The 72,089-nt window shown below is 41.5% G+C and overlaps 1 protein-coding gene across 5 annotated transcripts; it reads left to right on the forward strand.

The window, feature by feature from the left end:
• Nucleotides 1-12,859: 12,859 nt before the first annotated feature.
• On the forward strand, nt 12,860-43,760 carry GEMIN8 (gem nuclear organelle associated protein 8). Of its 5 annotated transcripts, XM_080613165.1 has the most exons (6): nt 12,938-13,114; nt 13,776-13,827; nt 17,189-17,225; nt 19,965-20,098; nt 20,183-20,391; nt 41,802-43,760. In XM_080613165.1, the coding sequence occupies exons 3-6, from the start codon at nt 17,223-17,225 to the stop codon at nt 42,050-42,052; spliced, it is 597 nt and encodes a 198-aa protein (XP_080469291.1). In that variant the 5' UTR covers nt 12,938-13,114; nt 13,776-13,827; nt 17,189-17,222; the 3' UTR covers nt 42,053-43,760. The 5 variants fall into 5 exon arrangements, with proteins under 5 accessions (XP_080469288.1, XP_080469289.1, XP_080469290.1 ...); XM_080613162.1 differs by having other exon boundaries at nt 12,860-12,946; nt 19,965-20,391; XM_080613163.1 differs by having other exon boundaries at nt 12,901-13,002; nt 19,965-20,391.
• Nucleotides 43,761-72,089: the final 28,329 nt, after the last annotated feature.

Genomic DNA, 72,089 nt, shown 5'->3' on the forward strand with positions numbered 1-72,089 from the left:
ACATTTGGAAATAACCCAGGTTTTCCAGCATTTGATTTCTGATGTCGCTCAGCTTTCCACTTGCACATCTAACTGAGCTACAGATACTGCTATAGGTAATGCCAGTAAAACAGGTTGTGTTACATAGTATTCTGATGGGGGTGATTTCTACTTTGTCTTACTGCTTTAGAGAAGATTACCTTGCAAGTGTTTGCTGCAGTGCCTGATTATACCTGACTGAAATATAAAAGAAAAAAAAAAAAGAAAAAAAAAAAAAGAAACCGCATGTCCTTGCCAGGAACCATAATTATCTAAAACCTCTAATTTCAGCGGGTTTCCTTTTATTCACAAAGAGGAATCACACCATCTTATTTTGAATGCTTTTACTGGCAAAAAATAAAACTTATGTGAGTGAAATTCATAGTGGTTTTATGCTTTGAAACAGCCAGACTTCATCAGTTCTGCCCCAGTAATATCTCTGCTGCAGAGAAATTCTTTAGAAACCAGAAGACAGAATATGGAGAAAATCAAATGACTATTGCATAAACATCTTTCTCCTGTTATCCAGAATGGAAGCTGTTCCCACAGATATTGTGTGAATTTTTTCCACCAGCTGGTTTGGTGCAGAAACATCTTGGGGTTTTTGTCTATTTGTGAGAGACCCCAAATTTGACAAGAAAACACACACTAATGAACTTAGAAGAGGCTCAGGTTAAGGATACTTAAACAATAGCTGTAAATCACATGGTTTTCAAGCACTTGAACATCAGGTTAAATGTTATAAGGCTCTGGAAAAGAAAAAGAATTTACAGCTGTTCTTGGATGGTCATTATTTCTTGTAGTTCAGCTTATTTGCTATGTTATGGAGCATGACCATGAAAGCTCTGTTGTTCGTGGTCAAGGAAACAGCTGTGAAGAGCTGGCATATTTTATAACCATTCTTATTGCAGGGTCATACAATAATTTGTGTGAATTACCATCAGAGATGGAAATTTTTTCTTCTCAATAGAGTTGACAGATGTTTTGTCTTTGATCTGCAATAGCCCACATAAGGACGTGATGTTTTGTTGCATTTTGAAAAGGACAAAGAGATCGTGGTGAGATGACTAGTTTAAAGAAATTAAGCTACTGCAGAAGTTCAGTTGTCAAAATGTGTAACAAGAAAAGATTTATTGAAAACTAAAATGCTATTATTTCTACAGCTATAGCAACAGCAACAGCATTAACTGACAACTATATTTCCAAAGTTATCTAACATTTATACCAGGGTTCCATTCCTCTTTTCTTGCATTAGCTTGTCTACCCTCCCACTCCCATCTCCTTTATAAACATGGTTATATTTACTCATCCCTATGCTGCTGCCCCTCCAAGTTGCAGGCTTTCTCCCAGCCTTCCTAAATGTAGGAACTATTACATCTTTGTTTACAAACAAATCCTTGCAGCCCAAGCCATGCCAGCCCTGTCCATCCCAGCTCTTTGCATCCCAGTCAAGACTGCAGCCTCCTGGAGGAATTTCTGGCATTTTGCCTTGCCCAGACCTCCGTATCTCCCCACATGTTAGCCAGATCCCTTCACATCTCCCCAGATCACACCCAAAATCACTATTTCCTACATATCACTGGTGTTTATCCCTTCCTGCTTCCATTTCTCATGCCCCAACAATGACACCAACACCCCCCAACAGAACCGTGCACCTCTGCCACCACCCTACACCTGCGCTGCCCCTCACCACCCTTGCCTTGGTCTTGCACTGATGAGGTTGTCCACTCTCACCTGACTTGAATGCTTTAAATATAAGTATTTTATTTAAAGTATTCACAATGATTTTAAAATATTTTATGATTTAATATACATTAAATTATTATCTTCCAAGCTCTGCCATCAAAATTCCTGAAGTGGCAGACAGAAAAAATATAAAAAGAAGAACTTCTGGCTGTGCACCAGCACAGCCCAGCTAGAATTGTGGTCCTTCTATTTTTCTTGTTTAATGAAGGTTGATGGAACGTGACCCGGTTGTATACACATGAAAACCGTATCTCATTAGTTGATAATATTTACATACGCGTCAAATTGCATAACTTGCATTAATGCACTAAGGAAAGACTTCTATAGTCGTTACAAGATAATGAAGACATGGTGATCTCAGCTAAATCTCTTATAGGAAGACAAAATGAGCCAAAATTAATCTAAACTAAAATATCTGAAGGTTATGTGTCGTGAGAGTTTGAAAAATGTAATGTCCTACAAGCAGTGTCCAGAGAATATAACACGATGAATTTTGAATAGTATTTAGATGCCAAGAAAAGGCAGAGCTCTCTACTTCAAAATGAAAAACAACAAATTACAGATTTGTGTAAATTCTACAGCAATGAGAAGAGTAACAAGATAAATGAGAGGAAATGAATGGCAGGGAAAGAAATTAGTTTCTTAGACCCTTATGGCACAAAGCTTTGCATTAAGTTTTTCTGGTTTACCAGCATTTGTCTGAGATCTGCACACTTTTTATTTTTTATTTTGGCTCCTCCACAACTATTTTGATTGTTTACTTTCTCTGAATTCCTCTATGATACTTTCTGAAGTTTAAGGAATTGTGTGAAGATGTTAACATATGCTGTACAGCACTTTTTCACCACAGTAAAGACTCTGGGCAGAATGTGTGCATGGGGAAGTTTGACGAGCACCCTAGAAGTCTTCTGCCTTTGAAGCTCGCCTTCAGGGATGCCAGGTCCTGACCACAGGAGATGCTCTAGCAGAAGCACTGTCTCACCTGGAACAACCTCACACAAGAAGACATGAGTTTTCCTTGGCCACTTTCACATCCCTCTGTTTCCAGAAACAATGATGAAGGTCCTATTGAAAGCAGAAAAGAGTGCTTTGAAAGCAGTAAGACTGCCCATCTCCAGGCTGGATTGATGACCAGAGAGAAGCAGCAGCCTTACACATTACCACTGCTCAGCATAGTGCATGTTGTACAACTGCCACTACCCCATCTTCACTGCAGCTGCACCCAACCTGGGTAATAGTGTGAAAGCGTGTCAAAGTGGGAGTTTTTCTTCCAGCCAACAGTGATCAAAGGCACCCTTAGGCTACACAACCACTGAAACTCTTCGATACAAAGTGAATGGAAGTATGTAGTACAGACTGAATTCTGTTAACAACCCACAGGGCTGGCACTAGACTGTGCATCAAAAAATATTTGTGTCTAACAAGCAACTGTGTGTGGTAGAACAAACTGTTCTGAAGATCGCCCCATACTTAAATAATTCAGACCTTGGCATACAGCATGGATCTCGGTGTCACATGCACCAATAGTTGCCTTCTCTTACTGCTGCCCTACAAATACGCTGTCATACTGCTGTCTTTTCCTCCGCTAATACTCACGCTTCCAAGCAAAGGTGCCTCTCCTCTTGCTGTCTCCTGCCTAATCCTCACTGTTGGCTTACCCACACCTTATGAAGCAGTGAGAGTGTTTCCATGGAGGTAAACGACATGAGCTCAGAGTAACTGCAGCTGCAAAGGTGGCTACCTTACCTGAAGACTAACACAGTACTGCAAAGACACCTAAAACATTATGCCGATAGTAATAAAATAAGCCTTGGTAATTCTGCACAAGCTAAGCCAGCCAGAAGGATTTTGAGAGGGATTTTCAGTGTTTATAGTCTCATAAATTAATTTTTACTACCTAGGAATAGTATCCTGATTATAGCAAAAAAATCTTGACTAAGGAGTTGTATGGTGCCCTCATAAACCTGTAAAATAACAATGCAAATGCACAAGCATTTTTATTTTTTTGGGGGGGTTAAGTGTATCACAGAATGCTGATGTGTAGAGTGGAATTATGTTCTCAGGAATAAATCTCTGGAATCACCTCTGGATCTATCCACTTATGTCATATTTTATCCATTACAGCAGCATTTGAACACCTTCCAGCTACTTACAATACAAATAACAATCTCTGTCCCCTTTCCCACAATAAGATATCATTCATATTCAGTTCTATGCTAGCAGATTAGTTGGTTTGTGTATCTCATGTCTGTACAGTATATATCACAGCTTGTCCAGTGTCTCTGGGTACAAAGTACAGTAAGTATAATAAGAAATAACAGAAATAATGTAATATATTGTTTGTCTGGTGATATGGTGTGTATAGACAAGCCTGAGGAATTGAATGGGTAAATATTGCGTTTGCTTTTGAAAGTGAGTTTTATTTATCACACCAGCATTTCTTTCATTTTGTAGAGGCAGATTACCATCTCTGCTCCTGAAGATTTCTTCTCACACTGGTTCAGCCCCATGTGCATTTCCTTGTAAGATAAACCCTCCATGAAATACTGGTAGTGAGATTTTGATTTTCACTGTAATTTAATAAAAAGTACTTCATTACTCATTCTATAGGAGTCTCTCTGGAAATATCAAGCTCTCTTTTAACAGGGAGATGTTTCACTTGTAAATCATAGGATACCAAATTAAGAAGATAAAACTGGCAAATAACTTTTAAATCAACAGAGAATAGGTGAATAATTCATAATTAATTATTTGGGAATGAATGCCACCTCAATTTATCATTGAATATTTGCTAAGCCAGTACACGCACTTGTATGCTTTTTAGTGTCTTTAGAGGGTCTCTACTGAACATTGGCCCAATCCATTCCACTATGACTCATATATGGTCAGGTCACTAGTCCTTCATTGACTTCTCTGCAAAAAAAAATGTCTGAAGGATGATGTCCACAATAAACTAAATGTTCAATTTCTTCAGGGATAAAAGAATTAGGAGTCTCAAAGTTTGTGCCTATTACTTCAATGTAACTGGCTATAAACGGTTATGCAATGATTTGTTGAATCTCTGTATGCACAATTTAAAAACAGCTTGATATTATGAATTCTCTGTGTTTAATTTGTGAAAAATGTAATTTCACTTCATACACAGAGTTTCCCTCCCCTCTCTATTGGCTGTTTTATCTCATAATTTTTATTTTGAACTGAAATTCCCAATGATGGTGATTTAGGGCTAAGAGCTGCGCAGTGATGCCACCTTCTGCCAGCAAGTGTCACATAACCTGTTACAGAGACGTTTATCAGCTATTCACTGCTAACTTCCTCACTCATACTCATAACTTTCTTACACATGAAGCATAATAGGAGTATTAACAAGATCCTTCTTCTACCATGGTCACTATGTGCACCATCACACACATCACTTCTGGCTATGTGGTGGGACTGTGTATGTGCATCAAGTCTCCTAGGTGACTTCACATGCACATCTCAGGCCACAGCAAGAAGGCCCTGAGCATGTCAGCTGCAGTAAATAGATTTCATTCCCAGTCTCATGATGAAAAAGCCCACTGAGACTTCAGGAGGGAGAATGACAGGGAAGAGCTGTAAAATCCCAGAAAAAACTTCCAGCCCACTTCAGGCTGTCTTCCCATCTCCAGTCTACTCTACAGACTGCTTGAACTCTTTCAGTCATTAAATTTTTGTCATCCTGTGTTCACACGGAAATTTCATGGGATAGAATGTCCACTATCACACTGGCCAGCTGCTTTCCTAAGCCTAGATTTCAAGAGAGAAGCAACCAAGCAAGGGAGTATTGAGAGGGGACTTGGATCATTTGAGGCCGATTAAAGTTTTAATTGACACAGAGAAATTTGGTCTGAGTAGAGAAGCAGAGGTCTGTCCAGGAGAGGAGGCAGAAAGCTAGCTACATGCCAGAGCAGAGACTCCGGAAGGAGAGGAGTACCATTGCTGCAGGAGGAGGATTGTGGGCACTTCAAGCCCAAGGACAGTTCCGGAGCAAGAAGAAAACTGGAGCACAGGTATATGTGAAGACACTTTGGTTCTGATTTTTTGTGCAAGGTAAAGTAAAGAATCAACACTTTCTGGATGCTTTTTTCTGCATCCCCAGTCAGAGCTCTGAGAAAGAGTGAGCAACTGCATGTGAAGGACACTAAGGGATCACCATTGCTTCTAGCTAGTTCAGGCTTCTAGGCATTAAAGCCCTGTTTCTCAGGAAGATGCCCAGGCTTCACATAAGAAGTTTATAGAAGAGAACAAGAAAACTATACCAGAATTATTCAAGTGGCAGAAAGCTTAAAGGTACACAGGATCATCAGGAGCCAACCCAGCAGTATGATGTGTACCCTGCTTCTTTAAAAAGTTTGGTTCAAAGTTCACATCCTTGAAAACTTCAGGATTCTCAGAATTTACCTGGGACTTAGAGCCAGAACATCTCAGTAAATGCAGTCCAGATAATGAGATCCAGAAGCAGCAATTAATGAATTCTCAAAGCAAAATACATTTGCTTTCCATGTTATAAAACCAGTTTCTGTACAAATACATTTTATTCAGACTTTCAAAAAGTATTTTGAGAGCTTCTGGCACCATTCTATATCAATGTTTGCCATATCCTGAGATTCTCATTCAACTTTTATTCAGTTTGAACCCAGGACTGAGGAGAGAAGAAGAAGTGAAGTCTTCAGGATTTAATGCTCAGTGGGAATTTGTCTCCTGAATCATCACTATCTACATGTTGCATGTAGGCCACTCCTTTGGGCTTGCATGTAACTAGGCTGTCCTGAACAAGCTCCTTTTTCTGATGTGAGAATTCTTGGTAGAGGAAATCTGAGGGATATATCCATTTGTCTGGAGTTTCTGGACTACTGTATGTGAGGAGGCTCCTTAGATTTTGTTGTCTATGCGTAACCCAACTGAACAGCACCTTTTCAGCCAACTCTAGAACTAGATAGGGCTGCTGGAGAAGCAGCATATTGGCTGTAGAACAAATCTCATATGTTCAAGGTGCTTGGGTTTTCCTATATATAAGCAAATCAGTTGTACCCCCATAAACAGTGGATCCTACCTTTCTCAATAGCAGAGGCCTTGCTGTTCATTTACCGTGCTTCTTATGAACACATACTGACACTTCCAAGACTCAGATTTCACCTTTCCTACCCAGAAGCAGAAATCAGCTTCCCATAGATCACCAACAGTAAGACTGCATGGCAAGAGCTAAGAATATACTGAAGGCAAGGTCAATATAACTAACCTCCCTCAGCCCTCACATAGATTTTCTTGAGGAAAGTTGTTTCATTCTTATGCACCCATTTCCAGGGAGACTCCACCGTGATGGATCTGCAGGTACTTCTGCACAAGAACAAACTACACTGAGAGCATTAGCAAATTTTTCTATGAAAAATGTCAACCCAGGAGGTAACTGTACAGAGAAAATGGGTCCAATTCATGACTAGGCAAGTAAAATGAAACACACTGTTGATGCTCAAGATATTTAAAATTTATGAACCTGATTTTTTTTCCATGATTATTCATTCTTGCTGCAACAAATATGTTATTTATTCCCCTAAACTTCAAGTCACTTTGCCTGGTGGTATTTTTTCTCTAAGTTGGCCAAAATATTTGTGTCTGGAGCATTGCAATATCTCTGGCAAAGCCAGTGGAATGGCTTGGCAAATAATGTCTGTGAACACATACAAAAGCTGGAATGAATAAAAAGATGTAAAAAGATGTTGATGTTGGCCTATATACTGGAGGCCAGGTTTCAAGGTCAGCAAGAGGTAAGTGGTTTGTTTGTTCCCCTGGGGTAAGTATTAAGCATCTGAGGCATAGAAGGGAATTAAACCCAGGTGTCTCATTTTCTAAGAAAGTGATGTACTCAGCAAGCTATTTTATAATATGAGGGGGCACATTCATCATGACTTTTTTATTGCCACCTAAAAGAGAGATACATGTTGGGTTTTGAGAGAACAGCAGCAGATAAAAATGTTTTCACACTACTGTTTCTCAACATTCTTCTCACCTACCTTTAAATATGTAGCAGAAACACCTAAGCTTAAGCTAAGGTTTGGTCTAAGGTCAACAGAGGCAGCCATTTCCAGAGAGCTTAGCTCGGATGCTAAAGTAGAACCTGTGTCTCCTGGAGTCGCAGGTCTTCACTCACTATAAAGCAGGTAGAGGCACTTCAGCTGGAAGCTTAAAGATGGTAGAATAAACACCGGTACCAGTACAAAGGCTTTCCAGGTAACTGTCTGGGACACCCAACTGCCTCTCTGGGTTTAAAAGAAAACCTCAGACATACCTTTCAACTTTGGATCCCCACTAGTGGATTAAGTACCTAAAAGTTATGTATTTATGTCTTCTACATCATCTGTCTTTTTTTCCATCTCCCCCCTATTAGTCAACTCCTGAGTCTGTTTTAAGTTTGAATTAATTTTGACCCGTAAGGAACTACCCTGGAAAATCTCAAGAATACTGACACTAAAAAGCCACTTGTAGCTCCTCAGCTACAGCAGATTTAGAAGCAGTTCAGATGTGGCTCTTCCATCAAAGCTGTGCCTCTCAGGGTTGCGCTGGCCCCACAGCTGGTGGGTCATCTAAACACTTGGCTGCTGTAAGAAGCTGCTGTTACTGATTTTGCTGGGTTGCAATCCATCTGTGCACCTACCTCAAGAGCCGTTGCCATCTCTTGTCCTTGTCCAGAGCTTTCTGTAGCTCTTGCAGCAGTGTCACAGGCACTTTGTTGTTCTCAGTCCCATGGAGACTGAGCACTGCATTTGCAGGATCAAGCAGCCTCCCCTTTTTTGGGGCAGGTCAACATTAGCACACACCTAATCTATATTCCGCATGGCTTCTCAGTGCACTTCTAGTCTCAGTTTCAAGAATCTGTGAATAAAGCCTTTTATAGCAGAGGATACAGATAACACAGAGAAAGCCTTTTGCCTCCTCAAAGCCCTCTACTAGCAGGAAGATCAGTCAGCATGCTGTGGTCTCTCTCTGGATTTAGATGCAGCTATGTGTAGAATTATTATTACCTACTATACTGAACACAGCCATTTATAATTGTGGAAATTCAAAAGGTCACGGCAACACCATCAGTGAGGCAGTCTGCAATAAGAACTCAAAGTGAGAGCAAGCTATGGCTCACAGACAAGTCAGCATTAATAGCTGTGGACACAACAGGAAGGTACAAGCAGTAACAGAAGAAAGGAAGAAAACAAGAAAGATGACGGAGGGCAATGATAATAAATCAAACAGCTACAAGGCCTGACAAAGTACATAGCTGAGTGATTTTAACTGAATTCAAAGTGTTATTCAGCAACTCCGTGGCTAACCTCTGGTCAATTGAAGGCTGATTTTTAAGATTATGCAGAATTTAACGTTTGCACAATAATGAACAAATCTGATCCCAAGCCATGGGATCTGCGCAAACCCTTTCCACACATCGATGCCTATTCATGTTGGTGGAATCAGTGTACCCATACCTATTAAGTAGTTCATGATACTTCAAAGACCAATGAAGAAATTCAGTGTGCAAATAAAAAACAATAAAAAACTAAAAATTCTTCTATGAAGGCAGCTGTATCCCTAATATATCGTGCTTGTCAAAGCAGAGAAAATAAAAAAATGCAAAACAAAAAAAATCCCCAAACAAACAAAAAACCCCTGACCCTGTATTAAATTGCTGATTGTTATTTAGTTATTACTTGTCATAAATCATTTGTGAAGTCTTACAACACTAACCTACAACTGAGTGGATTAAATATTAGTTTGGGGCATTAACTTGGATATCATGTGTTTTGTAGACTAAATTCTAATAAGTGGGGGCATGGAATGGAGTGTGTGTATTTCAGTACATCTATGTATGTATCCCATATGCATTTGGGAATCTTTTGAGGCTTAGTAATGTTACAAAAATACAGTACAGGAAAGAGAACAAGAAATCCAGGTACAGTCATGGTTTAACCTACATGCAGTTTGATTCAACGCTTTCTGGGAATCACATTCAGGTGTGAGGAGCTCATATCAAATAGACACTTAGTAAGTGTCAGTAGCACTTAAGCCAGGAGAATTGCTGACAGGATGGAAGCTATGCAGCTTAGACATAACAAGCACAGGATTTACCAGAAGGCTCAGCCCCATCCCACACTGCTGTGGTCACAGCTGTTTGGTTACACAGCACCTCCCTGATGTGCTCAAGGCACTGAGCCTCTCCTTGGATAAAGGAATCAAAACATGGCCTGCATCTTCTGATGTCTTTGTAGTCTTCATTTCTGCTGTGGCCTCTCCACACAATACCTGCTGACTGTCTGCATTTAAGGCACGCCTGACATTATTAATGAGTTTTCTGAATTAAAAATCACTGACAAAAAATGTGAAACAATTCCTTTCTTTTTTCTTTTTTTCTTTTTTTTCTGCACAAGAGAAACAGCACAATGTCATATGTATTTCCTAATTAAAAACTTCAAATGATGCTGCTGTAGAATAATGCCAAAATTAACAAAGGCACGTAAAATAAACTGAATTACTGAAGACCAACAGAATAAAATTCAAAGACAAGATGAAAATGTATCATTATAATGTTTTATTGCTTGTGTACACTGCATAAAATTACCACATAAAATTTTGTTCTAAACCATCATAGGCAGCTATGCCAAATGGTCCTGTGCTGAGCCTCCAGAAATAGAAATTTTAGAATTGGCTGACTGCTCAGTTCTCCACTTTTCAGACTTTGGAAACCTGGATGGTCCAAGGTCCCTTTGTTAGCTCTCTTGAAAAAAGAAGACCTTGTGCCACCTGAAAGCTAAGAGAAGACAGCATATTTTATCAAGCCAGAGGTACAAGAGGCAGGGCTATTTGGCAGATTTTTTATTCCTCCGAAGCAACCAGTTTATACACCCTAGCATCACTGTTTCAGGCAGAGGTTCAGCATTACCATTTCCAATGCTGCCATCTATTGGCTGAGGTGGGTTTGTATATTTTATAGTCTGTTGTCACATTTTTCGTATTAACTTTTTGCACTTTTACTGGTTTTTTTCTCAATGGAATTTATCTGGATAAACATACACACCTGCAATAAGAGCAGCTACCGAGAATTGCCTCAGGCTCCCTTGAAAATCAGTGGAAGAAACTAGCATTTCTGGGGTGTGATTCCCTTCACCCCAAAGTAGTTAACAAATATACATCAGATGAATATACCCACAAAGCATTACTGTGTTTTGCCCGTGGCTATAATGGGATCTGAAGAGTGACTAGCTTAGGTGCAGAGATCACTGTCACACTGTAAGCAAGAACAGAAAGACAGCAGAAGGAACACTACCCCCTTATCTAGCAGGGAAAGTCTTCAGAGATGTTGCTAATTTTTAATTCTTTATCTTGTATCCAGATACAATGAGGCCACAGGTACTGCAGAAGACAGATATTAACTACATCTAACTTTAGATAAGAGTGATGACATTTGGTCAGAAGTCCAGCTCCACTTCATATTTTCTTTGGCAGTAAAATCATCTTTAAGATGTTTCTACTTCTTCCCCCTACTCTGCCTTTGGTAGCCTGTCCACTTCCCTCCTCAGAAAGGATAGCTAAGTAAAAGAAGTCTCACATATAGTTCTGCACACATACACACATACCCCCCAGAAAGGGCTGTCAATCTTTTTCTATAAAGTTTCAGAATTGTAGATCCAGAACTGGACTTCAGTAGGATTTGGTTTAATCCAAAAATAGAATCTGCATCATGGTTGAAAATCTACTACAAATAATTTAATGTTAAATATGATTTTGTCTTAACAAAGCACAAGCAGGGTCAATAATTTCAATGCTCCAGCACTTTAGTCTACAGTTCTAAAGGTGACTTATTTTTGATTATGCTTAAGTCGGTAGAGCAATACTACAATAACACGGTCTTTGAAACGTAACGGCCTACATACAAATTTGCACTAGTTTAACAGAGCCACACATTTGAGTGTGACAGATGTGTACTTCTTGAACAGTGGTACAAGAATAAGAGATCACTTCCTAGTTTCCAAAAGTTACCACCTTTCCAGATCTAATGGCCAGAATGCTCTTTTCAGCTTATGTAAGCAGTAAAGTGTGCTGAAGGTTTAAAATGTACATTTTTTACAAACCTCCATTCATTAGAGTCCTTGCTTCTTAAAGCATAAGTTAATCAAATTAGTTGGCTAATTAATGAATCTGAGTATCTGACAAATGCTCTCTGTCTAGACCGACAGCTGCAAATGCTGTTTCTTATGAGAGAATTTTCCTGCTCTAATAGCTGTTCTAGTCTAACATTTCATTCTCTTTCCTGGAAATATTACCCTATGTTCAGCCAGGTTCGAGACTCATGTTCAGCCACTGGAGCAACACTGAAAGCCACAAGGAACACAGCAACACAAAAAAGTAGTTCAAGAGGGACATGCTGCATTATGGGACGCCATTGATAAAAACTTGTAACTAAAACTAAACCTCCCCTGTGATGCTTCTGGCCCAAAACCTGGGAGGAAAAATCTCATGTTGGAATCAGAAGCCACCCTTTCTTCATCCGCATTAGCTCTGGGAAAGAAACTGCAGGGGTATTCACTTCGTTCTAGACCTAGTTTACATTTTTCATGGGCATGGGGGAAAAAAAAAGGGGGGGGGGGTTTGCAAAAACCCATGCTGCTCGCACACAGTCCCGTGAGAATACTAGCTCAGTAGCACTCCACAGACTGAACAGGAAGTTTAGAAACTAGTTTAGGAAAACGACAATAATCAGAGGACAAGAGTCACAGTCATCAACAGCACAATCATCACCACATCCCACCCAGGTTTTGACTAACAATTCAGTTTGTTGCGTATTGCACATGCCCTAGGGCGGGAGGAGGTAGGAGGTGGCAGGCGGGACTACAGGAGTTCGCACCACTGCCTACAATGGGGCAGCCGCTTCTTGGAGAAGACTCCTTGAGGTGACGGGGACACAGGCTGTCCCCCCGGGGAGCCGGACCCTGCCGGTGCTTCCCCATATCCCCACAAGATGGCGCCGCGGGACCAGAGATGGGCGGGCGGAAGCAGCTGGAGGAAGCTTTGCTAGCCCTGCTCGTTCCCGCCGGAAGGAAGGGAAGGAGGAAGTATCGGAGGAGTTTCCGCTCGGTTTTCTTCGGCTCTCCTTGCTTAGCGGAGCCACAGGCAGCCCGTGTGGGTGTGTGGACATCGGTGCCCCTGCGCAGGCTGCGGCCTAGACCTCCCACCTGGCTGGTCCGCGGCGGGACGGTTGAGGGAGGGGGCAAACCTTGGCGAGCGGTGGCGTGAGCGGGAAGAGAACAGCTCGGGAGGAAGTTTTGCGTTCGAGCTTTGGCGGGGCGGAGAGGTGGTGTGTGTGGCTGGCAACTCGGCTGTACGGGCTCGGGGCTTTTCCTTTCGTTTCCTCTGCAAAATGCTGGCCTCCGGCCTGAGGCCAATTGCAGAGTTTGGGCGAGAGGGGTGCTCCGTGTCCTGGGGGATACGCCGGCGTGAGGTTGGGCTTAAGGGTTTGTTTTTCTGTCAGCCTTTTGATTTGTTTGCCCTATTTGGCAGAGGCAGGAGCTGCTTATGGGTTTTGTGATCTGTAAAGTCACTGACCAGAGTCTGTATGGCGTCTGTGAAACGAGGAAATTAATTTTGCTTTCATAAGCAATAGAGTAGAAGTTTCATCCTCTCAGTCGTTTATAGCTAAACTGCTAAGCCATATATGAAACATAAGCCAATTGAGGCTACTAACAGTTGTGCAGCTCTTAGCACTTTGCTTTTGACCTGTGACTTTTGGCTCAGTTAGCTTTTGGGTTTGTGTCCTGGATCTCAGAGAAGAAAAAGCTTCTTTTTGGGAGAAGCAGAAGATTATTCTGTCTCATCTCTGCTCAGGTCAAAAGGGCTGTAATGCATATGGTAAAGTTTGGTCTGCGTGCTTTGGTCACAGGGCTAGTGGTTAAATGTGGATTGTCCCTGCAATGAATGTAATTTTGTCTTACGTATAGTTTCCCTTCCATTCACAGGAGTTGCTACTACTGGTGTAAAGACACTGCTGTGAAGACATCGTAGTGGTAGGTAGGTCTTCATAGGTCAACTAATTCTCCTGATCAGACGATGACCAGCTGTACCTGTATCCTAAGTGCTGGACAGGTCTTGTATTTTGAGCAACTCACAAACAAGAATGCAGTGCATAGTGTTAGGAATTTAGGAAGATAACTTGTCTTAGGAATCACAGGCTTATCTGTGTGACTAAGTAGGGCACTTCAGTATTAAAGTCATATGCCAGCAATGCACAGTATTAATCTGAAGCACATAGTGTCAAAACACTTTCCAGACATTTCACTTTTCTGGTGGTAATTCTGCACCAAGAGTAAGCACTAGAAGTATAAAATGAAATAGATATTTTTAGGAAGTTGTACACTTTAGGTGCTGTTACATGGCATGTTTTTCTTGCTGGATCCTTCAGATATTTTTAAAGAGTATGTAGTAGGGTGAGTTTAAAAATACACAGCACAAATTGGTGTTTAACACCTTGAATTGTGAAATTTATGAGGTATTGTGGAAACACAATTTTTATAGGTTCAGAAAAATGGCAGTTTGGCTTTAAATTTCAAAACCAGTTTGGAGCTGAAAAAAGTATGTCAGCTGCCACTTGCTGAAATTGGGGCGAATGTACCTGTAAAAGTAATATCTGTATGTGTGCTCTAGTGTTATATTTTACTGGACATCTCTAATCTCTTTGCCAGAAACTGGATTCTGAGTCAGGGACATCTCTGGCCTGACTGAGGAAAGCACTTCTCACAGGCTAAAGAAGCAGGGAAGAAAGCAGCAGTGGGGAAAGGATGTGGGCAGCTGTCTATTCTTTTGGGCATTTCTGATTTAAACATATTTTGCTTTTTGAGGAAAGGTTTATATACTTTTTTTTTTATTGTTGAAATCTGCTGAATTTATGGAAGATTCACATTTGTTTAATAACATCTTGTATTTTTATCTTACTATTGTGTAACAGGTTAATCTTGTTCACATTGGTGTTCTGAATAGCCAAACCCTCCTTGATCCCACATTGGTGTTTCTGGCTGTACCTGTTGCCTCCAGTGTGGCAGCCATGTGGCAGCACTATATCCAACGCACCACAAGAGGGCTTTGCTCCCAGAATATGAGTTACATTACCAAATTATAAAAAACAATGATTCATGGTTGTGTTTCACAATATGACAGACATTGTCTCAACTTCCTTTGACTCACTTTGGGATTAATTGCTGTCATTGCTTTGATCAGATTTATTTATTTTCACTAATGCTTACTTGCCTCAGGTTGGTAAGGAGACAGATGTGCTTTGATTTAAGGGGAGTACATCTGTATTTAATTATCAGTGAGGAAATATTTTAAAACTGAGGAAAGGAAGTAATAAGATTTATTTTAAAAGTAACTTTTTCATCATTAATGGTCAGCATAGGTAAACAAATCTCTTACTCATTTTAAAGTCTACATTTGCTAGAGAGTTTCAAATGTTCAGTTGCGTCCGTATTTTGTTTTTTAAAGTGTAAATTATAGAAGTAGAATTATCAACACATTTTGTGCTTCTTGTAATGTTTCACATTTTATGTAGTTTGTTTTGGAAGAGTAATTCAGCTGAAAATTTAGTGTTTAATGTTTCTGTGTTTGACAAAACAGGTTTTTCATATTTGGTAAATTAATATAGTTGGATAGTTTTGCCAGAGTTTTTCCTCTCCTTCTCCTTTAGAGACTATGTATTAATACAAAATATCAAAATTCACCACGTATTTTTATATTAAGCTTCAACCCTGATTTCTGTTCATGCTGAAGCTGGTTCAAAGAATCTTTTGTCAGGTAGGAATTACAAGTGAACAGGAAAATAAAACACACTTACTTTTTCTAAAGTGGAAAATGGAAGAATCAGCTACCATGGACTTAGGTTATTAAGTATGAGGAAAAAGATATTATGACAACCTTGACAGTACCCAGATGTATATAGGGAAGGGACAAAAGTTACATGTGTATGTCATGGGAGTGAAGTTTTAAAGAGGGCTAGCATGGGAAATGAGATGTTTGAAATGAGCAAAGAGGGGTATCACAAGAGTCTTTTATGTATGTGTGTTTCAAGTGTTACAAGTCACCACAGTGTTTTACAGTGACCTCAGCACTAGGTTTTCTTCTTCCTCCAAGCAAGCAGGATAGAATTCAGTGAACTTGCACACTTTGGTTGCCTAGCGTCTGATTCTGCAATCCTTAGCTGCATAAGTCATCCCATTGATTGTAAGGGGACCGCTCATGTATGTAGGTTTTCTTGTAGATAGGTTGGTGTGACCAAGGGTGTATGGGTTTGAGCATAGTGTAGGCTTTGCAAAGGATGATAATTTGCCTTTGGAGTAGCAGCATGATTTGCATTTTCTTTGAATGTGGCTCATCCTTATTCTTCTTCCATGCGGCATGGCTTGTCTTAGAGACAAACTGTTATTTAATCAGTTCAGACAGAACACAACTGGTGTATATACTAAATTCATATGCATTTTGAAAAATCCTAGTTTTAAACTGGTAAAAATCTGCAACTGTTGTAAGTGCTATCTTGGCTATATTCCAGTGTTGCTGGAAATCACATTTGACTGTGTCTTAGGGTAACAGTGGAAGTTTAGTGTACTGAGTTTCTGTTACCTTTCACTATCACTCACCTGACATAAAGTTCAAATCAAGGCTGAGAGTGTCAGGAGGAATATGTGGATGAAGCAGCTAACATCTTAATAAAATAATTGTCAGGTAGGGAGGAAATTCAGATTTTCAGTGATTCCTCTTGGTAAATCACACTGAAAATGATGGTAATTATAAATCCTGCCTGGTGGTTATAGATAGCTTGTTTTCCATCTCTTCCCTTACCAAGAAGAGAGATAAAGCAAAAGAAGCTACTGTAGGTGGTTATAAGTGCACCACAGATTTGAATAGAGTCAAGATGATGTCCTGGTTTCAGCCTGTTTTAATCATTTTATAGTAATTGCTTCCTTTATATATGTCCCTGAGCAGACACCACTAAAAGGTGAGAACAGTGCGTTTTGTTAAAGTTTCTTTTTTTTTGTTCAGCATTTGGAAAATAAGGGTTGTAAAAGTATAGAGTGCGTGAGAAAATAGAAAATGGTAATAGTGGGGGCAGGAAGGAAGCTTTCAGTCACAGCATTTTAGGCTGCACAGTGTAGAAGGTTCCCTTTTTACCTTCTTATTGTAGTGGGGAATTTTAAAATCTGGGACTTTTTACTGATGCTAGTCAAAAACTATAAATAAGAGACTTCAACAAGTCACAACGGAGGAGGGATATTTAATAGCTGTACGCCATAGTATCCAAGTTTAACAAAAATATATTCAGTGCTTGTGACCATTTTAATACGTATATTTTCATGAATTTAAAAGTTACTGTTCTCTCCTCTAGTTCACCTTGATTACCAGAACAAACTCCACAAGAGATGGTAAGTGTTCTTTATGGGTTTCTATGTAAGAACTTAGTCACTTTTTATATACAAAATGTATATAAACACTTATTGAACTGTCAGTGCAGACATGTAAAAAGTAGATGTGAAAGTAGCTAAATTGCTCTAGAAATAGAATTCAGAATGTAACAGTGGATGATTTGTCTACTCCTGGGAAGACTCCAGAGACATAACAGGAAAATAACAGAGGACTCTGATCATTTGCCTTAGATTTATAGCTTTTGTTTCCTTGAGGAAATCTCTTATTTCCATTTATTCTGCAGCTGAAAAAGCACAGACACAGAACTAAGTTAAACTTTAAAGTGTTCCTTTCCCTTTTCCACCCTGATCTAAAACATTTCTGTAATTTCTTTTTTAACAGATGTATTTTTAAAATTCAAATGTAAAAGGGATTTCAAGGGTCACTTGCAACAAAAAAGCCACAAAAAGTAGTTGGACAGGCACCAGCATCACAGTTCTGTCTACATGAACTGGCTTTTTGTCTTCTTTTCCCTTAAATTAACAACTGGAGCTAGTCAGCTAGACGAATCAGCCAGCTGGATTCCACAGCTTTCAGTAAAGTCATGAAGGCCCTTTTTAGAAACATTTATAGATAATTTTTGATATTTAAAAGAATATGTTGTCTTCTTTGGAAATACATAGAATGTAGGAGACACTTGCTTTTGTCAAACTTCATGATGTTTCAAAAACTGGTTTTTTTAAGTACTGGGAAAAATAGAATGTTCTGAAAGTAACCTGCAAATGTATCAGATTTGACACTGGGACACTGTCTGACTGCTGAAGGATGAGGAGTCAGTGTGGCATTCTTAATCAGAGCAAGAACAGTAAATAAAATGGTGTTCTTCCTAGCTTTTAGGTGGCTGGATGATTAAAAATTAAGAAATTCCATATGGAAGGCAGATGCTTTTCTTGCACCCACTCATGTTAAGAATAAATATTCCGAAATGCATGGTCTCGTAGCAGTGCAATGTTAAACCAAGAGGAGAATCAGAATGAAGTTTCACCTCCATGAATTGTTGCTTTTCAGGAAAGATAATTTGTCTAGACTTTTAAATCACGTAGCTGAGTTGCACGGCCCTTCACAAACAGGGTGCAATGTTTGATCAGAAATATCCTAAAGAATGCAAGTTTGTTGTCATGCATTTTCTTTATAGACTCTGTTAGCTGGAGGAATTTTGTTTCTGAGAGTGCTTCCCAATGACCTTAAAAAGAGATTGTATTTATAGGTCTCTTATGGTATAACAAGCTAAATTTCACAAAAAGAGGGGAAACATGAAAGTTACAATTATTATTCTAAATTCTCTAGCATTTACATTATTGCCTGAGAACCAGAAATTGAAAATACATGTAAGTAAATGAAATTAACCTCTCTTGAAATTGTTGGCATTAAATAGAAGGTATTTCTTAGGGAGGTTTTTTCCGTTTTGTTTTGGAATTATTTTTTCCCAGAAAAATTATTCCTTTAAGGCTACAGAAAGATGCCAGTGTAGATCAAGAAAACACACTTGAAGATTTTTGTCTTGTATGCCTTTTTTTAAAAAAACAAACAAAAAAAAACAACTAAGCTAATAAAGAACTGTAAATGTCACATTCGTATCTGAAAACCTCAGCTAAATCTCGCCTTAGTTTTGAGTGTTTGCCAAAGCATGGCTTAATTAAAATTCTTTCAATTTAAAGTACAGGCATTCTGGTTTGGCCCAGATAAAAGATTTTCTATGGAAATTAAGAGGTGAGGGGAATTAAAAAAGAAATTTATTATACTTGTTCTAGGCTCTAGTTTACTTTATGGCTTTCTTTTAAGATACCTTATTATCCCCTCATTTTGAAAGTAGGATGAGGGTGGAGATGAAACGGCATGCACAAAGGGGGCTTAATGCTAGAGGAACTGTGGGGCTTTGTAGTCGCTGGTGAAATCTGAACAGCATGAAACTTTTTTTTTTTTCAGGAAAACTAAGATTAGCTGGAAGACAGGAGAAGGTGTGTTACAATATGCTTCGTTCTATAGAACCATTTTTCCATGTACTTTATCAGTGGTACTTTATTACCCCTTTTCATATGTTGGTTGCTGATGAGTACAAAAGGGAGATTTACTGGCAGCTTGCACTTGACTAAATACAGTCTTGTTTTTGATCGAGGCCATGATGGATATATGAGCTTGGCTGAATTGCCATTTGACCTTTTCTGAGAAACTTATTTTGGCAGGCAGATGGAGGAAATATGTTACTGGATAAAATGAATGCCTTTGTTTAATATGGAGGAATTTTAATCTCTTGTGTTTTCTGTCTGCGGATTTGGAAATCAGGTGTAGGTTGTAACACATACACCTTGGAATGATTCAGTTCTTACAACTCACATGAGCAGCTAAGGAATTGTGGAATATGTCCACACAGCATATCCTGTAAAAAGAACCAATTCCCACTGTAGTAGCACAAACACTTGAAAAATACCTTCTGGAGACTACAAATTTCTGTTGCTGATTCTTCACTGGTAGTTGTGTTTATGCAAAACCAATTTCCTGTAATAGTAATAAAGTGTAGTGCAGTTGTACTGTGTTAATACTTGTCCTCTTTCAGACCTGTGTGGTTTACCATAGGAAAAGGATGATTATTGATTAAAAGGCAGACTTTGTGCGTGTGTTTACAGTGTTTCCTCTCCTCAATTACTGTTTGTTTTCTTTCTTTTTGGTGTTCTTTCCCTCTCCCCATGTTTTGGCCACAGGAAGACACTGAGCCATGGTATTCTCGGCAAGTGTACGCAAAATACTGGAAGCACTACGACTTAGCCATGCGCTGGATGCGTAGACACCAGCGAGCCTACAGGAAAGCCATGGAGTCCTTTTATCACCTACCGTGGTATCTTCCTGCAGCCTTTCCAACCAGTCACTACTCAGATTGGGATGGGAATGACCTCCCACATACCCAAAGCTATTCTTCCAGCTCTAGGCCAAGTGGCAGAGGTGTGTACCAGAGGGTTGCTCAACAATATGCAGATGCTCACCAAGAGAGGGAGGATGCTGACTGGGATTCTGAAATGGAGGAGGACTCTGAGTCTGAAGGGGAGATAGAATATGACTTGAGTAACATGGAGATCACGGAGGAGCTTCGCCAGTTTTTTGCACAGACAGAGGCACACAGGGAAGAACTGCGTAAGTCAATGCTTGTTCTATGTTTTCTGGTTCTTGGTGGTCATAACATTGAATGATGGATGGTTTCAGCACTTACAGGTTTGTAAGAATTCACAGAAATAGGTACTGGAATGGAGCAAGCCAAAGAGAATGAAGTAGGGAAAGCTGATGGGTGCAGTTGAGTACCATGTATTACAAATAAGTTTCAGAAAATGTTTGAAGGTGTTTTGGTACGAGGGAGAGAAAATTATGACTGCAAAGAGGAGAATAACACGTTTGTTCAGAATATATTCTTCTTCAGTGCTGAAGGAAAAACTCCAGAATTTTTATAGTTAAATCTAGTTAATATGCTACATGTTTGAGAAGGGAACCCAAAGGAAGTGCTTTACTACCTCTTTGAACCCTAGAGTAAAACCTCAATGTATTTTAATACATGGAGCGTCCATTTTGTTTGTTATTCTTTGGCTAACCCAACAGTAAAATTTCATGACCTTTTTCTTCTCCCTCTGCATCCCTAGGGTACTCTTCATTCTGTACTATACCACAAGTTTCTCTTTGTTTTACATCTTGATCTGGACCCAAGTCCTTAAGCAGGGAATGTAAGCCAAAGACTTAAGAATTTTCTCAGGTCTTAATCCTCAGAGGTATTGGTCATCTTTGTTTCTATGAAATCCTTAAAAGACATAAAAATTATGCAGTACTTTATTGACACATTACTGCATATACAAATGTTGCAGGCACATTTATTATCTGTTTTAAGAAAGCAGCATGATGAAGATAACTTCCACATGACTCCAGTAGGAAATACACAGAATGAATGATTAATAGAGCTTTCTCTGGAAGAGGGAGATGTTCTAAAAATGCATAATAAACGCAGTGATGGGGAGGGAGAGATAAAAATTGTGTTGTTTTAAATTCTTTGATCAGAGGGTATCTGGTGAGCTGAAACACCTCAGCTTAACTTCACACCTCCCATCAGTATGATCTTAAGGAGCTCAGTGTTAGTGCCTGATGTGCATCCGTTTCTCATCATGCTTTCACAGTATCAGCTTGGTGTTCTCTGTTGAAATGTTCCTTTAATGAGGTACATAATGTTTTAAGATGCTTTTTTGTGTCTGGAAATGCAGTTTATTTTCTTTGGCTTTATGTTATCTTTATGGTTACTAGTGTTTAAAGGTACGCAAATGATTGAAGTGGTATCCTTGAAATTGGGAAATCTGGCCTCAGAGATGTTCTCTATTGCAAATATCCTAGATGACCTTGATATAGCTATTTAATCCCTTCCTGACCCCTCACTGGCTGCCCTTGCTAAAAATATGATTTGATTCTATATGATGAGCAGATGAATTGGGAAAAGGTTTGTGACTCAGAATACAGATTTTACTTTTGTTCCTTCCACCACAGTGGTACCTGGAGCCTTTTGGAATAATTAGGTCTCTGCTGCATGCCAAGTAGTAGCCTAGTTCTGTGTAAGCGTAATTCCATTCACTTCAGCGGCACCATTTCAGATCTTCATGCAAATTTAAGCCGAATCTGGTCTTTAGCTACTACTTGCTTCAGTTTCATTAGTAGTTTCCTTGCTAAAATGAGGTTAGTAATAATAATCTGTAGTTCCTCAAAGCATGAAAAAGTAAGCAAGTACTTGATTTCATTGAAATTTTAAAGTGCTGTGGAGCTCTTGGGTGAACAGTGCTATCTAAATGCTAAATTTTGTGAGTAGGAAAAAATACGATATGATCTTGTTCAGAAATAATTTTTTTCTTGCATGGTAAGGGAAAAGGAAAATAGAATGAAACAGATTTTTCTAATTCTGTTAAAGTTTCTCAGAAGAAACATAAGCAGCAGGAGGAGAGGAAAATCATTGTTTACCTGATGGCATGGAAATGAGCTGGTATGGCAGACATGTTGAAGGCAGTAGCACTCTACTTCAGGAGGTAGTATTATTAATTTTCTTGGGTGCTGTTTCTGAACAAAATGAAATTTGGGGTTCATTAAGCTGCAATCCATAACAATGCTGTCATGTTATATCTTTCATACTGTGCTGAAGAATGATTGTCATTCTGTATCAGTGCTCAAGAAGATGAAGATAATGCATCTACAAAAGAAACCCACAGTTACTTAAGTAACTGCCTTTTCCTGTTAATCCCCAACTGTATGTCCTGAGCTGCTCTCCCTAGCTTAGGAGAAGATTTGTAGAGAAACTTGGGCACTAAAAAGCTGAATAACACCTGAAATTTAGGCATCCATGTCCAGCAGAGACATTTGTAATGGTAAGAGTTTTAAATTTTCTTTATGAACTGGAAAATAATGTTCAGGTATGTCAGAGTGGAATACCAATAGTGACTTTAGTGATCAGAAGTATAAGTCAGCTGTTAAGGAAGGTTAAGGGGAGGGCTGTCTCTCATGTTTTCTTTCTCTGGCATAAATAAGGGGCTATAGGTGGAGTTCACAGCCTTTGACTCCTGCACCTTGACATGCACTTGGGAGAGGACACCTGGCTTGCTCTTCTTTTAAAATGAATACCATGCAACTTTGCTACATGTTTGTTGGCAGTTTACTGAAGTGTGAGACACATGGGAAAAGAAGAGCAGTGGGACAAATAGAAAGGGGAATTTGGCACGTAAGGAAGGGGATGCTAGTACAGAGGAGTGGAGGTCTAAGATGACTTCCATGGGTCTGGTGTTTTTTCAAGCCCTGCAAAATTAGGAAATGCTGTGTTAGCATTAATACAGTTATTTGAATATGCATAACGAGAGTCTTGATTTCCCAAGTAAGATATAGCTGGTTCCCACACTTCATCCATGTCTCATCAACATGTAGAAGGATAATCAAAAGGACTGAAACAAATCCTAGCTGATTACAGGCTCTTCACTTCTAATGCTTGATCTAGATTCTGCTAGAGGTGATCACAGACACCAGGGGCTAAGATCTTGCAAACTGTAACTGTGGAAGATTTACTCAGGCCTGAGATGTAGGTGGGAAAGACATTTGTGTCTGGATGGTGACATGCAAGTGTTAATGCTAATTGTAAAGGAAAGAGTTTCAAAGAAAAGGAAAGAGTTTCAAAGAAAGCTGTCCCGTCAGACTAGCCAAAGAGGAAAACTTCAGGTTTATTTCGTTTTTCAGTAACTGCCACAAACTAAGAACTAGCAGATTCCTCACTTCTGTAGCGATTTTGGTTTTGGTTTTTTTTTGTTCTGTTTTCACAGTGGGCATTTGCAGTGGTTGGCTGACTTGCACAGTAAAGCCTTTGAAACTGGCAAACTAGGAGCCTTGCTGCATGATTTAACACTTCAGCAGTGATACAGTTGTTCACAACCAGCCTCTTCTAAAACAATCTACTTTTTGTCTTTGAATTCATATCAAATTCTTACTAGTTTTTAGGTTCATGTCATGTATTGCAGTCAAGTTATGTGTTCCTGGAATGCCGCGAAGTAGTTGGGAGTGTTTTGCTGAGGCTGTATGAACTCAGGCACATTAATGCAATACAAACTTATCATGTATTCTAGATATATAGTGCATTTGGTTATAATGTAATGCCCTACAGACAGTTTAGGTTTCTCTGCAGTTGTTTCTTCATATGCAATTGTAATTATGTAGTGATTCTGTTTTTTAGGGGGATTTCATGTCACGTTAGTCTGTTGTTCTAGTTCTTCATGTAACTGGTGATCCTAATATACTGTGCTTCTTGGGGATGTTTTTAGTTCCATTTAAAAATCTTCCCTCTGGCCATTGAAATGCATGAAGTTATTTCTGGGTTACCATACCTGGCAGACCTAGATAGTGTACTGAATTCTCCAAACATCCTAGGTGTGAAGAACAGAATACAGTAAGTTACCTTTTTATATTTGCAAGAATTAAGAGGACAAAAACCAAGAAAGGAAGATGCACAAGCCCAGCAAATCTGTAAATTATCTAATTGCACGTATTTATTACACTATTAAATTTAGCCTTTGAAACATGTAGTTTGTCCTTATGCAGTTTTAATTTGTTCCCTTTTTACATATAAGAGAAAGTGACTTCTGTAATTGAGTGAGTACAGTATTGCAAGTACATTAGGAACCATTCTGTAGTAGTCAGCAGGCAATGAGACAGTGTCCTTTATTTAAAAACAAAGAAAAGCAAAGGAAAGTACCATCATGTCAGTTCATTACTGAAGGATAATAGTCTGCCAATTGTTAATGCTGTGACTAGCTTTTTCCATTAAAGCCCCTGTTTGTATTGCCCACACATACCCTCCAGCTTTTCCCAAAATAATGTTGTCTCAACTTACAATTTTCATGCCAGATGGAAAACCTTTAAAAAAAATTGAAAGGAAATGGTGAATGAAGATGTTTGTTTCAAATCTGCAATTTGTAGGTTTTTTCCCTTGGGTTTCTTTTTCTCTGAGAGATGACAGTTGTCACTGCCTCTTCCGTGAAAAGAGAGTAATGGAATTTTCCATGTTTTGAAACTTATACCAGATCCATGAAGCTTTTGGTTTTGTTTAAGGCCTGTGTGCTTCCTTGGAAAACAGACTTTGATTGAGGTTTTTTGCCACCGTGTTTTCCATCTTTCGTTCACTTCTCACTGTTCTTCATCTGGTTTTCTCTCCATCAGACTGTAATTCAGATCCTTAGTCTTGGTCACCAGCATGTCTTTTGTTTCTTCTTCCCTACACTAAACTTTCAAAACAGTGTGCATGGTGAAGTTACAAATGTCTGCTCAACTTCCTTGGCTTTGTCAGCCTTGGTTGTCACATGAACTTTTACCACTGTCTTTAGAAGTTGAATTGCTGAAGCTTCTGAAGAAATGCTTGTGAAGTAAGAGTGTTGTCTGCAGTACGTGTGGGCATTTGGGAGATGCTTCTGAACCATGTTCATCTATGAACTGAAGGAGAAATGTGAAAGGTTTTCCTTTTATAGCATATCTCTGCTTTTGATGATTGAACCTTTTATTGTGTAGCAGCAGAATCTTCTCAAGCGCACACACTGTGTCCAGTGTAAAGGCTGTGTTATTTGGTACTGGAAGCCAAGAGCTGGGAAAAAAAAAAAAAAAAAAAAAAAGCCTTCTTACTAGAGAAACAAGGAAAAGTGCCACAATTTTTACTGTTTTAATACTGAAAACTAATCTGCACTTGCAAAAATAGAGGGTCTGAATTGCATTTGGAGAGTAACAGTTGGCATAGTTTTATATCTGTTTCGTAAGAAATGTTACCTCTGTACTAAGAGTATCAATTTGAGAATTCAGCCGTTCCTAGAATATGTGATAGTCAAGAAAATGTCCTTGGAACTCATACTAGGAACAGAATTAGAGCTTAGGAGAATGTATAGGTTTGCTATGTGGACCTGTGTCTTTCCTATCAATCCAACACATGTTGTAACAAATGGACATTATGCTGTACTTGCCACTACAGGAATTAGTGGAAGAGAGACACCAGAAAGCTTGAGGTGCTGCTGAGGAAACTGTGCTTTTTGTATCACTGGACCAGAGACAGCTGGAAATGGATATCCTCTGCTGAATCTCAGCAGACTTGTGTAAGGGTTAATACACAGAACTGGAAATTATATGTGAAATTTTTCTTATTCGTTATGTGCCTCTGGCTGAAACTTTTTGACAGTGTTGGCAACCCCTGAAACTATGCAAGTGCAAGGCCAGGCTTGTTATCTTCTGCTAAGAGATGCTTCAGTTTTCAGCTTCCAGGTGGCATCTGAAGATGCTGTGGACCACGCTCCTGTGCGTGCACGCAGCCTGGACCTTTTGGTAGAGATGGGGCCTGGAATCATAGAATCATAGAATAGTTAGGGTTGGAAAGGACTTTAAGATCATCTAGTTCCAACCCCCCTGCCATGGGCAGGGACACCCCACACTAAACCATGCCACCCAAGGCCTCATCCAACCTGGCCTTGAACACCGCCAAGGATGGAGCATTCACAACCGCCCTGGGCAACCCATTCCAGTGCCTCACCACCCTCTCAGTAAAGAATTTCCTCCTTATATCCAATCTAAACTTCCCCTGTTTAAGTTTGAACCCGTTACCCCTTGTCCTGTCACTACAGTCCCTGATGAAGAGTCCCTCCCCAGCATCCTTGTAGGCCCCGTTCAGATACTGGAAGGCTGCTATGAGGTCTCCACGCAGCCTCCTCTTCTCCAGGCTCAACAGTCCCAACTTTCTCAGCCTGTCTCCATACGGGAGGTGCTCCAGTCCCCTGATCATCCTCGTGGCCCTCCTCTGGACTTGTTCCAACAGTTCCATGTCCTTTTTATGTTGAGGACACCAGAACTGCACACAATACTCCAAGTGAGGTCTCACGAGAGCAGAGTAGAGAGGCAGGATCACCTCCTTCGACCTGCTGGTCACGCTCCTCTTGATGCAGCCCAGGATACAGTTGGCTTTCTGGGCTGCGAGGGCACACTGAAGCCAGTTCATGTTCAGTTTCTCATCGACCAACACCCCCAAGTCCTTCTCTTCAGGGCTGCTCTGAATCTCTTCCCTGCCCAACCTGTAGCTGTGCCTGGGATTGCTCTGACCCAGGTGTAGGACCTTGCACTTAGCTTGATTGAACTTCATAAGGTTGGCATCAGCCCACCTCACAAGCGTGTCAAGGTCCCTCTGGATGGCATCCCTTCCCTGCAGCGTACCAACCAAACCACACAGCTTGGTGTCATCGGCAAACTTGCTGAAGGCGCACTTAATCCCACTGTCCATGTCACCAAGAAAGATGTTGAACAAGATTGGTCCCAACACCGATCCCTGAGGGACACCACTCGTTACCGATCTCCAGCTGGAGATCGAGCCATTGACCACAACCCTTTGCATGTGGCCCTCCAGCCAGTTCTTTATCCACCGAGTGGTCCACCCATCAAATTGATGTCTCTCCAATTTAGAGACAAGGATGTCATGTGGGACAGTGTCAAACGCTTTGCACAAGTCCAGGTAGATGACGTCAACTGCTCTGCCCCTGTCCATCAGTTTCGTAGCCCCATCATAGAAGGCCACCAAATTGGTCAGGCAGGATTTCCTCTTGGTGAAGCCATGCTGGCTGTCACCAACCACCTCCTTGGTTTTCATGTGCCTTAGCATGCCTTCCAGGAGAATCTGCTCCAAGAGTTTGCCAGGCACAGAGGTGAGACTGACAGGTCTGTAATTCCCCGGGTCATCCATTTTCCCCTTCTTGAAAATGGGGATTATATTTCCATTTTTCCAGTCATTGCGACCTTCACCTGACTGCCATGACTTTTCAAATATGATGGCCAGTGGCTTAGCAACTTCATTTGCCAGCTCCTTCAGGACCCGCAGATGGATCAGACCTTCCTAAGCATGCTGTGGATTTCTGGTATTTGACTTGCAGCAGGTTCATAGCTAGGAGCATGGGAAAAGAAGCTTATGTGGTTCAGTGCAGCTGTAGCGTAGACATTGCTTTAAGAGGAATGCCAGGATGTCAAACACCCTCTATTGCCTCTTACATTTGATGGAAATGAAGAGTACTGTCTTAATATGTATTAAGCTTTGGAAACCTGTGTTGGAAATTATGGCCCTTTATATGTCTGTCTAGTGTGTTTCTGTTACTATAGTGGAGATAGTGCATACCACAGATGGCTTGTTGAGAGTTTCAATTTCTTCACATTTATAAGGGATTTTGGGTACCTTAGCAGGAAGTAAGCGAAAGTCTCAAGTGGTAAAAGAATGAACAATATGATCGGAGAAGAATTGTTCATTCCAGACCTTTTGCTTAACATTTAAGTTAGATGTCATCCCTGTGACCAGAACACATTGTGTCAACATCATCTTTGCTGATCAAATATGGGATTTGAGCTGCTCTTTCTCCCAGAGAACTGTTATCTTTAAGTTATTCACGAGGCAGTAAGAGAAGTCTGATAATCTTGTATTGCTGCTGCTCTTAGTGAATCTGTGGTAAAACTACTTATGACTGGACTTCTGTAACCTGTCTTGAGGGTATGGGAATGAGATGTGCAGGACAGAGGCAGATCATTGCTCCTCTCAGCTGCCCTGTTCCTCACCATCCATGTGCTAGATCTGCTTTCGATAGCTGTGTCTTGATAGTTGCTGGTCTCAGGAAGATCCTGTGGAAACAGGTCAGTGGCTTGCTGTGATGAATTAGCTATTGAAACTTTCTCTTTACAAAGAAAATACATGCAGTAACTCAGTTTTAGGTCAAGCAAGCAGAGTGTCAGCACCTGGTTTATGTCCATGCAGTTTCCAAGGTTTGAGGGCATTGCTGTGATGTACCTGGGCTTTGGCAAAGAACTACCAGGTAGATGCCAGGGCTGAGATGCCACATGTAGAACAGGGCATTCTTCCCTGGTCTTGTAAGAGCAAAACCAGCTTTCAGAATGCTGTTATGGAATATTGCTTCACATGGGAACAGTTTGGTGCGGGAAGATGCAGACACTACTTAAACTCAGAACTTGTGCTGGTAATTTTTTGAAGGCAGGTCTTCCTGCTTACTTATGCCGTTAGCATCTGCAGCTGCTCTGAATGGCTTCTCTACTTCTCTCCATTCTTTGTCCCTGCAGGGGAGCCTGTGAAAGCAGCTGCAGCTGCTGCGGAAAAGAGCAGGTGAGACCATGCTGACAGACACAGCTCTAGGGAAAAGTGGCATAAAAGCTGCTCTGTGCTAATCAATCAGCTTGGGCAGTCTGTCTTTACATTTTATGCACTTTCCCATTTACCTTAAAATTCCTCGGTTACTGGTTCCATCTAAGTGCCACATGGAGCATTTCTGCATCTCTGAATGATTTTACTTAGGAGACAGGGAGAGAGCTCTTGTCTCAGTTCTGTGCTGATAAATTTGAATTCATTCACCTTTAACATAGTACTCTCAACCCTATAAGTGGAAACTGATCGTGTGGGCTGTGAATTAAGCATTTTCTAACACAACCTTTTTTGTATCTACCTGGGGGATCTGCTTCTGTACCAAGAATGTTTAAAGTTTCAGCACTGGAGTAATTGTGAAAAACCGGTGCCGAAGACAAGGGTGGAAATGCATGTATCATGTATTGTGTGCTTTCTGTGCTCTTTATCTACAAAATCTGCTCAGAATCTACAACAGAGCAGAGCAGCAAAATATCTCAAGTGTTACACATTTTAGATGTATCTGTTATAAAGTCAACTTGTGCAGATTTGCTTGGAGACACAACATTTACCCCTGTTAATTTTATTGGGTGTTGTTAATACCAAGACTTCAAAGGCATCATTTACTTTTCAACATCTCTCACTGTATCTCAGTTTTATCAGAAGCATACAGATGGAATTCACATCCCTTGTCATTTGGGAGATGTGAGTGCTGCGGAGGCAGAAACTGAGAGTTCAGAGACTTCTGTCTGCCTGGGTCTTTTTGAAGCTAATTTCCTCGCATGCTCAAAATCAAGTGAGAGAGACAGACAGAGGCTGTTAGGCTCCCCATCTCAGACTTGGGTGGCCTTAACAGACTTCCATCATGACCTTGGACATGCCATTTGGGGCTAGATCCATAAAAGCTTGCAACAGAGGTAGAATTTAGAAACAGATGTCCAAAATAATAATCTTTCTCTTCCAACCATGCCTTCCAGGAAGAAGGGAGACAGTAATTTGTAGCCAAAGGATGGTGCATCTTAAACTCCAGGGTGCAAGGGGACATTGTCAGTGTTGTCTTTTCCAGTGGCTGTGTTAAGCACCTGTCCTACCTTGTGATGTGATCTGCTATGAAGCCCATATCTAGGAATTTAAAGCGCTGTCCTGCACTAGGAATTTGTGTCCATTTTATTTTTATTTGGACCTGTACTAGTGTCGTGGTTTAAGCCACTAGAGGAGTGATAGCACTTCCCTTTCTATCAGGAAAGTAGAGAAGGTTGATATGACAACGCACCAAGAAATACTTGTGCTGCAGCCATATGAATTATTCAGTATAGATTGGAGGCCAATAGCAATTATAACACCAATGAACAGCTGGATCAAAGTACCCAAACCTGTTGGTTTGGCCACCAAAGCTTCTCCCTGATATTTTCAAGGACATACGTCTAAGTTGTCATAACACTGCTCTGCAGTACACTGAAATCATGGAGGCAATGTAAAACGGAAAATCTGAAATGGATATTTGTACTGCAATTAGGTTTGTACTAAATAAACAGCATGAGTTACACTATTGATTGCTGCTGTTCACATTTAGCTGGATAAGAATCTTGTGAGTTTAATTTCATTTGTAACTGTTGAAGTGGTGGTTGTTGAGCTAAAAGTCAGCTCTCAGTTCATAGTAATTGGAGAAACTCTGCCAAGGAATGTACATCTCCAAAGATCATGCTGGGCCACAATTTTAATATTGTTCTTCATATACTAGCAAGCCAATGCCGCTGTTCTCCCACTCTGCACAAAACTTGCAAAGCACCTTTCGTATCTAGAAGGTCTGCAGTTTCTGATGTGGTTGCTAAGCAGAAGGGTTGGAAGACTCACTTGAAAATTCATCTCTTGTCATTGCTTTGGGCTTTTTGGCCACTGGTATGGTGGGAAGGAACCTGAAAATCTGTAGAAGAGTCCAGACTATGGAGACTGCATCATGTGTAACGTGTTGGTGGAGGAGGTGTTGAGGTAGTAGATGGCAGAGCATCTGGATGACTTCAGAAAAGTGCAAGAAGTATCTGCCTTTTTCTGATCTCTCAATTTCTCAGTACATAAAGTTGGTGATGTGTAGTTATTTACATACCCTGATTTTGCATTCTTCCCTTGGCATTAGTCATTGGCCTCTGTCATGAATGCACTGTCAGGCTAGATGGGCTTTTAGTCTGATGGCTCTCCGCATGTAAAGTCTTCTCTTAAGTTATTTACACACTTCCTTCATGTGAGAATTGCCCCACTGAAGCAACAGAGGGAGGACGTGGAGCTCCTGGTTGCTAAGAAGTACAGCTTAACTCTCTGAAGGCCAGGACACCACCTGCCTTTTGGAAAGAAGACAGTGCTCAAACGTCTACTCCAGCAACTGGCTCTGGAAGTATTTCTAGTGTCAAATATTTCTCTTTTGCAGAAGGTACAATAGATGCATATCTGTAGGTTTTCTCATAGGCTTCTCATAGATATAGGCATATTTTCCCAGTCATAGAATAGTTAGGGTTGGAAAGGACTTTTAAGATCATCTAGTTCCAACCCCCCTGCCATGGGCAGGGACACCCCACACTAAACCATGCCACCCAAGGCCTCATCCAACCTGGCCTTGAACACCGCCAAGGATGGAGCATTCACAACCGCCCTGGGCAACCCATTCCAGTGCCTCACCACCCTCTCAGTAAAGAATTTCCTCCTTATATCCAATCTAAACTTCCCCTGTTTAAGTTTGAACCCGTTACCCCTTGTCCTGTCACTACAGTCCCTGATGAAGAGTCCCTCCCCAGCATCCTTGTAGGCCCCCCTTCAGATACTGGAAGGCTGCTATGAGGTTTCCACGCAGCCTTCTTTTCTCCAGGCTGAACAGCCCCAACTTTCTCAGCCTGTCTTCATACAGGAGGTGCTTCAGTCCCCTGATCATCCTCGTGGCCCTCCTCTGGACTTGTTCCAACAGTTCCATGTCCTTTTTATGTTGAGGACACCAGAACTGCACACAGTACTCCCAAGTGAGGTCTCACGAGAGCAGAGTAGAGAGGCAGGATCACCTCCTTCGACCTGCTGGTCACGCTCCTCTTGATGCAGCCCAGGATACAGTTGGCTTTCTGGGCTGCGAGGGCACACTGAAGCCAGTTCATGTTCAGTTTCTCATCGACCAACACCCCCAAGTCCTTCTCTTCAGGGCTGCTCTGAATCTCTTCCCTGCCCAACCTGTAGCTGTGCCTGGGATTGCTCTGACCCAGGTGTAGGACCTTGCACTTAGCTTGATTGAACTTCATAAGGTTGGCATCAGCCCACCTCACAAGCGTGTCAAGGTCCCTCTGGATGGCATCCCTTCCCTGCAGTGTACCAACCAAACCACACAGCTTGGTGTCATCGGCAAACTTGCTGAAGGCGCACTTAATCCCACTGTCCATGTCACCAAGAAAGATGTTGAACAAGATTGGTCCCAACACCGATCCCTGAGGGACACCACTCGTTACCGATCTCCAGCTGGAGATCGAGCCATTGACCACAACCCTTTGCATGTGGCCCTCCAGCCAGTTCTTTATCCACCGAGTGGTCCACCCATCAAATTGATGTCTCTCCAATTTAGAGACAAGGATGTCATGTGGGACAGTGTCAAACGCTTTGCACAAGTCCAGGTAGATGACGTCAACTGCTCTGCCCCTGTCCATCAGTTTCGTAGCCCCATCATAGAAGGCCACCAAATTGGTCAGGCAGGATTTCCCCTTAGTGAAGCCATGCTGGCTGTCACCAACCACCTCCTTGGTTTTCATGTGCCTCTAGCATGCCTTCCAGGAGAATCTGCTCCAAGAGTTTGCCAGGCACAGAGGTGAGACTGACAGGTCTGTAATTCCCCAGATCATTCATTTTCCCCTTCTTGAAAATGGGGATTATATTTCCCTTTTTCCAGTCATTGCGACCTTCACCTGACTGCCATGACTTTTCAAATATGATGGCCAGTGGCTTAGCAACTTCATTTGCCAGCTCCTTCAGGACCCACAGATGGATTTCATCAGTGTACATTCAGGTTCTTAAGATGGTCTGGAACCAGATCCTCTCCTACAGTGGGCCTAGGGTCTTCATTCTCACAGTCCCTGCGTCTGCCTTCCAAGACTTGGATGGTGTGTTTGGAGCATTTGCCAGTGAAGACTGAGGCAAAGAAGTCATTAAGAGCCTCAGCCTTCTCCAAATCCTGGGTTGCCAATTCTCCTGATAGCTTCCAGAGAGGGCCCACATTATTCCTAGTCTATCTTTTGTTTGCTGCATACCTGTAGATAGAATTCCTTCCTGTTATCTTTCACATACCTGGCCAGATTTAATTCTAACAGGGCCTTCGCTTTCCTAACCTGGTCCCTAGCTTCCCGGACTAACTGATACCCTGACTGCTGCGCACCGCTCCCGCTCGCTCGGGCTCCTTAAGGCCGTGTTTTCCCCGCTCAGGCTGGGGCCGTCCCTCCTGGCGCCGCCCCCTGTGAGTCCCTGCGGGCCTCATTGGAGCTGCCGGCTCCTGGACGAGACCTGGCGACGGCTCGAGGCTCCCTTGGTGGCTCTCACCGCTCAGAACTGAGGCTCCTGGACGCGGGGTTTCCCCTCTCTCCGCGATTGAAGGTGCCCCTCTGGAGCTTCTCAGCTCGGCAAAGTGCTTTTTGTTGTGATTTTAATATTGGGCATAGCATTTATCGCCATGTATTTAAGCATATTTCATTTAATTTACTAGAATGTTGAAATGAGCAATGAGAAGCTCAGAAGGTCAGAAGTAAACTTAAGTTTCCAAAGCTACCTCTCATCTCTTTCTTTCCCAGGATGTGATATATTTTGCTGATTCCATTAGTTTGACCCGCTTTCCAGGTGTCTCTTTCAAAATTATTGGTCAGGCAGCACACTGTAGTTTACCAACAGCATGGGGGAAAAAAAAAAAAACCAACTAAACATGTTTACTTGCTGAAGTTAATTTATCTGGGTCAGAGATTTTTATTTAATTCCACATGTCAGCAGTAGGTAATGCTAAGTTGTGGACCTGCCAGTTAACTGAAAGGTCAGTTCATAACCTGAGTATGCTTCCTTTCAGAAAATCAGTGACATGGTCACAAAGAATTGTTTTTCAAATGCTTTTTGTCAAGTAGCAGACTTCCCTGCTGATATTACTGAGCTGCTTTCTCATCTCATGCAATAAACCACACTTGATTTCGGCAGTGTAGTTTGTGGCTGGAGTCAAGAAAGATATTTCAGTATGAAGTTTGAATATGCAGGTTTGATTAAGAAGACTTAACACAGGCTACTTCCTGTATATATTTATTTATTTTTGTGTGGAAGCACCAAACTTTCCATATTAGCTGTCCAGCACACTACATCATGGAACACTTTCTTCCAAGTGCATGTGCTTAATTTCTATGCAGGGCACATACAAAAAAAATGATTGTGAAACTCATGTTTCTTCAGTGTGCTGGTTTGCTTGTAAAGAAGTGCTTTTAAATTTGAGCATTTCCTTGTTCATTCTCCTCTGACTGTGCCACAAATGTGTGTGTATATATGGATAGAGTTATATATAGATTTAAGTAATCCTTCTGTTTGCTCTAGCACTGGTGTCTTTGTCTGGCGTCAGCATTGTTGCCATCAGTGACAGATTGGAGTTGTTTTGGGGGATGGGAGTGCAGAGTCAGCTGGTCTGCATTTAATCTTATTGCTGCAGACTTGATCCTTACTAGAGGCAGTTGCCAGTGCCTCATCCTGTACTAATTTCTAAGCACTGGCTGATCAGCAGCTTCCTCACCATTTAATTGTCACAAGCATACAGCCTGGACATCTTGGTGTCTCTGGTGTGATACAGACCCCTGATTACTCTGAGCTCACCTGTGTGTTTTCTATCCTAGACGCACATATATATATCTGATTATAATACATTATCTGATTCAGATTTCTAGAGGAGGCTTTCACTTGAGGTTCCACTTGTCTAGCTGGTTGCTTGGTGTTTATGGGATTTGATTGTTTCAGTTCATTTTCTGGTTGGGATAAGAATATTCCTTCTTAAGGGTTTCATTGTGGAAGGTACTAGAAGAAAATACAAGAAAGGTGATTTCTTGTTTAGCTGGGCAGTAACCAGTGTAACCTACTGCTAGTGTAAACATGGACATGAAGGCTTGTATTGTTTCCATTTAGGATCTTTGGCAGTTTGTTTTGGAGACCATAAGATGACCTTTCTTGGGTTTTAATCCTAGTTCTAAAATAGTCATCAGGTTCTTTGTTCTCTGGTTTACTGTGTAACTTTCTGCCAGTTACTTAACCCACAGATTTCAAAATAATGTGAGATAATTAATTCTTTAAAACTCTGTCAGGTAGGAAAGTATGAGAATCATTTCACAGATTATTACAGTGAGGCATGTGCTTAATTTACTTGAGAGTGATACATACTACCCAGTAGCAAACCTGGAAGTGGAACGCCTTGGTTGTAACCTTACTTCCTGGCTTACTGTTAATTCTGATTTCAAAACTAGTTTCTCTGTTTGCAGTCTTGTTAAGTAGCTTTACCCTGTTTCTACAGAACTGACATCTTCAGAATGATTACAAAATCTGTATTACAGTGAAAGAGAAGGTATCAAACTGAGTACTTCAGATTTGCAATGCTATCTGCTTAGACAGCTTGTTGCAACCGTGTCTTTCTTGGGGAGCATGCTCTCTCACCTTAGATGGTTTCCTGCTTCTACCAACAGGTTTTCAGTCAGACTGTGCTTCACTGAACATGTCTCTGTGCCAAAGCGATGTTAAGCAGTTTTTCTTCCTAGCCATTCACTCCTGCTCCAGTGCTGCCCCTTTAGTTCAGCATGTGTGGTGCCAAGACAGTGAACTGTACCAGGATGAAATATAACTTGTTGGGGTGGGAGCTTTGTTTGTTGGTGGGATTTTTTTAGGATTCATTTTGTGGCCCCTTAGACAATTGTAGGAGCATCCTGGAGGGACCTGGGAAGGAGCTGGAGCATGAAGCTGAGGGAAAAGGAGGGGAGCAGAAACTGCATAAGCTGGTTTTGTAGCGGAGGCAAGAAAAATGTCCATGGAACCATGGTTTCAGACTGCCACAAGCTTGCCAAGGAATCACATCTGCTCTTGCTTCAAAGCTTGTAACAGAACATTTTCTTTTTTCTTGAGAATATTACATTACTTGTAGATATATGTGGTGAAATATTCGATTTCTTTTAACTCATTCCCTCCTCAACTAGCAGATGGAAAACTTGTCAGCGTTAGATAATTGGGAGTTTTAATATTTTCAGCATTTTTTGTTTTTCTTTTTCAGGGTGGTTGTGACTCTGGATGCTGAGAGCTTATTGTTGCAGGCAATTACTCCACCAAAAAAGTCACTTTTATTCCAAATTAGTGTTTTCAAGCCAGCTACAGCATTTGATTTTTTTGCATAGGTTGGACTGCTGGCATGGTAAGGTACAGCCTGGCTGTCTCTACTTCTTTGAAGGTTGGGCTTCTCCTGTTAAAAATAGGAAGTGGGAAGTTACATTGTGTCATCTGTAATTTTTTTCTTGCTTTTTTGCAAGCACTATTTTTTAAATTTAAGGAGTTTAAACATAAGTCTGTTCTCTCCAAACCAATTTATAGCCAGAATGAGGCTGTTCATTCCACCATAAAATCTTCACTCTCTTTTTTCAGTATGTTTCCACAATTTCTGTAAGTTGCTTAGTATTTCAAAGTAACCCTTCAGCAAGTCAGACCATACTGTTTTTAGCAACCCAGAATGTTTTCTCTTTAGAGATGTGGGGGTAAGTCACAATTGTTTGTATCTCACAGGCTCCCACTGATGGAAACTCTCATCCTGCAAAGCTTTGCACTTGATGAAGAGTAATTCTTGAGATGACAGCCCTCTGGAAATCCAAAACTCTGTTGATCTCTGTAGAAATTAAACTCCTTGAATATCCTGTTTACAAATCCCCAGTTTTAAATGCTTATTTTGTTGGAATTCCTTTAGGCGAAGATTTTGGTTTTCCCCATGGTATGCCTGGTTCATGCAAGTATGGGCATAATAAAATGGTCTGATGCTATCACCTCAGAAAAACTCATATGTAAGTTTATTGTAAAGGTACACAGCTTTTCTAGGGAGATGAAGAAGCTGGCATTTTACATTGAGAAGCCTGTGTGGGCAGAACATTCAACACAGCAGATAGGCTTGTGGGAAGTGGCATTCAAAGAGAGAACTAGGAGGTTTTAGTCAATAGAAATGGGTAGTTTTTTTAACTCTGTTAGCAGGGGCTGCTCAAGATCAGTTCAGGTAGCGTTTAAGACAAGATGAGAAAGTTCAGAAAGTGCACATGCAGCAGTAACAGAAAATCATTCATCATTTGAAATAAGCAGTAAAATATGTGAACAAGGGTATAGGTCAGGCTGAAATCATGGAAAAGAAAAAGCAGATCAAGGCTGGGGAAAATGCATTATTTGCTTGAAGAATAACGTGCTAACTAAGCAAGAAACTTACAGTCAATAAAGGCCATTTGACACTTCAGAAGAGCGAGCTCTTGGTCTCTTGCCATAACTACAACCATGTGGGGCAGAACATGGCAGACTGCAGGGTGTGAGCACCTAGAGAACTGTGGAGAAGGTTGTCTGCATAAGAAACATTGCCACACTGTGTATGATCACTGGTTACAGTGAGCTGAGGGTTGGATGTATAAATGCTAAGAGCTAAAAATGATACGAGAAACCACACAATGCTGGGTATAAATCTGTCATAAAAATCCAACATAGATAATTACCCTCCCAACTTTCATCTCCTTTTAATGTTGACAAGTCTCTCCATGGAGACTTCTCTCCAAATAAGGGAATTTATTTGGGTTTTGGGTTTAGGGTTTTGTTTTCTTTTTATTTTAATGAAAGAAGAATGAATTCCAGAGAGGAAATATTTTTTGTTACTACTTAAGCTTCTCAAAGGATATTACGAAGAGTGAATCAGACTTACTGAAAGTTTATAACATTTTCCTTTTTATAAAATAAGAGAAGTAACACATCTGATTTTCTAAGGGCCTGTGGGGAAAACAACTTATGTCTTAAAGGGCTTAGGTCATGGCTTTGCTGAAAGTATGTAAGAAGGGCATTCGTGTGCATATGAAGTCCCAAATGCAGTGAATAGCTAATATACTAGTTACTGTTTATCCTGCTTTTGACACTCCCTGAGGATGAAGGTAGTTGTCTATATTTGTTTACTTTTCAGCTAGGATATCCTAGATTAAGTCATCCATAAAAGGAGGGGGAAGGGAAGAAACAACCACCCCAAAATTTTTTTCAAAAGGCTGGAATCATTGATGATGTTCAGGATGCAGTATGACTTAGGTATTCCTTAAATATGAATTAAAAAGGCTTTACTGTGTTTGGAAAAAGATGTCTCAACTAGTTTTGGCCAGGTAGTGATGACTTCCCAGCAGAACTGGACTTGGTGGGAATAAGTTAGTTTTGAAAAGATCTTGAAGAGATGAAAAGTATCTTTGGGAAGAAATAGACCTGACCAATTAGGAAAATGTCCGCAATGCTTTTCCTTTGCACAGGGACCAGCAACCACTGCAGCTGCCTGCCTGCCTTGTGAACATTTGCAAGATAGTGTTCCATGATGGGGGAAGCTTGCCAGTGGTTGAAGCTGAATGCTGTAAAAGAAAGCACATTCTTCACTGTGTGAAGTGGAAGGAGGAACTACTTAGAACTGTGTAAAAATTATTTGTTTCACATTTATAACTTGGCAGCACAATGACTTACAAATTTGGAGTGTGAAACTATGACTTGAGAATGAGCTGGGGACGTAATGCTGCAGGCTCAGAATTAGGGTTTTCATAAACCTTGTTATCTAATTCATGGATGGCTGTTTGGTGCTTGCTTCAGGGAAATTCTGGTTAACTGTATTACAGAGAATTTATTTTTTTGGTTGGTTGGTTGGTTTTTTTACATTGTCGGATGCTTGTTGTAATCTTCTTGACGAAGAGGTAGCTCCCCATTTAGCTGCAGATTTATTGCTTTGTATGTTTTCAAAGTAAATCTTGAGGTAACAGAAAGAACCAGGCTGCTGGAAAGAAGAGCAGTTCAATTTCCCAACCCCTGCCCCACCAAAGAAGGTTTAGCATGCACCTCAACAGGACAAAACTTTCTCTGCTGTGATCTATTTCTTATCTTTGTGTTTGGGTGGAAATACTGCTCTTGGAAAAGCAGTAGTTTACATATCCATTTAGTTCCGTGGCTGTTCTTCCCTTGACTGACTGTGACAGCAAGTAGCGCTGTCATGGTCAGTGGAGTTTTCTGGAGAGATACTACCATGACAATAACTGATTTGAAACAGCAGCATATTTCACACAGTTACAGTTATATTACCAGCAGCAGCTGCCATGTTCTATGCTCAAATTCAGCCTTTGGTACAAAAAATAGTAGGTCACTGTAGCAGATTTCTGTCCCCAGCCTCTGTCTGGACTCTAGACCTGATTTACATGTCTGAGACTCTGTAATAGAGTCACTCTGGGAATTTTTAAGCAGTAGCTATGGAATAGTGAGAGTCAGGTTAGAAAGTTAAAGGCAGTACATCTGATTAGTGTAAAGTAAACATTATGCTTCAGGTTTTTGTAGGTAATTTTGAGAATGCAATTTAAATTGATATTATTATTTTGATTGCTAACATTAAGATCTGCAGGTTCATGAACTACAAATTGGAGATGATGCACACTAAACTGTAATCCACTCATCCATCATAAAGCTTCTGTTAGAGACCCATTTAATTTCCAAACCAAAGAATTCATTATCTGTCTCCAGAGAAATTAATATTTCTTAAGAGCTAGTTGTGCAATGAGCTGTCAGAGAGCATTCTATGGGAAGCAAGCGAGGAAGCAGTTGTCTCTAGCATGCAGCTATGGAACTAATGAATAAAAAATTTCCATGGACAATACAGAAATACAAGGCATTATCTCTGTGGCCCAGGAGAGCCAACAAATCTGGGTTCCATTCATTGCCCTGCCAGAGTTTTGCTGCATAACCTACCATGGGAGACATTTTCCAGCACAGATTTTTTCTAACTCTCTTCAGTGTATGTTGCATCAAGTTCATGCTTAAAAGCGTGTTACCTGGTTGTGAGCAGTCTGGTTCCAGAAAGTTTGCATCAATGGGATGCCAGGGACCTGTGTAGTCACAGCCTGTCCACATAGTACTGGGCCCTCCTTAGGCAATGTTAGTTCTTCTAATTTAGACCTTCTGGTTAAAATGGCCTGACACCAAATAAATCTGACTCTTCCAAAAACACATACAGACTCTAATGTATGTTTCCTCATGAATTCTGGCAGTGAAGCTCTCTTCAGGGGTGTGCCTTTAAAGCAAAAAGTGAAGCAGCTCTCTGGAATAGATTGCTAATAGCCTTTCAAGCCCTTCTGCCCTTTGGCTACCAACACAAAACTGTGGATGGTGTTTGGAATGACAGGACAAAAGATTTCTGTGGCCCTGTCAGACAGACAGATGCAAAAATTGAAGTTTCTGAGTATACTGTTTAAAATACCTATTTTCTGTGAATGAGGGGTAATTCATTTAGGAAGGTTGACAGTCAGTTGGCTGTTCTGTACAGTACTTTCCACTGTAAAAATAAACTGCAAATGTTTGACACAGATATGTCAGGATACTTAACTTTTGGTTAGGGTTTACAGATGTTGTGTTTAGTGGAAGCTAAATCTCTGTCTTAGGGGAAGGAGGGAAGAGGTACACAGCACCAAATGCTGAGAAGCACGTCCTGTATGTGACTAATGCATCCTGACCGGTGGATACTCTGTCCCTTTGGAGGTTAAAAAAAAAAAAAAGTGCTGTCATTAGTAGTGAACTGTTGCTGTGACACGGCTTTGACAGCCCTCATTTGTTACTGGTGGCCAAAGGAGTCCAACTGCCAGGTGATTTTCTTTGTCTTGTAGAAATGTCCCCATAAGAGGGGAGTCTTGTATAGCACTTTGCTGTCTTAACTTCACAGAGCATTATTTGTTCCATCAGAGCAGCATCCAGGAAGTAGCGGTAAGTTTGGGCACACAAAATCAAGTTCTTTGCTTCCTGATTGGGCTTCTCAAAGAGGATTTTTGATGACAATGTTTCATCGCTCTGAACTGTTTTAAATCATTTTTAAAAGAATGGTGCAGGGATTTGTGTGCTGTTTTGGTTTGTCTTCAAAGCAATAGCAGTAATGCCGCCAGTTGTGAACTTTGCAAGTCTTGAGAAATGGATGAGGTTGGATAGTTTATCTAAACACAGCACTTATGGCTGTGTTTCATTGGATGGACTTAATGGCAGACGCTTACATGACAGAGCAGTCTGTTCATTTTCATAGTGTAGTAACTGATTACATTTTCTCTTGGCTGTGGTTCAGCTGAAGTTGCATCGTCCTGTGCATTGTTTCCCTATCTCAGCTGCTAAGTCATTACTTTGGAAACAACTGTTTTGTTTGGTTTTTGGATTTTTGGAGGGGGGATTGGTGTTGAGTTTTTTGTTTGTTTTTTCTCTTCAAGAGGTATATGAGGAGAAGAAATAGGCAATGATGATTTTTACATGTTATTACAAATTTAGAGGTTTTTTACAGTTTTAGGATTCAGTTCCAGGATCTTCTTCCTTTCTCCCCACTTCTTCCAGCCTGGTTTTAGCATAATACTTAGTAGGAATTTGTCATTATGCATAATGAGCACAGCAGGACAAGTAACATGCAGTTGGTTTTGTAAGTTGCAGGAGTTGGCTGAACCCTTGGAAGTGTGGATATCGGCCCTTAGACCCAGCACAGATTTGAATATGTAACATTTTAAGAAGTTTAAATAAAATGTGATTGGTTGATAGCCCAGTAATTTACATCTCTTGTGCTTTATTTGCCCAGGGAGACAACAGCAGCTGGAAGCTGAGAACCAGTATGTGGAGGCTGATCAAGACCTTCACAAAAGGACAGGACGTTCCGTGCAGCCACCCACAGAAAGACCTGGGGAGAGGCGAATGGCAGAAATGAAGAGGCTGTATGGTGCTGAAGCTGAAAAAATCCAGGCAATGGAGGCTGCCATGCAGCTTATCTTTGATAGAAGCTGTGACAAAAAGCAGCCCAAATACTGGCCTATTATTCCCCTTAAGCTGTGAGTACCTGGTCTGTGCTGTGACCTGGCACAGGTCTGTATGGATGGCTGCCTCTGTCAGGTTGTGCTGCTGAAAGAAACAAGTGCAAATTTTGGGTTTGGCTGGGCTTTGGGGCAGAGACCAGCAAGGGCAGCATCTTTCTTGCCTGTCAGTAATGGTCACAGTCCATTCTACCTACATACAGTTGTCAAGTAGTGAATAGCTATTGTCAAGCTGTCAATAGGAGGGACAGTAACAGAAACCTGTCAAAAGTCATAGTTTCACTCATTTGATACCTGCCTGCCTTGACCATGCTTGCAAGAAAAATAACAATGTCTATAGTCAGTGAACCATGAAAATTTAAAGCAATGAGGTAAAGAAAAAAGACTATACAAATTGTCTGCTTTTCCCATTTAGGAAATGAGCGATCCCATTTTTCAGTCTCACTTAACATAGTAGCATTTGGATCCTGTTTAACACAGCACAGCCTGAAGTGTTATGTCTGCTGATCTTGGAGATTTTTTTTGAGAACCGGGAGTCCACTGGCCAAGATACAATATATTAAATTACTGTAGCCGAGCCATTTGAATTCTTTTTCAAAGGTTTATAATAAAAGCAGGAAATTTTTGTTCCAGACTGATACTTGTCTGGCAGAAGTTCGACTCTAAAGAAATATTATATTAAAGAATGTTTTAATGAAGGGGATGGGGAGAGTAGGGGTGAAGCCTGATGTGGTCCTGTCTGTCAGAGATCTGTTTAGCAGAAGAGAAACTTAAAAAGGACAAAGTGCTCTTGAGGCCAGTGCCTACAGTGAATTTTGCCATTCTAATAAAAAGTATGTAATTGGGTTAAAGCTTTAAAGAAGACATATTAGTTTGATAGATAAGGGTACATCTATATGCTGTTTATGGAGGTGTGAAGCCATGTAGCCCTGAGGCCTATGTGTATTTTAGGTGTAGCTTTCCCATACCCACCCACATATTACATGCACAAAGCTTAAACATAGGCAAGTTAGGTGTGCTCCTGTGTGTGTTTACTCATCCATCTGTACAGTCTGTTTTGCTCCGCTTCTGTCACTCTCCACTTCTGGTCAGTTGTGCTTGCCCCACTAATCGCTGACCAGGTGGAGTGAGGCGCATAAGTGGTCTATGTGAGAGAGGCAGAACTGGCCCTTCAGTGCTAGTGACTACCTTAGAAAATAGTACCCTGGATGCTTCCAAGGACATTCTGTGAAGTACTGCTGCTACGTATTGTTTTGCGTTGAAAGGCTATAGTTTGAATTAAGCAGCATTTCTATGCCAGGGCAAAGGAACCTTATGCTGTTCGACTTGTGACAAAGATTCATGCATCTTTCTGGCAGGTCACAGCTTCTAACTTCAGTTCATGCCCACTATGTCTGGTGTATCTCTATGGCATGTGTAGTTTGTAATACACACCAGCAGTTGCTGTGCCCTCTGCAGCAGGCAGCTGCACCAAGTAAGTCTGTGGTGCAGCGTATCTTTGGTTTTACTATCAGTTACTATGTTTTTTCAAAGCAGCATTTTAGTTTCCATTCTACTTCCTTCGCTTTAGGTGTGACAAAATGGAGTTAAATTGAACACTGAAGTTGAAAGCCTCAGTCTCCAAGACTTACTACTGGTGTGATTAATCTGAAAAAATTGTGTGAGACAGGAGGGGGGAAGGGGTTATGAACAGTCCTGCATTTGTCTTCGCTCTTGTTTTTGGCCGGTATCGTCAGAAATTCAGTGTTTTGTATGGGTTTCCGTTTGGTCACCAAATAAATTTGCTTTGTAACACCTTGTAATTGAATTTTATTTTTTATAAAGAAACTTCCATACTTCAGCACTCCAGTTCTCAGATGCTAAAGCTTTCTTTTAGGTGCTGTATAGAGCAACGACAGTTTTAACATACCGAGAAGCATGAAGAGTGTTGACAAGACTTTCACAGGAATGCCAGTCAATGCCACACACGCATGGTGTGGTACAGAATGAATGGGAGGGCTGTTGCATCTTCTGGGGGAAAATCCTATCCCAGATTAACATGCATAGATCTCTCTGTTCCTGTTTGAAATGTTTCCAGGGTGATGATGATGTCTTCCCTGTGCAGATGAGTACCAAAGAAAGAAAGGATGGGTAAGACTGGGCTATTCTTACTTTTCAGCGCAATTCCTAGTTCTTTCTGTGGTTGTTTCTTCATCCAACCAGTTTGGCTAGCGGAAGCAGAAATTCTGGTCTCCAAAAGTATTTGTACAGACCTCATATGAGACAAACATTGAATTCTTTTCCTACTTCATATAAAACATACAAGAAATATCTTTGCCTTTGATTCTTCTAATATTTCTAGGAGGGTTTAAAATGCTTCATGAGGTTGGAAGTAGAGAGAACTGGATTAAATGTTCCTTAGGATCTATGTGCTGAGGCCTACAAGGGAGGAACACACCACTGCAGATTTTGAGTTGCTAGTGGATAATCTTGGTTCCGCTCCTGAATTTCAAGGGATGGGCTGTTGCTGTAGTTGGCCAAGTGTCTATTTTGCTGGTGGTTTGATGGAACTTGGGGGGTTTGTGTTGCAGTTCTTTTACTCCCTCTCCTGTGTCATTTTACATTTCTAAGAAACATCTCACATAAAAGCATGTGATCATGGAAGCAATGCAATTGCAACTCAAAAATGCCTGTTCAGTCAGAATGTCTGTAACATTCACCTTTCTTGCACATATGTATTATGCTGCAATTCCCAATCGTGGGACCATGTGTGCTTTATTTTCCTTCAAATACAATGTTATGTCAGCTTCTTGACTAGAACACAACTGTGATGCTGCAGACTTGATTCTTGTCCAGAGTACTGCACCTTTGCTTTCAGTTACACCATCTGCTTCTACAGTTCTGCCCAAAGTGTCAGCTTCACTTGCTGATGGAGATTTCTCATGAGCTTTTCCCTGCTCCAGTAAGGAATTACACCCTTAAGTTGCAAGTACAAGTTGTCATACAAACAATTAGTCTTAATTTCAGAAACTGGTTTCCTCATTTGGTACATGCAATATGCAAATCAGGCTCATCTTTAGAAGAAGAGTTTGTGATTGCTTGAAGATGCTTTGAAGATTGGAGAAAAATGGTAATAGATCTTTTCTACTGAAAGCATTCTTAAACTAAAAAAAAAACCAAAACCCAACCTTTCAGAACTAGCACAATATAAATTTAACATAAAAATGAAGCAATGACCTTTGTGTTTCCTACCAAAAGAAAATGCTTTGGTGACATTGTCAAGAGCACTCATCCTTTTAGAATTACTTCCCCACAAAGCCCCTGATGGTTTAGTATGCCTGTGTGCACAGGCAAGCTGAGAAGAGATTAAACAATTTTTGATGAGCATAACTTTTTTGGTGAGCCTTACTGGTAAGTATTCATCCTTTTTGATGATAGTCTTGTATAATGGATAGCTGCAAACATCTCATGCTTAGAAGAAGCTTTAATAAAATGCAACCTAAATTTCTTAACAGCCTTTGTGAAGGATAAACACATCGATAATCCATATGGATTTGTCCACTTGCATCTTTCTCTCTTTGCAAAAGCTTCTCACTCATTCATTATATGAAATACATTTCAAATACTGGCATCTTCATCTCTTGTTGCATTAGTAAGAGTCCAACTTCATGAATAGAAATTGAGAAAAGCACGACACTTTGTGATTCAGCTGCTTAGATCTGGATTCTTAAGTATGATTTTTGGTATGCTAGTCTGAATATTTTGGCTGAAAGAATTATGGAGGGGCAAGTTTATTGCCCAAAATGTGAAATACAGTCTGTCAAAAGGAAACATCCAGAACCCTGTTTTCCTTCTGGTTTCTTAAAAGTGTAAGTTACTGGGGAATATACTAGTTGATAAATAATACATTCATACTGTGACGAAATTCCGGGTTTATGTTTGTGTTCTGCTTCATCAACCATCTACCCTGTCAAACCTGCCCTGTTGTCTCCTGTGATCCTGCCGAAGGAAGAAGTTTCTTACAGGCTTTCTCCTGGGTAGAATAGCAGCCTGTGAGGAAGCCTCAGCTGCTCCTGAAGGTCGGTTATGGCCAGAGTGCGTTCAGGGCCTCACATCCCTTCATCTATTCTCACGTAGCTGGAATTCCTGAGCTAGTACTCAGAGACATGTGCAGTGGAGTTCTGGGTGGGTAGGTGATAGACCGTGACATTGCTGTCCGGGTATTCTCTTGGCAACCTAGTTATCATAGCAAAAGAATTGCTTGGACTCAGTCCATTCTTTGAAGTAGGTGAGCACACAGGCATCAGCCTCAAGTATGAATTTTGGCAGGGCAGGAGCAGTGTGGAAATCTTGCTTGACCAAAAGTGGAGAAACCCCTTGCTCATCTTGAGCACTTTGAGTGTATAATCAAGATTCTCTGTGCATGGATTCTGGTAATTACACAGTCACAGAAGGATTTTTTCCCCTTTAATCATGAATCATTTTCTTCTAAGAAAGCAAGAAAAACAAAGTGAGAACATACATAGTTTTTTAAAAGAAAATACTTTTCAGCCTAATGAAGCCAATAAAACTGCTGGTTCCCTAAACTACATTGAGATCTCTTGCCTGCAAAGCTTTTTTAAAAAGCCAAAATGCATAAAACTGCTATCCCCATGGCTCTTGTTTACAGCCATCCCAAAGAAATACCTTTGTGGAGAGGCAGGGATGAGAAAAGTAGAAAGGATTGGTAGGGATCATTTCTAAATAGAGTTCAAAGTGGTCCTCCTTAATTTTCAGATTTTGTTTAAAATAAAAGTATCAATTTATACCAAAATCTGGGTTCAATAAAGATGTGAGGCAAAAGCCTATCAGGGGCTGTTAAAAATGAAGTTACATTACAGAAGACTACTTTATTCATGGAATTTTCTTACACTGTCCTCTAGGCAGCTGCAATTGCCATTCTGATTGCATAGGAAGCTAACTAAACTGCTGATATCTTTATAGGGATCTTTTGAATCTTTTCACATGCTTATACTGAAAATGAAGATTGAAAGATCTCAGTCCAGAAGTTCAGCTTTCAGCTATCCCATGCATCCTTTTTCCTAAGTGCAGAAATCACCTCTGTGGCTCACTCCACCAAAGTTTCCTGCCATCAAGGTCTGTCAGCAGCTCTTAACTGTGTGATCAGTCCATTGCTGAAAGTCAAAAGGAGTCAAGTTGGAAAAGCCCTGTTGATAAGCTGTTAATGTAACTTGTGAAAAGAATTAAAGGAAGCACTCGCTTGTGCAATCAGATGAGCAGGTCGGGAGGTGGCAGACTCCACAGGCATAAGCATTCATAAGGCAATGTTGCTACTGCTAGAAGAGAACTTACAAGCACATTTTTTTAGTGCTCAGAGCCTTTGAGGATTTTTCCTGCTTTGGTCTAAAACATTTACATTTACATTTCTTTCTGCAGGCATGTTAGCCAGCTTCTCTTAATACAACGCGTGTAGAAAAGCAAATGTTTATTTTTCTTGCTGAACACAGAAGATAACACTCATTTTGGGCAAACCCATGGATGGGTTTATCCCAAGATTTCTAAGGTTTTTATTTTTCATTGCTACTTTCTATGTTAAAGTGTTTTGAATTTGCAGATTTGCAGATGCTATGCCAAGGTGCATACTTGCGCAATTCAGGTTCATACCCTTCTCTTCAGCATGAACCATAGCAGGAATCAGAGGCCCAAGATTCAGTTAGCCGTTTTGGTCTAGACATGTGTAAGTATCCAGCAAGAAAAAGTCTGTGCCTTGTATTTCATTAATTTTGATTCCGACATAGCTAAATCTTATTCCCATCCTTTGCACTGGACAGGAACACTCTTGGGTTATCATGTCTAGTTTCTGCTACCTCCGGCAACCACATCATTTAATACATTTCAGAAACTAATTAGGTTCCACTTTAAAGCAAATCCCATTTCCTGTCACCCCCACTTCTGCTAGTTAAGACTGCGTGTCCCACCTCTCTTTTGCAAAGCATAATAAAATATCAAGACTCCCACAAGTTTTAAGTTGTCCGTTGTCAGAAGGCTCCAAAAATCCAAACGCAGGAACAGATTATGTATCGTGGTCTTTTCTGTATTAATTATGGTACTGTAATATCCTCTCCCTGGACAGAAGGAAAGGAATTGCTGTTGTGACAAAAGTACATGCTTGAAGTATGTTTTCACTTAAGAAATAGTTCATCAAAGGCACACTTCTGGTCTGCAGCATATTCCATCAAAGGGTTGGGTCATAGCCAAAGGCTCCCATCCCACTATCCTCCTTTCATGCAAAGTGGTGAGGTTGAAGCTAAAACTTCAGCCAGTTTATGCTGCAATGCATTTGAAACACAAAAGTTTGATGAGTTGCTCTAAACCAAATAATCCTTACATGACTGCAGAATATAAATCTGAAATGGACTATAAACCAAAAGCAATTAAAAAAATAATAGGCATTACATATTATTACATTTGGGAAGACAGTAATATTCATGACTTTTTAACGATTTTATATATATACATTGATGAATTAGGGATTTCCGGTATTGCCGGATCACTCTGCTAGAGACAAGAAATATTTGTTACATACACTGAGTCTTTCTGAGCATAACACGATGTTTCCATTTGTACTGCTCTGCCAGAGAGCTGTGTCTCAGCAGTGCCATAGTTGGTTTGTGGTCCTGTTTTGGTGTCACCACCCTGGGTGTTCCAGAGCACGCAGAGTGTTCTTCCTTGGCACCAGCTCTGAGAAGTCTTGTGGCTGAGCAGCACTCACGGTAGCTGTTTTTACCATTATATACCAGTCCTGTGGTCTTCATTATGTTACCTTTTTTTTTGGTTTCGCTAGCCATTGAACTCTACGTGCAAACTGTACTGCCCGTTTGAGGCTTGCGCTTGCTCTGAAAGCCGTAATGCTGAGTGTGTGACATGACTGGGTGCCATGGCAACAGGCTGTGATATCAGAAATGCCAGATGATTAGATAATTTCAGGGACATGCCAGAAAGAACAGCTGCACTGTGCTGCAGAAAGCCCTTACTCCAGAACTGCTGTCTACCAGCAAAGAAAATAGAGAAAATGAGTGACGAATAACTACTCAGTGCTTGCTCTGTTGAGGAGATCCCTCTTCAGGTCATCTACAGCTCCAGTGTCAGAGCATAAACATTTATCTCCAGAATGCAAAAGTGCTTCTACAAAGAACTTCCAAGGAGATTAGTTACTTGCCCTTCGTAAGTGTGCTTTACTGTGCAGGCCTGCTCTAAGAAGATGTCCTGTACTTTCCTGGTCAACAGCAGTTAAATCTTGCTTGGAAGGAGGAAAAAAAAGCTGCCTTACTGTAGTCACTTCCCTTCAATAGCTATTTCAGTCTCGTAGTGTTACTTACATTATTCACGTCTAGCAAAATGAAATCTGTTTCTACAGCATGGCTATGGCTAGAGCTTTTTTTGTGGTAAATACATTGATTATAATTAACTGCACTAGTGATTTGTGTTACATTGTGGAAGCTGTCATTCCAGGCATAGCCTGCAAGTGCGATAGTCCCTGTCAGCATGACAGAATTGTTCAGTCCAAGAAGGTACCACATCCTACTGTAATAAAACATAACAATAGTTTATATTGTTGAAACTTTAAAATACCTTATTAAAAACCAGTAATTGAACAATTTTGGTTTGCTAGTTTAACTTCCTCCATGCCAGGTTTTTGATGTGTGAAATGATGTAAAACCACAATAATGATAGAAAACATATAGCTGAATCTCAAGTACAATGCACATTTATTCTTTTTTCTAGTAGGGTGACAAAAAATATAGTAATAATCGAGTAGGAAAAGTTAAAAAAACTGTTGGGTTTTTCCAATTTTTCAGTATTCTTTTAATTTCCTGGTTTCCAGAAATAAAATGTGAGGGGGGTTTTTATACTTCTTAGCTGAGCAACCTTTAAAATTATGAACGGCTTAGCAGACTCACTTTGCAGGGCTTGAAATAACATCTGAATGCATTCTGAATGTAGGAAAACCGCCTACACTGCCTTTCGCACTGCTGCCATCCCCACAAAGCTACCTGGAATTAAATGGAAATGTGCTGTGATGCATTTTCCTGGCAATGTCCATCATAGTTTGCATCTCCAGGGATCCAGCTGAGCAGTTTTCAGGGTCTCTCTTGCCTCAGTCACTTTCAGTCCACCTGTGCTTTCTTCTTGCTCCCTCATCTTTTTCACAAAAGCTCCTATCCAGCTTGCATCCCTCCACCCCAAACACACACTCTTCTGCAGCCTGATTCTGCTGTCATCTCTCAGCTCCTACACTTTTGTCCACCTCCCACATGTAAGGCACAAAATGTTGCCTGGATTCACTCAGTAACCAGCAGGACTAATCTAGATGACCAGAAAAAGGGTCAGTGCCTCTAGCACCGTGAGTGCTGAAAGCAGAAAGTGCTGAGACGCTTCCCACGGCGTTGTCCCCGACCTGACAGTGGCTGAGGGGAGATCATTCTCTCCTCTTTTCCTAATTAAACCACAAAACTTCCTCACTGCTGTGCAAGTGGTGGGAAGGTGTTACTGCCAGTTCGTCTCTCCCCACTTTGGTTAGACTCCAGTCACTCAGAGTAAATATCCCCATTTCTTTTAACAACTGACCAAAGCCTTTCTAAAGTAGCAGCCTTTCTAAAGTTGCAATGCAGTGAAACCACCATGATCCTTTTGAGCACCAGAGGAAGCTTTTGTAGGACTTTCCCCTAGAGGGAGAAACAATTACTGGATACAGAGCCTGGGCTTCACAATCCATCTGTTTAATTCATAGTGTGTCTCAACAGTACATCTCTGTCAACTCCCTCTCTCCAACAGCAAGGCATAGCTGTGATTTAGGAGCTTGGCCATTTGAAAGACCAACCAGGCAACCATGATCTATTCCCACCCAGCACATGAGGATGTTGCTAAGGCAGTTTCTCAATTTAAGAATGGTTTTATCTCTTTTTCTCTCTTTTCAGCCCTCTGCCAGCTGGCATCCCATTTTCTACTTTTCCAGTGGGCACTGCTTCAGCTCAGTGTGAATCTTTGGAGGGGAGCAGTAGCCTATTTAGAGCTTAAAACACATAGAGATTAACTGGCTGGAACCCCAGAGAACAACCTACCAAGAGACTGATGAGGGCACTTAGCCAGATCATCTCCAAAACATTATTGTTAAAAGAACCTGATGCGCATGTTAATTAAATATCAAATATGCAAAACCCCAGTACGTGTAACATGCAGATAATAATGGAAGGTAATAAGCCCTATCTCCAAATAAATAATAGCACTCTCATAACCACAGGCAGTCCCAGTATTTTATGTTCACTTTCAATGTCCTCTGAATGGTTCATATCTATAATATATTAAAACTCCCACAGGCTCCAGCAGGACTAGGATTTAATGTTAAACCTTTGCTAAAAAGAGGGGAAGAAATTTCTCTTGCACACAAACAGGCAAAAAACTCTAGAATAAATGTGATCCAGGAAGCAATTATATAAAGGCGTTGATAATTTGATATGCATATAAAATAATAAGAACGGAAGTTAAGTTATCCCATATACACAGAAACCCTGGGTTTTCAGGATTGGCTACTCATTATTCTCTTGTCATACAAAGCAATTCAGTCTGCAGCTGCATTTCTCCCTTACAAATCCAATTCAATCAAGAGAAATATCATTAGCAAACCCACTGATTTATCCACCAGTAAAGTGCTGATACAGGCTTCTATTCCTGCTGCTAATAAATTCTCTACATAGTAGTGTTTGCTTTCTCTCTAGGGATCTCCCATTATACTAATGGCTACAGGTTTCTAACCTTACCACTGGAATTTTTAAGAGAATAGTAGGGTCCAAAACCTGTGGAAGTCTTAGGAAAGGAAGGACACAAGCCCAGAACATGCAGCCAGTTGCTACAGAGATGTGGCTACATGTTACTGCAGGTGGAGCAGCACCTGGTGCCTTCAAAATTGCTGTAACAAGACATTTTTGGGGGGGTTTGGTTGGGTTGTTGGGTTTTTTTTATTCTCTGAAATATAACCATTGTCTCCTGTTTTGCTCATCACTTTCCCTGATTCCTTCAGTGGGCTTGCTTCCAGTGCCTTGCCTCCTTCTCTGTACCTTTCCCTGCCTCCTGCTTGGTTTGTTGCCTTGATTACCAGCCTGATGGGCTCATCTACCTTTGCTCTGGCATCTCTTCTCCTGCAGACATGCAGCAGCTCTGAAAACCCTTGCTAGGTGCTGTCTCGTGTTCCTCCTGCCCATCAGCTGTCACCAGGGCGCTGGGCGCTCAGCTCATCACAGCATCATCCCCTTGCTGCTTTCACATGCGTGAGCCCTGACACACTATTTCAAGGCATGGGCACACATTTCAGCATCCTTTTCAAGATGGGCTCCAAAAGGGAAAGCCCAAGGGGTGTTAGAAGTGCTATTGTCTTTTGGGAATGATTTCCCAAGCTGCAGGTTCCATAGCTTCTTTAACAGTCCTAGGTCATTTTTATCTGCCAGGTTCATGTGATACTGGGTTTGCCTGTGGCCCTTTCATCTTTTAAACTCAAAGAAGTTATTTCCATGGAATATTGGAAGCCAGAATTAATGTTCTAAGCTATCTGGCAGCTAAGAAACACTTGAATTTGGCCTGAATTTTATTTTTAAAAAAAAAAAAAAACCAACAAAATGTAAGAATCCAAATCCACCTATGACAGTAGCCCATGTTTAATATGGCTTTAATAAAAAGTTTTATTACATTCCTCTCTGAGGATTGTATCATTTTTCTACTTGCTGAACATGATATCCAAGATAACAAAAATCAGATAAAAAGGGTCTTAAAAAAAAAAAAAAAAAAAAAAAAAAAGAGAGATTTGCAAAAATTCAGCATCTGGACTGAAAATAGTTGGAAAACGGTGATCTTTAGAATAACTGTTTGGATTTTATAAGGAAGGAAAGAAAGAGCACCGTTTTTGTTAGTCTAGGGAATGAGATGTTAAACTAATCTTCCAAACCCATGATTCAATATCTAATGCCATCTCATAGTTATTTGCCGATTTCCTCAGTTGCATTCATCCTGGTTGGGCTTTCCTGGAGGGCTCTCACTCATCTGACCAGACTGGCTTGTGCTTTTTTATTCCTGAATGTTGCATTTCTGGCAGGTCTAATGCATTTGGCTTTCAGTGAAGTCAGAAGGAGGTGAAGTGTTTTCATGACGTCAGCAGATCTGAAGCCACATCTTCCTTCCAAAACCACACCTCACAGAGCTGATGAAGGATATCGTCGCCCCTTAGTCCCATTTCTATTACCTACCAGAGAAGAACCTGCCACCATAGCTCCCACAGCCCAGGACACACACCCTCCACAGCCTGTTTGAACTATTCTTCTGCACTGTTGTGCATGCCAAGCTAGCAAGCTACACTGCTGCTGAGTTACTGAGTCATTCCCATCTTTTCTCCAACGCATCACATTTTTGCCACAAACCACAGCTCTTGAGTATAACCATTTGCTAGAACTGGATTGTGCAAAGTGTGAAGAGCAGTACAGGAGCAATAAAACACAGTGTGTGCAGGGAGACAAAAACCAGCACAAACCCCAAACCAGCATTTTGGAATGTATATTAGTAGAAAACTAAAGCATTACGAGAGAATTTAGCTGAGCTTTATGATACAGTTTAAGTCCTAGGCATCGTTCATGTTTACTGAGCTGAATTAAAACCTAATTTAGTTTAACCCTAAATCGTAGTCCTGCTGGAGCCTGTGGGGGTTTTTTTGTATTACAGATAAGTTACAGGCTGGTGCCTATTGACAGAAGTGAAAAAATGAGAAGTAAAATGAAATCAGCTGGCTGTTACTCAGCCTTCACTGCCCAACTGGATCAGGAAAAGTGTTAAAATGAGTCCTGCAATTTTCCTTTCCAGCCTTTAGAATGTGATTTTCAGTTTAAAAAAAAAAAAAAAAAAGGGGGCACCTGAGAATGTTTTTAAATGCTTTCTGTGGCTGCCATCAAAGGAGTTTTCTACTTTGGAAAAAGAGAGCAAGCCTTGTCTCCAAATGCACTTTTGCCAGGAATTCTGTCCTGATTAGGCTGCCTTGGAGCACTTTCTTGGGTGGGTGCCATACTGAAGTTATTGGATGGCAGCCAGGTGTTCAACACTCTTAAAATAAAGTCTATTCCCTTAATTTGCAACTCAACATACAACTCAGGTTAAGTCCATTGATATCTCTGGAGGGTGGGGCTAACATACATATGTATGCAATTATTTTCAGGATATTGCAATGAGTACATATATACTCCCACAGAAGTTGCTCTGAAGTTAAACGCTAATGTTCCTTGGGTATGCATTTTGCTCCTGTCTGGTTTCTTCATTTGCAAATTATTCCACATTAAGATCTCCTGGCTGGTACTAATGAAAATGCTGGATAATCCATACATTTGAGTCAGCTCCTCCTAAAGACACTCAGTTGGCCTGTCCAGCCCACCCAATCCTACCCCACAACAGGACCTTAGCAAAGCACTTTGGTAAATGTTTATAGCCAGGCCTGCTAGACTGAGCCCATCACCTCTGACCAAACTCAAGTGCATTTTTGAGCATAAATGTTTTAGAATGAGGCACATGGAAGAATGCCTTCACAGGGATCATTTTATCGTGACTCACATAGCAGGACGTAAGACTTTTCTCTCCCTTACTTGGAGAGAGGGTTGTCAGCATCTCTCATCCACATTTCACAGATCTATCAAGGAGGATGAAATGAGGTGGGCTGCACATAGAAGGAAAGGTTGTATTGACTTGTATTTTTTCTGTGTAACAGGCATCCATTTCAGAGTTGTTACTCTTTCACTCACAAGCTTTCCTCACTGAATAATGCCTTACTGAGATCATCCACACTCTTTCAGACCTCATATTATCTCCTACATGATCCTCTACCAGCTATGGGTTACCTGTGCAGCATGCAGAGAGAGAAAGGCACAGAAGCAAGTATATGTATACAGAATAAAAACAGCCAATACTGTTCTCTTGGTCTTCACCCAGGCCCAGTCTCTCACAGATACTTACAGAGTATCTGCACACAGAAGTGCAAAATACTGTATTTCGGGTAAGGTAAGGCAAGGTAAGGTAAGAGGTCCTGATCTAAACATTAATCCTTCATTTTCAATTATGTTTTCTAGGGTTTTTTTGTTTTTTCTTTTTTGTATCTTTAAAATCACAAAGTGACATTGGTTATTCCACAAGTGACTTGGGGATATGAAACAGAGATGGGTCTATCTTTGAACACTGGAGATGTATTCAGTACTCAGTAATTAACACCAAAATCGTAATCACTAATTTTCAGATAAAATCAACTATGGTTCATTGGGAAAAAATATGCATTCTGTTGAATATATAATTATATCTATTCTAAAGCAATCACTGCTCATATTTGCATATTGAGAAACAGTTCCTGGAAATATGACCTACTTGGTAATAAACAGTTTTGATTTTGAAGAATATTTATTCCTTACACTATCTATTGCATCTGTATGTTAAATTTCAGAAGGAGTACCTGCATACTAGCTAAACTATATCAAATTACTTCTCATTTTTTATCTTTTCCTTTCTCTCTTTACCCCAGACTACACAGTACCCATGATCTGTACAGTTTTGCTTGGATGAACTTTGCAAACAGCTCTCTGCAGTGAGCACTGAGAAAGGGTTTTGGTAGCAGCAGTTGGAGTCTAAAATGGATCAGCTTCACACAAAAGGTACAAATAACATAGGAGCATGAGTCATTCCCCTTCATCTACACTGAGATGCTGAGTTTAAAACATGAAAAGGTCACCGCTTTTTTGTGCACAAATGAGAGTATAAAGTGATCCAGTTGTCATGTTACTTCTCTTTAACATCCATGGCCTCTGAAACGCCACTTTGAACAGAAGATCACATGGGAGAGAAAAACCCCAGCATGGCTCAACTGTATGTGAAATCACAAAAGTTTAAGGCAGAGAGGATGGATGAACCCACTTGGGAAAGGCCATAGAGAGCACTCACTGCAACTAAAACTGTATTTTATCACTTCTGATTCCCTTAAAACTAAAATACACTTGTGTTAACGTTCAAAAGGAGGCTGGTTTATGAGTTTCTGATTTTATAAGGTTTTGGAGATTCGCAGGATTTTTGCGAAATCAAGTGTAGGAGTGGTACCCTATACACTCACTCTGGGAACTGGTATTGCCTGCGTAGCAGTCAGAAGAAGTAATATTTACAATTACCACTAGCTTCACTATTAGCAGAGGGAGCCATGGGAAAGGGGCTCACCTACAGCCAAAGGTAGGACGCTGTGTGAGCTGAAGACCCCCCAAAGCAGGTGTCCCACTGAAAGATATTTTTACTAGACCACCGTCTTTAGCATTACATAATGTTTAATCAAAGCTAAAACAGTGAGTGGAAACATCCTGCCTTTGATTCTGGTTTTAATGGGGAAGGTTTCTTGTATCTATGGCAATTTGTCTAGTTAGCCTGAGGAAAGACAGAATGGGTGGAAAACAGCGACAAGTAAACAGGTAGCGGCACCTACCACACTGTTCTGTCCACAAAGAAAATAGGGATTAATTTTAGAGCTAGGGTCTTCTCCACTGAAGAAGTAGGGAAACAGATGGAGCCTGGTAAATTAAAACCACAACAAAAAAGAATTGTATGCAACCAGCCTTCACCTGCTCTTGAAATCAGTTTCACCACTGATTGCTAGAAATGGTCAAATACAGTAAAAAGCAGTTTCAGGCTAATACCATGCCCTCAGTTATCACTGATGAAGCCCTCCCTTTCCATCCTACCTCTCCCTGACTGATCTTGGGATTGAAGTTGAATTTTCTTCTTCAAATCAGAAGGCCTTTTTAAAACTTCTCTAGAGAGGAACCGAGTGCTCCAGACCAGATTAGAAGACACACCAAGCATATTGATGCAGGGAGTGAAGGTGTTTCTTGAAATACCTAGTATCATCACACTAGTATTAGGGTAACACCACAAATTTCTCTACAAATAAAGAAGTGCTTGCAGGTTGTTACCCAAGACCTTGAAAAGGTTTCAAGCACCTAGCATAGACAATGAATGACATTAATCAGAGCAGAATTCTGACCTCCACCTTCTCTTTTGCATATCAAATCTCCAATGGCACCAGGTTGTTTTATGATCCCTTGATGACAAGACTGTCTGGATCAATCTATCTGGCTTCCAGGGTAAACTACAGCAGGCCTTTATCCTTCCCTTAGAGCTATCAGCTATAGCACCCAAGGAGCCATTCAGCCACCAAGACTGGCTGAAATGCTACACATTCCAGCCTTTCTCCTTCCTATTATATACTAGATAAAAGAGTAAGAACATGGACCAGAATCCAGTTGTAAGACTTTCCCAACTAGGGAAGTACCTGTTTCTACAGACAGCTTAGTTCTGAAATTAAATCCATCAGTTTCTGTTCCCAGCAGAAATTCTAGCTAAGCATCCCTGCCTTCTTGACCTCATTTGAGTGTAGTGTAGTTTCGCTTAAAGAATCAAACCTTCTGACATCAGCCCTGTCAACGTCTCTCTTCACTTGTCAGAGACTCTGTATCTCTGTGAATGGAAATCCCCACTGACTGCTGAGCCATAACCAATATTTGGACAGCTGTTCTTTGCTTTACTCTTTGGATAGTAAAACAACCAACATTTCTGAGCATGATAGAAAGTGAGTCCCTCCTCTCACTGCATATGTGCTAATATGGACAACTCCTGTGCTACCAAAGAAATGTCTACTCCATACCTTGGTGCAAGTATGCAAACCCAATCTGGACAGTGCTGACTGTGTTGACCAAATTCCCTTAAGCAACTAGTCCCACAGATTTCAGATGACTGCACACACTACTTCACGAGCAGGGGGCTGAAATTGCAAAGAATGGACTAATTTCCCTTAAAATGAGTGGTCAGACTTGTCACTCCTTCACTTTCGTGTTTTATTAATATGTTCTTAAGCAATCGATCTTCTTTAGAGGGGAATAATATGGTTACATAATTTAATAGGTCAGTTTGTTAATAATCATGGGAGAAGATTAAATATCTCTTTATACTTCACGTAAATAACAGAAAATTATGGTAGTATTATTGTGACAGAGGAAATGCATGCCAATTACCCAATTAATGTAAATCAGCACAACCTGATTGATATTAGTCACTGTAGGTGCATTTATTCTGACTAAAGAACTGGCCTTTGCCTCTGAATCAAATTGCTCTGATGGTAAAAATCCAACTTAGAAAAGAAACTAAACTGAAAAAAGCCGACTTTGCCACTCTGTTCCATGCCCTTCACCTCCATCTGTGAAGACTCACTCCTACAACGCAATTGGTTTTGCCTACCAACACATCCAGGTACGAAGGGGTTTTACTGGTAAGCTCTCAGGGGAGAAGCCACTCATAGACGCACAAGCTATCTGGTGTGTTACTTTTGGATCCCCTTCACTTTGGTTTCCCCAAAAGCTAAGATACATTTCTGACAGTGCTTAAAGAAATTAAAAAGTCACTGCAAGCACAGGCAGGCAAGGCTGTGTGGCAGGAACATCACTTGGGTGGCAGCTACCTCAGTGCTATGTAACGCCATACACCAGCATTCATAGGTTCAGAAGAGGCAGTGAAGATAAGAATCACGTTGCTGAACACGAATATAGATATTAATGAAGTAATGTTATGTTTGCGCACATGGTGCCCTTGCCGTGGAAGAGCATCAAGAAGCAGACGCCTCTGAAGGTCAAGGGTGCCCTTAACCTCGTTTCCTGGGCAAGAGCCTGAACCGTAGAGGAGCAGGGAACCAGCCTGGCACCGGGGGCTCCTTCCTGGAAGCCTCCTGAGGGCGAACGGTAAAACGCTGGAGGAAAACAGGGGCCACCCTACGAAAGCAAGCCCCAGCTTCAGGGACACCCCGGCAGAAGCGTCCGGGCGGGAGGGGCACCGCCGGGGTGCCCCGCCAGGCCGCGGGGAGGCGCTTCGCCACTCTACCCCGCGCCGGGCCGGGCCGGGCCGGGCCCGGCTGGGCGCCCCCAGGGCGGAGCAGGCAGGCGGGGCTGTCCCCGCCCCTCTTGCCGCGCCGCAGCCGCCGGAGGCGAGCAGAGCCCGCTAGTGTGCGCTTCCCGCAGTCCAGTGAGGCACGGCAGAGCTTGTCCCTGTCCTGTTCCCCCCGCATCGCCTGGGCGACCAGAGCCAGCTATGGGTAAGCGAGAGGGGCTGCGGGGAGCCCCCTCTCCGGAACCGCGGGGTAGGAGCAGGGGCAGGTGCTGGGCAGCCCTGGGGGTGGTGACCGCCCTAGCCCGGCTTCTTGCCGTGGGGCGGCAGCCTGTTGAGCTCCCCGGCAGAGCGGGCTGCGGGGCGGCCGCCCCTCCATCCCGTTCGGGCCGCGGCTCTGCCGCAGCGGGGCGCGGGGGCTCCTGGCCGGCGGGGCAGCGGGACCACGCGAGCTGCTGAGCGCTCTCTGCTTTAAAAATCAGTTCCTATTAGTGGCGGTACTACAGGATCCCGGAGCAATAGTTTCTTAGAGGCGGTTATCCGCAGCCAGCCCGGAATGTGCCTTCTTACCCGGTCCTGCCGACGCTGAGGCCGGGGTCTGCGCCGCACGCCTGAGGCAGGGGCAGCCGGTGGGGCCGGGCCGAAGCGCCGCAGGGCAGCCTCGGGTCTCGGGTAATGGCTCGGTCTCTTCACTGCTTCCCCTCGGGCGAGGCGCGGCAGGGGGTCCCTCTCAGTCCTCTGGGTGTGCTCAGCTTTGCCGTGGGGTGCAGTGTGGCTGGTGAGAGCAGGGGGCAGGTCGGAGAGTGGACGTGCCTTTTCGGGATGGGGAAGGGTTGAGGGCTCTTCTTGTGCCCTGAGCGTTGGGGGACATTGGGATAACGTGGTGCGCTCTTCCCTCCACCCTGGGGTCTGCGCAGTGGAGAGAGTTGGGCATCGATGAGAAGTGGTGGCTTCTGTTCCCCAACTTACAAGGAGGGTAGCGGCTGTGTGAGTGTGCTAACGCGAGCACAAATGGGGACCTGGCTAGGAAAGGACTCATCCTGCACATGGGTCACTCGATATTCAACACACGCGCTCAGCGTTCTCATACTTTCAGGCATGGGCTGCTTCCTGCGAGCTGTCCTTTCAACCAGCAGTACATCCAAGTCAATTAAGCGGTAATGAAAGTTATGAAATTTGGGAAAAAAAGAAAAATGCAGCTGTATCTTTGGTCCAGTTTGCCAGTGGTGTGTCATTGCTTAGAGGTTGCAGCTGCTCAAGCAGAGCCATCAGTGCATGCCTGTGTGTTAGCATGCACATACTGATGCTGGCGCTGTCTCTGGTTTTAATTAAGAAGAAAAAAAAATATTAATTACTCAGCCAAAACTAAAGGAAGCTGACAGAATTCCTATGGTTGCTACTTTGTTAAATTAATCCGCTTCACTTAATTCCTGAATTTCTAAATGATTATTAACTGGTTTGTTCCCTAGTTTAGTGAAGATCAGACTCCTGTAGTATTACAGTCTTTTTACTAAGTTCTTTGAAGTTTCCAACACCCCTTTCAGTGCATGTTGAAGTACTGATTCCTGCTGCCTCTGCAGCTCTGAAGGCTGAAACTAGCAAGCCAGCTGCTTTACTGGTACCGAAAAGCTTATATTTTGTGTGCATATTCTGACACCTTTTAGACAGTGCTTTCCCTATGTGAACTTTTGATATTAAAAAGTGATGTTGACAGCCTCTCCCATGTCTATATCTTAGTATCCGCTTAATACTTTTACTGTATTACCATAGGTTGGTGTCAAATAAATGTTGGAATGGGATGGAAGAGTAAAAGATAAAAGGTAATGTTTTGGAGTATTATTAAAAGAAGTTTATTCATTGGCTTACTATGTCTTACAGAGGGATAAAATTTATTAGATAACACGTATAAAATTGTTCTTAAGTGTCTTTGCTGCTAAGTCTATAAATTGCTTTTTCTTCAGAAAATAAAGCTGCTAGGGCTTTAATATCAAAAAGTTGTTTTGAATCTTTGTGAGGGATTCATCCTGAGGAGAAGCAAATCTGTGTTTTAGTCCTAAAGTCTTAGAAAACCACTAAAGTTAGTCTTGCAGGTTGTGCAAGTGTGTGAAATGTATGTTTTGTGTTGGTATAGAATGTCTTGTCCCGAATGTAGCAGTTGGGAAAACGGGAGTGGAGAGAAGAAAACATTTCTTAAACATTTTCCTCGTAACAGCGATAGCACAAAATTCCAATGTCTGTTGACTTCTTTGCTTTGAAACGTTGTTGGATGATCAAGCAGTGGCTGGCTGGGCAGTGATGGCATGGTCAGTCAGGAGAGGGGACTTCTAGCACAAATTTCAGATGAAGTACTTCAAAAAGAAGTCTCAGAAAGAAGCCTTTGTCAGCTGTGAATCCAGTCCTTCATGAATATGATGTTTTGTTTATGCCATTGTATAACTGCTGCCTTGGCATTAGGTAGGCTGAGGCCAATGTGACCATCTAACCAGGATTTGTTTGGAGCCCAATGCTGCGTTGCGCTTCCTGATCCAATAGCAAGGATGCATTTGAGTGACATTTGTCATTAGGCAATTTGAATTGCCCTTGCTTGCACAAAATTTCTTTGTAGGAGTGGCTTGCTGAGGCTGATTTTTATTTTTCTTTTTGGAGGTGCTGAGAGCCCACTGTGGCCACTGATATTCATTGGGGTTTTGGCCCTCAGAGCTTCTGAAAGTCAACACAAATCAGGGTCAGCATTGGCTGGAATTTCGTTAGTAACAACCAGTGCAGTGCAAGAAAACCCACCCGTTGGTGTCTTGCATTGTGGCACACACTCTCCCAAACATAGTGTCTCATCTAGGAAGGGGGGGGAAGGGGGACTTGTTTTATAAAATGAACAAAAAATGCAAAAGGTTTTTATTTCTGAAAGTTTCACAAGCATGATACAGTGTCATTTCTTGGAAACTGTGTGTTTTCTTCAGTGTACGCCTTTTCTTTTTGTAGTTCCCACACTGTTGCTTTCAAATAAGAAAAGTGGTTGGAGTTGGTGGGTGAATAGTCCATCCCCAGCATCCTTGTAGGCCCCCTTGCATCCCATCTCTCTTGAGTCCCTGTGCAGGAAGTGCTGCCTCATGGAGCCTGCAGACACAGGAGTTCCCAGGGGCGTCACATGGTGTTGTGCCAGGGCTGTCACCTGTCCTTTGTGCCTTCTGCAGCACATCCAGATCCCCCAGCAGTATTTGCTGCTCCATCCCAGAATGAACCATCCCTTCCTCGCAGGCAGTAACCTCAGAAGCTCCACTTTAGGGGCTTCTACACCTGTAGAAACAGTCCTCGCTTTTAAGTGAAATGTGTCCGAAGCAGGTTTAAATATTCTCTAAACCAGGCTTTCTTCTTACAAACCACTGGGGGCAAAGCCTGAAAGAAAATCAGACCTCTTTCTTTCTGTTCAGCTATACACTTTGTTCAGGCAGGAGCTGAAGTCTTTTGTGTGTCACAGTAATAGTAAAATCTGATTAGTATCGGTCATTAAGGGTGGCTGGATTTCAATTGCCAAGTGGTGTAGTCCATATTCTGTTCAGTCTTGTACCTCTTAAATATATTTAACCTCATTTCTGCAAAAAAAAAAGGAAACCAATACTAAGTTTATCTTCCCTTAAAACCTGTGAAATATAAAATTTTATACTGCTGCCTTTCCTCTAGCTCCACAACACCTGCTTAGGCTATTTAAAAGTACTTTATTTTGCCTTCTCACTGTAATCCTTTGTGTCTGAGAAAGATGTGGAGGAGAAAATGTGCATTTCACATATTCCCCAGTATCCTAAACAATTTGTGTTTTCACCATATTTATGAATTCTCTCTCTAGCTCTCTTTTTAAACAAGTGGTTCAGTAATATAGGAAAGCTGCTGTCCCATGTGTGAATTATGATATGTCTGATAGATTTTGAAATGTTACATTTTAGAGAAACATACTGGATTATTGAATACATCCCTGGGAGGGCTGAACTCTGTCGGTGCCTGATTATTTGTCTTTTCAGAGTGTTTCTAAAATTTCTCAAACTAGTTGAAATCTTTAGGTCACTTGCAGTGTTTAAAGGACTTGAACTACTTTTCTGAAGCCAAGGACCTTTTTTATTTTTTTTTCATGTTTGCTTCCATGTGTTGTGATTCCAGCAGTTGTCATGTTGCAAGCATCATTCGTTTGTTTATATACAGCATTTTTCTATAGCCTTTGTTTTCCAAGATTAATGCTATCTAATCACAGAACAGAATCACAGAACAGTTTGGGTTGGAAGGGACCTTCAAGGTCCAGCCCCTCTGCAATGAGCAGGGACATCTTCAACTAGATCAGGTTGTCCAGAAACACATCCAGCCTGGCCTTGAATGTCTCCACGGATGGCACCTTCACCACCTTCTCTGGGCAACCTGTTCCAGTATTTTACCACCCTCATTGTAAAGAATTTTTTCCTCACATCCAGCCTGAATTTTCCATCTTTTAGTTTTAAACCATTATCCCTATTGCAACAGGCCCTGCTAAAAAGTCTCTCCTCACAGAATGGTTTGGGTTGGCAAGGACCTTTAAAGATCATCTAGACCAACCCCCCTGCCATGGGAAGGGACACTTTTTCACTTGCTCAAAGCCCTGTCCAGCCTGACCTTGAACACTTTCAAGGATGGAGTACTCAGAGGTGGGGCATCTACAGCTTCTCTAAGCAGTATTTAGTAATATCTGAAGTCATTACTCTAAAAAACCCAAAGTCCATTTCATGGTATGGTTAAAATAAATTGAAAATAAACCCAGTGAAGCCTACTTCCTGGTATCTTTTCGTATTCCTTGTCCCTGAGTGGTGCGTGTTCTTGTAGCGAGGATTTTGTTTTCCCTGAGATACACAGCTGGTACCGCAAGACGCGGAATCACCGAATGCACATAATGTACTTTCACTGTTGGTATTTGGATGTAAATGCACTGTTATCTCTCTAGAAGTGCAAGAGCATTGTATCCAATGAAATTTCACTGGGGTAGATCATTTGCAGAGGGAACTGCTGTGGCTTGTTACATTACCACACTCCACAGGATGGGCGTTCTTCCCACTGAAACTCCTGGATTTCTTTTCTTTTTGACCTCCCCCATGTGCATCCCAGCTGTGTGTGCCCTTCACCCCTCCTCAGACACACATATACGTATCTGGTCCCAGTGAACGTATCCCCCAGGGCAGCATATCACCTTGCTCCTCTGAGTAGCTCCTTGGGCTGTTCCCACTAGGGGATTGAGAGCTTTCACAGAGCCATAGAAGCAGCTTGCCTGGGAGTTGCTCAGGTCCACCTGCAAAAAAAAAAATTGAACTTTTCATGGCACCACAGTGTTAACACTCCAGAAGATGTATTTATTTGCTTATAGTGTACTTTTAATGTAGGTGCTTTTTACCCTGAAGTGTAGAGTCAAGGCTTGCTCCTGATGGAACACATGGCATCTCGCTGGAGTGCCAGGCTGATCGGGGTACACTGTGGCATGTTTGGTGGTTGTTCTCCAGGGTACTTGTGGCTGGATTGATTTGAGCTGTCCAGGGAAATCAAAATCCTTTCTGTCCTTCTGGCTGGTTCTTTAAAATCTGTTTGGGTGTGAGTGCCTCTGGGTTTGAGTTGTGGTGAGCAAATGTAAGGAAATATAGTTCAGTCTCCATGTGGGACATCAAAGAATGTTGTATTGAACTAATAGGTCTCAGCTGAGCCTGTGAGGCTCTGTCCAGATGCACAGGCCAGAGCTGGGAGGGTTTGTGGGTTAATACTCAAAATGACCAAAGGATGAAACAGAGCCATGGTGACTCTTGGCCATCACATCCGTCTTGTAAGGTGTCTTCTTCCAGGTAGTATTCAACATAGCGTATGTTCCAGAGGAAGTGAACTCAGCATGACAGTACTGGGGGAGGAATCCAAGTCTCCTGATCCTTTCACAACTTTTCTTCTATGGGCGGGTGTGAACTTCTGACAACTCGGGTGCTGGGATGGCTGTGCCCATCAAAATTCCCTGTCATGCCTCCCCTGTAAACAACAGGGGAGAAGATTTCACCATTCAGTGTAACAAATACATAGCATCCTATGTTCCACTGAGTGCTCAGCTGTTTGTTACTTTCTACTGTTGCTCTGTCTTGGTTCTTTGGCAGTCTCTGTCTCTGTAATTATTTGTCTCTTGGGTTTTAGGTTCAAAAGCTTGCATGTGGAGTTGTGGCTTGGGAACCATTTACAAACAGCACAAAGAACTATGAGAATTCGAAATCTTTTGTTCTCCCTGGTTTTGGAGCTGTTTCACTAGCAGTAGTTTCAAAATGTGAATGGAGCTTATGTTTCATTAATAGAAAGATGTGCCTGACAGAGCTATTGAGTGGTATAAACCGTGGTGTGTTGCTATGTGTCAGTTTTGTGTGTGTTTTAATGCTTTGATAGTTGAGTGGATGTGACACTCGTGAATTTCAGCCTAAAGTTATATGTACAAAAGTTGACTTTCAGGAATGTGTTTGCACTTAATGTTTGGTTCTATTTTGTTTTTTTTTTTTCCTGGGGAGAAGAATGTAGAAAAGGACCGTTGTTCAAATATAGCTGGGACCTGGGTCACGAAGAAGACTGAACTTGAAATTATGAACTGATTTGGAGTATCCAGCATATGGTACTCCTTCAGAATTTGTGATGGCTTTTTTTAATGTTTTATTAATTGCTCAGAGTTATCATTGCATATTGCAGCCTAAAACACTGTCTTTGTATACATTGCTTCAGTGTCAATGAAGAAAATACAAGAATTGCCCCAGTCTAAGCCATACATAAATCAGAGAGTGGGATTTCACTGAAGGCAAACAGGGCAAAACTTGCTCTGTTGGTGGCTCAGGAGTGAGGAAGCAGCTGGCTTTGCCTTCCAGGTAATGCTTTGTGGAGTGACAGGCAGAAAGGACACCTTGTGTTAACAACACAGCTGGTTGGGAGATCTAAACACCAGTGTAAATGATGGGAGTCCAGCCAGAGGAGGATTATGTTTTGAGTAGTGAGCTGGTTTTCTTAATATTGGAAACATACATTTGGGTTTACTGGTGGTTTTGTTGAGCTGGAGCCATGGAGCTAACTTAAGAGGAAGCTGACTCCTGTTGCCAGCAAGGCACAGCTAACTGGGGTTCTCTGAAGTCTGGCTTTTGCTTTACGTTTTAGTCTGTGCTTTTGTCAGCTTACATGCTAGGAAATTCATAATTTACTAAAAGTCCTAATGCTGAGTGTGCATCAGTGAAGCTGCTGGGTGAAGGTGAGCATTGGTTGCCTGCAATCTCCTGCCTGCACTCTTTGTGAGCCTGCTTGGCAGAACAGCTGCTGTTGCATCTTAGGATCACTTTAAGAGAGATTCCTCACTGTTTGGTTTGGGTTTTTTTAACTCTTTGGGTTTATATGTCTTTTGGTTTCTGATGGGACATGAATGTTTCATGATGTGAGAGTGCTTTCCTCAACTTAAGATGTCTTTTCAGAGCTTCTAAAGTTCAACGTTCTAGGAACCTCTGTCAGGATTTGCTGGAATGAAGTCCTGGGCACTCACTGTTGACAAATGTTATGCAAGTCTGAATTAGTGCAGAGCTCTGGCTGGATCTTCAGTACTTTTTCCTAACTTCTCTACTAAAGTAACTGACATTTTCTTGTTGGTTGTGTTTTCTGTATCTTATTTTGGGTTTCTTTTGAAGGAATGACTTCGGGAAGGTTTTAAACGATTGCTGTTTGCATGTAAACTTAGGCTTTTGTTACCAGAACTGTGTTGACATAAATGTCACCTACTTCCCCAAACAAAAGTGTAAAATAAGTTGTATTTGAGAAGCACACAGCTGAAAGTAAGTTTGCCACATGCAGCTTCCCTTGTGGGAAATTAAATGCTTTTCTTGAGCTGCTTAGGCATGTATTAGGAAAAAAAAAAGTCAGGAGGAAAGAGAGATGACTAGTGGGAGTATTTGGAGCTGGGAACTCTTGGTGCAAGCACAGGGATCTGCTCCAGCACATCTGTCAAGAGCCCACAACTTGCAAGGTGTAATGAATAATAACACTTCATACAACATCTGCTTGGGCTCTGTGATGGGCTCTGGTACAAAAGCATTGAAATCTCTGAGATATTTGTCATACCATGTCTGGGGAATGCAACAGAATCTGGTGCATCATCTATTATTGCCTGCTCCCCAGACAGTGAAGTTATTAGGTACTAAAGCTGATAGCCGTTTCCCTCAGCCAGTTTTACGTAAGCAAATACAAGGAATGCAGTGCAGAGGGGGCTTTAATATGTGTGACTGGTATAGCCCATGTTAGTAATTATATACCTTCACTTCATTCTCCCATTCCATGCTGAAATTAAAGTGGCACTTTCTTATGCTTGATAATTGCCTGATGAAAATCCCCCATTTCAGATAATGTCTGGAAGCTTAATGACATGGAATGAAAAATAGCCAGTTAAGTAATTTTGCTTTTTAATAGCCTGTAATTTTTAGTTTCTCTCTTGAAATTGTTCTCAAACAGTTTGAAAATACCTATTTTTCTCCACAAACTTGAGCTGTGAGAAGCATAAAATAGATACTTAATCTTTAACCTCCTCCTGGGATTCTCAGTTTTTTTCATCTTGCCTGCCACTTACATGCTTGCAAGGCCGTGGTTGACAAATTGTTGTAATCCACCACATATTAAATCCCTCTTATTCCTCAGTGGAAACCTCTCAGAGGCAGAAAAGAACCAGGAAGGAGTAAGCAATCTCTTGAAACACTAATTTAAAGTAGCTATGGTGGACCGAAGGTGGGTATGTGGGGAGTGGGTGGAACTGAAACAAAGCACAAATGAGGTAGCAGCATGAGTCAAGACTCAAATTATTTTAGCCTTAACCAGTCTGCAGATTTCATTAAAATGATCTTTTTTTTTTTTTTTTTTTTTTTTTTTTTTTTTCTGTAAATCTTTGTTTCTGGATTTTTTAAAGGTTTTCTATGGCTGTTGTCACAAAAACTGCTGGATGTTTTCCTCATTATGGTCAGCTCACCAGTGCATCCCAGACATCATTTAGGCTCTTTCCATCAACCTCACAAAGGGGAACTGCTGGATCTTCATAGTTGAATCTTGTCTTGTCCTCCTTCCAGTCTGTTTTCTACCAAGTTTTGTGGGAAGGGGGTGTTCCTTGCACCTCTTATTCTTGTTGGCATTTGAGCCTGCATTGAAGCCATTCTCCCTGAAATCGTGACCACGAAGGAACACTTGCTCATTTTGCACGCGTGTGGTTTACACGTGGTAGGTGAGCACGGCTGTGACACCACCCGATGGTGCACTTGGGTACTTGCAGGTATGTTTTCCATAGACTGATAGCTGCTGGCTTCTGTTTCAAAGTAAGGTACCCCTCCTAGAGAGAGAAAACAGTGGGTACTTTGGGAGAAACAGCTTTAAAATACACAGAAAATCAGGAGACACTCTCTTAAAGCAGAATTAAGTGCTTTACTGGAGGAAGTTTGGAGGCATGGCTTTCTCTTTCCACAGTAATAGAAAGGCACTGCACATGTGGAATAGTGAATGTTCTTGCTGAGGCTAATGAGAAAGTCTCGGCTGCTGTTAAAAGCTGATGTATAGCTGTTAATTACTGCACGCTGGATCTTTTAGCTGTTCTTACAAGAGCATACGGAGAAAAAGTGCATGAAAATAACAGCATAGTTACAATCGACGCTAGCTACTTCTTCCCATTACAAAATGCACTTAGTTGATGAACTGGTTCTGGCATGCTAAATGGATGCCTGTGCAGGACTTCTGAGGAGAGTCTTATATGGACTTCGTAAGAAGACATAGATGGCGAGAAGCTCTTATCCAGCCTAAACATGAGTTCTCGAAGCATTCCTTCCTCTTTCTCATGGTATAAGGCAGGTTTATAGATTAAAAAAATGCCATCATGCCTGCTTACATTCTCATCTACTGTAATTCTGTAAATAAAAATAATAAAATACTTGATCCCTAACCCTTTGGTTTTTAGGGAAGAGGATGGTAAGATTAGTAGGAGGGAAGCGTGCCTTATGCCTTGAAGTTTGTGAGCGTGACTACTGTGCCCACTTCCCACATGGTCAGTAGTCTGTCTTCTGCATGTGTGAAATGTTCCTTATGTTAGCTCCTGTACCTTGTAAATAAAGTATTTTCTATTGCCTTACTCAGAAAATATGTCAAGCTTTTAGTTGCATATGCTTCATTGCTCGAACACTTGTGCCTTGCATTTGCATATCGTTATCAGATCTCTATGGAAAGATATTTCTTCTCCTTACCCAAGTTTAAACACAGGAGAGAAATCTTAGGATCATAAAATGGTTTGGATTGGAAGGAGAGAAATCTTAGAATCATAAAATGGTTTGGATTAGTCTCAACCCCTCTGCCATAGGCTGGGACACCTTCCAGTAGACCAGGTTGCTCAAAGCCCTATCCAGCCTGGCCTTGAACACTGCCAGGGATGGGGCAACCACAGCTTCTTTGGGCAACCTGAGCCAGTGCCTCAGCATCCTCACAGAAAATAACTTCTTCCTTGTATCTAATCTGAATCTATGCCCTTTCAGTTTAAAACCATTCTCCCTTGTCCTGTTCCTACATGCCCTTGTAAAAAAGTCCCTCTCCAGCTTTTCTGTAGTCCCCTTCAGGTATTGGAAGGCTGCTAGGTCTCCCTTGAGCCTTTCCCAGGCTGAACAAGCCCTACTCTCTCAGCCTGTCTCCACAGGAGAGGTGCTCCAGCTCTTTGATCATCTTCATGGCCTCTGAATTTGCTCCAACAGATCAACATCCTTCTTATGTGGGGACCCCAGAACTGAATGCAGTACTCCAGGTGGGGTCTTAAAAGAGCAGCGTAGGGGGGAAGAATCACCTCCCTTGACCTCCTTGCCACACTTCTTTTGGTGCAGCCCAAGATATGGTTGGCTTTCTGGACTGCAAGTGCACATTGCCAGGTAATATTCAAGTGAACTTGGAGCAGGAGCCTTTGCTCTTTGGTGGCAGATATGGTGGAGCTGTGATGCTTAAAGCCTCCAGGCTTGGCACCTGCTGCCTCCCTGCTTTGTCCTGAAGGGGACAGCTGAGAAGAGCACTCCAGTGAGAATCTACATCCCAGGCCTTCCAAAGCACTCAGGATGTACTGTGATACAGACAATTAATTTAAAATCCTTCCCCTAGGTCATCATGACTTTTAAGGAGCTTTTGCACTTATCTCAGAAAACGCCTTTCTTCCTTGCGTGTGACCTGCCAGGACAGCTGTGTTTCTCTTAAGCACTGAAGTTAACGATACAAAACATGAAGCTTGAGAAGGGAAGAGCAGGATTACAGCTCTTCTTAGCTGTGTACCCACTGCCAATGTCCCTTGCGTGGGAGAACAGCATGACCAGGGCTTTTGTGGCTGCAGGACAGATTGCAAGGCATGACTTCAGCATCTGTGATCCTTTCTGCTAGGGGTTTAGAGGATGATGCTTGTATAGCCTTTCTGGGCTTAGTGTGAAACAAGGCAAGCTTTCTTATTTTCCCTTGTGTCTCTTTTTTGTTTGCAGGGGTTTGTTTTTGTTTGCAGGGGTTTGTTAATGCAATGCAATGGAAAAGATTTTTTTCAGACTTCACAGTAACATTACATGTAAGGCTTCCTTGTGTTTGTGTACTTTGCTAACATACGCATTTCTGATAAGCCCTGTGGACTAGGTGGCTTTACATCCTTGGGTGATCACAATGCTTCTGCATGCAGTAGGGCAAAAGTTGCGCAGTGTCGATGTCTGGTAGTGTTTTGTCTGGGCTTCTTTCCTATCAGCGTCCATACAGTAACCTAAACTTGCCTCTTTTCACATGACCTTGAATTGGCTATTAACTCGCTCTCTCACACACTAGCATGCACACTTTTTAATTTTCAGCTTTGCTTGAGATCTCCTTCTCCTGTTGCCTCTTCTTATGAAGCTGTGTGTGGGCTTACCTGCAGCATGGTACGAGTTTGCATGAAGAAATACCTTCCCAAATATTAGCCTTGGCAGTTGTGCCTCTGTGGAGGCACATGGAATAGGCAAGGTGGCAGTCCCAGCAAGCTTCACCACCTTCTTTTGTTTCCCTCATAGCTATGGTGACCCTGGATGTGAGACCAGGAATGTATGCACTGGAGATGATTTAAGGAAATGTGCAGCACTACATACTAATTAATTCAGGTCATGATACTCATAGGGTAAGCACAGTGGCTTCCTGCCTCCTAAGTGGTTGCTGTGATTCTGATGTGAACTCTTTTGGCTTATGCCAAGAAGAAAACCTGTGCAGTAATTAAAATGCACCTGAACTGCTTTTGAAGAGCCTGATTTGAATTAGGGCATGATTATTAACTCTAGTAGTACTCAGCTTTGCTAAATCTTTTCCTGACTTCCATGCTATTAATTCCCCTGCTACTCCATCAGCTCAGTAACATTTGCTGGGATAGTATCTGTTTAGATGAGACCCTTCATTTCTGTGGAGAAGACAAGGACTTGGCTAAATGTACCATAAGCCTTGGTGGGACCCTGTCTGGATTGTGATGCCCACTGCAGAGCTTGCTAATAGCTGACAGGGTCTCATGTTAGCTCATCCCCAGAAAGCCAGAACTATGGGAGCAGAAAAAGGGGAGTGAAAAGGTAACTTTATTGCTTGCATAACTCTGCCGAATGCTGTACTTCTCATGGGCATCTGAAATAGTTAACTAAATCGGACTGCTTGGAGTTACTGCATGAAATTCAAGTCCTTTGGGATTTAAGGGCATTGCCTTTTGTATGCATGTGTGGGAAATTCAGTGAAAAAGCAAGAGTACAACAGAATTTTAATCTCAGTCCATGACAGCTCTGTCAGTTTGAGGGCTCAGAGTCCCTTGCTTATGCTTTTCTTTCACATGAGCTAGATGATTTGACTTTTTTTTTTTATTATTATGTGTAGATGACACCACTTGAAAGGTATCTTTAAGCCGTCTTTGTGGGGACAGAAAACTGTGAAACATGCATTTTCATAAAAAAGAAATGCAGTAAAGCTTTTGTGAGAAGAAGCATTTTGCATCAAGTCATCTTGTTACCATGTCACAACTATGGAACAGTAGTTTCAAAGTCTCTCATGTTACAGCTGTGCTA

Source organism: Psittacula echo, assembly GCF_963264785.1.
Source record: "Psittacula echo genome assembly, chromosome: 3".
NCBI lineage: Eukaryota > Metazoa > Chordata > Aves > Psittaciformes > Psittacidae > Psittacula > Psittacula echo.

Excerpts from the sequence above, each read along its gene's own strand:
- GEMIN8 (XM_080613162.1), top strand. Across the intron at positions 20,392-41,801 it reads GGCACACAGGGAAGAACTGC|GGAGACAACAGCAGCTGGAA; the intron begins GTAAGTCAATGC and ends TTATTTGCCCAG.